Source organism: Lytechinus variegatus, chromosome 6, assembly GCF_018143015.1.
Source record: "Lytechinus variegatus isolate NC3 chromosome 6, Lvar_3.0, whole genome shotgun sequence".
Lineage (NCBI taxonomy): Eukaryota > Metazoa > Echinodermata > Echinoidea > Temnopleuroida > Toxopneustidae > Lytechinus > Lytechinus variegatus.
This window is the reverse complement of record NC_054745.1, coordinates 34690899-34762987: the sequence shown is the minus strand read 5'-3', so window position 1 is coordinate 34762987 and position 72089 is coordinate 34690899. Positions and strand designations below refer to the sequence as shown.

Here is a 72089-nt window from a genome sequence, read left to right as displayed (position 1 = left end):
CGCTCGCATTATACAAATAAGGGTTATGGTATTAAACATTTATGTTTCATAAGAATAAATCTAAAAAGTGAGCATTTAGGACTACCCCTTCAAAGAAACCCAAAAAATCCCTGTCAAAAATCATATTCGAGCGGGTGATCGGGGAAAATATGGCTGAAAAAAATTCCGGGCCCCCCCCCCCCCCTATTAAGCGAAGGCTGGATCCGCCCATGGCTAAATCCTGTCACTGTCGGTATACATGAAGCAGTGATTCCATCAGCTTACGGTAATAATTTTTGCAACACGGGCGCCAGTCCGAGAAGTAGACAGGCATTTGCCCAAACGGACAACATCTCAACCTCTGCTCATTTCTTTTTGCACGGGCACATAAAATTTCGACGTAACCCATCACATTTCTCCCTATTTTCTCTTCCCTTTTATTTTCCATTAATTTTTCTTTCGTTCACTTTTTTTCTGTCCCCTTTTCCCTTCTTTTTTTTTCTCGTCTCACCGCTTTTCCTCATCCCCAGCCCTCGACGCCCATGCAGATTCGCAAACAATATCAAGAGTATGTCTACTTGCAAAGGCGGAAATATCTCCCCAAAGGTAGGGGGACCAGGGACTGGAAAATTTGACAAGAAAAAACAAACAAACAAAATAAGAAGGTTTATGACCCCCTATAAGAAGATCATCTTGACCAAAAGAAATTTGACAAGCAAACAAGCCAAAAAAGGGGGGGGGGGCATCCCAAAAGTAAGATCGTCTCTTCTAAAATACATGTTTTATTTCGATTTTGAATGAAATGACCAAAAATAGTAGGGGGACATTTCATAATGTGCCCCGTACTATCTTGGGTGAGGGGGACATGTCCCCCGGCCCTGGGATTTGCGGCTTGCGCCCATGTGGGTGGGGGTGTTGCACCTCCCCATCGGTATCATATCACAGCGAGTATACATTCTTCCATATGGATGAGTGTTTACCCGCTGTGATTTCGATCTCACACATATAAAAAAAATAGAACAGCTACGCCTTGAACATTAACGATTTCTCCGCGGCATTAACAACTCTCGTAAGGGGCGCTCCATTTGTAAATAAAGTTGCATGAACAGCTGTCTATGGCGACAAAATTTTACGCAGAATTGTAGCCAGAAGCGTGGGAAATTGGCAGAAAATTCAAGAAAAGAACCTGTGAGTACCGATTTAACAGTAATTATGTATTTACTAACATTTATTGAATCATAATAAAGATTTTTACGGAAAGAAAGCTTAGTTCTAAGCTAGGGTGGCCCAAATGCGTGTGAGTGGAGTCCCAGTTTCTTAACACGGGTAAGTATTGCGATGTCGCCTAGAGTGGGCCGACCAAATTAAAATTTAAAGTTGATTTGAATAGCTCACACATCAAGTAAGTCACAGTCACACTGACAGTGTCAAAGAATCAAGGAGTTGTCCCAAAGAAAAGGAGAGAATAAGCCAAACATTGCCAACCTTTTTTTCACCACCCGGGAGTAGTGACAGAGGACAAGGTTATACCATAAGCTTGTTCATAGAATGAGTGCAGGAGGGAAGAGAAAGTGTGAGACCCACAAATAGAAAACACCCACAAAATCAAATACGTGGGACAATGAAGCACGACCGCACTCAGTCACATTGAACATGCTACTGCTAATTTCTAACCTGAACAGCTTTTATAGGTGCAGACAGTTCCTCCTTGTCTATCTTCATTTTTTCTTCAGTGTCATCTTCACTACTTCTATCTTTTAACACATTTTCTCTCGATTTTGATCGGGAAGACATCACTCGTACTTCTTGCCTCTCAGCAGCAGTCAACAGTCCCACGCACGTGTTTGTGTGTTCTGCTTCTGTAGCTAGCCTTATGCCTTGTAACTTCGAATAAATCTGATTTTGAGAAATAACAAACGATCGTATGAAAAAAATATAGATTTTAAATCAATTTCAGTAGGAAAAAACGGCTCCTTTTTATATTAAGAATAAATGAAACTATGAATTCCCGAACTATAAAGTTTTTATTTCTTTCAATCCCGGCTTTGAATCTGCATCTTCTTTCAGATCCCCTTTGCTATATATATATTTTTTTTGGGGGGGGGTGGGGGTAAAAACCCACCATCAACAATCATTAAAGGATTTACATTTCCCTGAAACTTTTATGACGGGTTAATTTGTAAATATACTTATATTCAAATTTCCTTTTAAAATTTTTGTCTGCCCCCCGCCCTAGATATGGAACATTTCAGTCATGGAATAAATAGGCCTATATATTAATTTCAAGTTTAGAACATCCTCGAGTTTGTATAGGCATATGGAAATATCATCATAATACAGTAAATCTGATCATTATTATTATAATTTTTATTGATATTATGCTATACTATTGTTGTTGTTATTATTAATATTATTATTATTATTATCATTATCATAAGGGGTCTATCAGTATATAATTCGATCATTATCATCATCATCATTGTGTAAAATGAGCCTTTGTATACAGAAGGCAGGCCGCGCATATGAAAGCAGAAGGGAAGAGGGGAAAAAAGAGAAGGCAGAAAAAGGAGAAAGATACGTACAGCTTTTTGTTTTGGCTTTCTTCTTCTTTTGGTCAAAAGAATGAAAACCTAAACGAGACGTTTCTACCTTCATACAAAATTAAAATTGCTTCCGTGCTCTGCGCGGGAACTTCAGAATTGCCCCCCCCCCCCTCCCCCGCACTGGCCGTTTATCTCCTTGCCAGCCATGGAAATCGCATTCTTGCAAGAAATCATACACGGGTGTTAAGGGTATATGACTAATATTTTTTTGTATTGCACGGACAAAAAAATCGGCTCTTCTGTGGAGAGCTGGTAAACTTTTTTTTCATTTTTTTTGGGGGGGGGGGAGGGGGAGGCAAAGTACCTGCTGCAAAACGGGAAGCATTAAATTTGTGCCGCATGCAAATCGTAGGTATTCTGTATTCTAAATCGCTGCACATCCATCTCCTGTCCTGTTTGCAGTATTGATTTGAAATTTTGAATTTAACTGATATTTCTTTATAATACTAAAGGAATCGCTTAACTCATTGAGTGCTTCGTGCACGCTACGTATCCTACTATAACATGCCACACTCGTGCTCGCACGCCTACTAGTCAGGCAGCATATGTCATGATTTACCGGCTACTTCGACAAATTGGCTAAGTCTGATTTTTCACTTTTATGTAATTGGTGACATCACAAGGATCAACTTTCAACTTGGTGACAAATTTCTAATGGTCATCTTGACCATGTGAGGGGTCAAAATGGGTTCAATAGGGGTCAATTTTTGGAATTGCCCCGATTGTGTCGAGTTATACATCGAATTGTTTGTCTGGTTATACTGAACAAAAAAGTGTACACAATTATATACTCTTGACCTCCCGTAAAAAAGTTATGACCGGAAATAGCAAAAGGTCAACGAACTTTCGTTACATTGTATATATGGCAAATTACACTGAAGGTGTTAAGAAAGCTATTTTCCGGGGGGGTTCTTTCTTTTCTTTTTCATGTTTGTGCTTTTTTATTTTCGATTTTAATAAGTTCACCTTCAGAGGTCCTTATCCAGAAGATATTAGGGTCAAGACAAGGTCAGGGAAAGGTCAAAAGGTCAACATGTAGCTAAAATACACTAAAAGCGACTAGAATCGTAGAAGTCTCATTTTTTATGGGTTCTTTATTTTGAAAAGTCTGTATCTATAACATAAAATAAATTAAGATGCTTATTTAGGAACAAAACAGATTAACAGAGATAGACGTCGAATGCGTTTAGTGTGGTATCATGGTATTACAAGAATACCTTGAAACAACGTGACAAACCCTTATGCCCTTAAAATCTTATCATCTTCAGGATGTAATAAGTGCAACCAGCTCTTTCCGAGTTTCTTTTTTTTTAAGGAAATCAATTTAAGTTCAATTCATTATCAATTTAATAGTCTTTGATATGTAAAGAAACATTTCCTTCATTGCTTTGTCAGAATATTTCAATCAACAGAAATTATTGTATTGTAGTAGGGTATAAGTGTAATACTATATGTCTTTGAAATAAATTTTCACTCCATTTTGTATAGTTCTCGGAGGACAAAATGTAAATTAGCGCGACTTCTTGTAATAAAATACAAAAGAACAAGTGGGGATATGACATCAGCTGGGAACGTCGTGGTCTAGTGGTTCTGACTCTCACCTTTCAAACAGAGGGTCGTGAATTTGAGTCCTAGCCATGGTGTGTTTTCCTTCAGCCCGAATTTCATCCACACTGTGCATCACTAGACCCAGATGAAGTGAATGGGTACCCGGCAGGATTAATTCCTTGAAGCTGTAATAAGAAATATTGGATGAAAACAATGCAAAGGACAGTATATTAGCTAAGGGTTCAAAATATGAATGCTTGTCATGTGTGTAAGCTTTCTTTAGAAGTTCATATATTTTTTTATATATTGAGAAATTTGCAGTATACTCTACCATTCAATTGAATGATACCAATTAACAAATATCAACAAAACATTTTGTAAAATATGATAAATAAATTTATGTTTAACCATAGATGGGTAGACAATAACCTATTATATAATGGGAGGTTGCCCCAATGATGACAAATACCACAACAAATGAATACCTGGGGAAAAAGTGTCCACCCTTCCCCCCTCAGCCAACATACTGATTTTTTTCTGGGGGGGGGGGTGTCAGAAAAGACGTGTGCTCCTCTAAATAGGGATGACATTTGTCCTTTCTAAGGATTTTTTACCATTCCTGACAAGGTTTTTTTTCAGCTATGCCACTGCAGGAATACAATCTGTTTTATCTCATGAAGCTTTGCATTTTTTTCTACTGAAGAAAATTCTTACACACCTACCTTTCATAAACTCCAATTGTTTATTGTACACGGTACGTTTTCTGTGTTCAACACCCGTCGTGTCATTCCAAGATAAGGCTGGATCATCTACCTTATCATCCAGTGTATCCGTCGTCCAAACTTTGAAAATGAAATAAAATCAATTTAAGTGTTGTAAAATCTGCATGTATGTGCAGATACAAACAAAAATAGAATACTAATATAGTAATAGAAAAATAATGATCTTAGAACTTTAATGTTACAGATATTTTTCATGGACCTCTGATTACCAGCCCAGAATTTAGGATAAAAATAAGGAAATGTGATAGTATTTCAGCGTAGTTCAGACAAGGCTGTATTATAACTGTGCATGCTTTATACTAGTAATAGCTATGTCATCTGAAATCAAATTTCTAGAGCAGCAATTTTCAAGAGGGTAATCGATGACATAAATTCCATTTTTCTGGTATTGACAATCGCAGAAGCAGATCCAAGTGGGCACATTTGACCTGTTCCCCCACCTTAAGAGCAATAGTTGATGTGTTTGATAAAAATGTGGCTTTCTTACACAAGTGTTCTCCCCCCCCCCCTTCGAAAGTTACAGCAAATATTTATATTAAAAATATTGTCTCATACAAGAGCATCTCCTTTAATACGTTGGTTTGCTTGTTATTTAAAGTTTCCTTGGGAAAATGTGCCCCACTACCCCCTTTGAGAAATCATGGATCCGTTCATGGACAATCATATGCCAGTGGATGAACTCCAGACGTTTTTTAGGCAAGTTTTGATCAGTAAATAAATAAAAACAGATAAAATGTGATCACATGACAAACTTAACTTTAAAAGAGGATAAAATTTACTTTAAAAATTGATATGCCTAGCCCCATGAAAGGATCTAAGAATACCCTCCGGCACTAATGCAGTTTCACACCAGCCAACTCAGAGTGAACAATTGTGTACAACGGATAGCGGAGCGTGAACGTAGCGGTCGTGTACATTTTTGCTTATTACATGACGTCATCCAGCCACTGCCGAGAACCAATTTATGAATGAAAATATAGTAAGCATGCGCAGTGCAAGCCTTTTGTTTCCCCACACAGAATTCCACCAAAACAAGTGTGCAATTCCCTATCACCTCGTACCAAAATCGACCTAGAATTTCAATTTTCCTATATTTTATATGAATTATGAAAGGTATTCTCGGAGGATCTATTTTCTCACCGATACCGCACAGGTAAGCGAATTTTGAATACTTCTTGCTTTTCCGTCAAAATCTTACGAATTAGCGTCTATATGTCATCGTGTTCCTTGGAATTTGTAGAGTCTATCGCAACGTGCATAAAGTCAATTGGCTTCCGGGTTTGGAGCGTCGCGTGAATATGCATGAAATTGCAGTTTCGATAATTTTCGATCGATACCGGAGCGATCCGATCACGAACCAAGACCATTTACCGTGTACACAACATGACCGGATATCGTTATCGATACTTCCGCACGCAGTCCAAAGGAATTATTTTTGGGACCACGTGGTCATGACGTGATCTGCGCTATTGACCAATCAGCGGTCTTCGAATCGCTGTGCGGAGACGATCTATCCTTTGTACACAGTCTATGGACAATTGTTCGTTGTGCATGCAACTTCAAGCAAAACTCCCCACCAGAATTGTCTACACACATTTTGAGATCAATACACAATATGCCCACCACTTTTCAAAATATTGCGGATCGCTTGGATTCGCCGTCATGTTGATATGGACCGAAGTTATGCGATCAAAAGATTCGCATGCGGCATGCTGGCAGTTTGTTTGCCACATGTTAGCATGATTTGGTTGCTAACTTCAGTCCATATAAATATTACGGCGAATCCGAGAGATCCGCGAAGTGATGTCTACGGATTAGATCAACGACGTCGAGATCGAAGACTAAATACAGCCATTCCCAATATTTTGAAAAACGGTGGGTATATTAACATCGAAATGTGACTGAGAGACCTGTCATGACATTTGGGAACAAGTTTTGGTGATGAGGTATGCTAGTAATCGGCCGGTGCAAAACTGCATTAGCGCCAGTTTTCTCTGCATATTTATTGCAGCCTCTGTAGAAAAATTGAATAGGAATCGTTTGTCACTCCGTCCAGTCACAGTTCCACACACAAAGTGCACATTTTACCATTGAAATAGTATGTGCAATGAGTGGTGTGTACAGTGTAGCAAAGTTATAGACCTGCGTAGCCTTTATCATTTTTTAAACTTTAGGACCCTTACCATGTTTCACCTCCATTTTATCTCATTTACCAACATCTATCAACAACAACAACAACAAATTATAGGCCTAATTTCAAAGCAATATTTGTCGGCAAGTTTTCAATTTCAGTATAACGTGTGCAGTAACGGTCTATTTATTCACAATTAAAACTTTGACAGTCTTGACATTAGCATTAACAAATCATTCATTCAGGAATTCAATGTATTCAGAGATGGTTTTTGTAAAACATTGACAATAAACATCAGGCAATATGAGCGAATTACTATTCAATGCTCGCCGATCTTAACTCTGCCAATACAAAGCATAAACCATAAGCACTCCCTATCGTCAAAGCCACGTCCCGGCCCGTAGAGCAGCGGCCAGCGCCAACGGGGCAGTGACGGTGGCAGTGCAGTGGTCGTGCATGTCGTGGCAGTACAACGACATCTAACATTTTGAGACAATTTGAGAAATAAATCAAAGAAAATTGTTATAGAACTTACTGTTATAGCCTTCTACAAATGACTTTGAAGTCGCTGTCCGAATCTGACCCGTGTTCCTTTAGTTTTTGATGAATTATCGACGGACTTATCAACAGCAAAACGGTAGTACCGGTAGATCGAGTTTTCTTTTTCAAATATTGCACTTGGCGGTTAGACGTTCGCGCGTGCGTAGTGCGAGAACAACACGTATAATAGAGCTACCTGGCAAGCAGCCAAGCGGCCCCTCTCGCCAAAGCATATGGGGGGATAAATTATGACAAAATATGGGGGGAGGGGACTTCTTCGCCAAGATAAAGACACATCCCGATATGGGTGGGGGGTGAATTAAACCAAATCAGGGGTGTCTTCTTTTTCCTCTCGATTGGTTCTGGGTTGGAAACCATGATGGCGTGAGTGCATGCCACTGTTTTCCTTGGATCTTGGAATCTATATGAAAAAAGTTTTCGATCCCTTCACTTTTTTTTCCTGTTCTCTATGTTATTTTCTTTTTTATTTTCGTTGTCTTTTTTTCTTTTCTGTTAATCTTTCTTTTCTTCTTTGCCTTTTTTCTTTTCTTGTTTTTTCCCCTTTATATATATATTTTTTACTCACTCCTCTTCCCTTTTAATTTGCTTTTGTAATGATTGAAATTGAGATTTCATTCAGTAGATTTCTTTTCTGTTACATTGTACTATACCCTGTATGGCGGCAGGGAATTTTGATAGGGGTGAGGGAGCAAGACCATGTGGATAAATCATTTCAATCAAGTAATGCCGGCCTATAGAATAGGTCTCCTCTTTATAAACGCCGTCCACAAGAGGGAAAGAATATTTAGAGCCTAAAATAGAATTAGAATTTTGGAAATATCATTTGTAAAAAAAGGGTGAAATAATTCATGATTGGAAGCAGCTATAATAGCGTACAAATGGGTCAGATGGGGCTTTTGACGTTGCAGACAGACCAAATCAGGGTTTGCGGATGGGAATTTGATAGAGGTTGGGGGACCAAGACAACCAACAGTGAATTCATTTTTAGCAAAATATGGGGCATTGCAAGAAACTTGCAATCGAAGCAATCGAACGCAAATCAATTTCAGACTCCAAAATCATGAGAGTCATACTTTTCATTGCAAACTTGCAACTGATCCATAAAAAAATCCAAATTGATATGTTCTAGATAAACTTAATGTATCATCACCTGTAAATTTGCATCTGATCGAATTTTGGGATTGATTGCAAATATCTTCTTGGAACACTAAATATATAGTTCTTTTTATAAAAAGCGGCCATAAACAAGCAAAATGATTATAAAATTAGAATAAAACTTATTAATTAAAAATTAAAACCCCTTTTTATCAAAAAAGATTTCGTTGACCGATTGATTTTATTTTTGCATGCACCTATTGCATCAGATTTAAATTTATGTACAATAGTAAAATATAACAAATTTATAATATTGTATCATAACCACTGGATCAATAATATTTAAACACCTATAGACCTTTTACTTAATAAAGACAAAGACAATTTAAAAGAATGCAAGAGACCATGTTTACAATCATGAGCGATTACACTTGATTTGGGGAAACTGCTCGCATAAAAGTCACAGGTCAAATATTAAATTAACTCTAAATACCTTTTAATCTTTGATATATTTTCTTTAAATCTTCGGAATTATGTTAATGGGTAATGCATTTGGGCATATCATTCAGCATTAACACAAATGGCATTCATTAGGCAAACACCACTAAGCCACTATAGCTTTACAATTATACAACATGATTATATTATATACCACTAGGCACATACTACTAAGACACCATATTGATACCAATCATACCATTATAGAGGCACATACTACTGAGACACCATTGAATACCACTGAGACACCATTGTATACCACTGAGACACCATTGGGTATATAATGGTATACCATGCAGTCATACCATTAGAGGCACATACTACTCAGACACCATTTGACACCACTGAGACACCATTGGGTATATGGTATACAATTCATCATACCAGTCATACCATTATAGAGACACATACTACTGAGACACCATTGAATACCACTGAGACACCATTGTATACCACTAAGACACCATTGGTGCATGGTATACCATTCATTATACCGGTCATACCATTAGAGGCATATACTACTGAGACACTATTGAATATCACTGAGATACCATTGTATACCACTGAGACACCATTGGATGTATGGTATACTATTCATCATACCAATCATACCATTACAAGCACATACCACTGAGACACCATTGAATACCACTGAGACACCATTGCATACCACTGAGACACCATTGGGTATATCATGGTATACCATGCAGTCATACCATCAAAGACACATACTACTGAGACACCATTGAATACCACTGAGACACCATTGTATACCACTGAGACACCATTGGTGCATGGTATACCATCCATTATACCAGTCATACCATTAGAGGCATATACTACTGAGCACCATTGTATACCACTGAGACACCATTGGTGTATGGTATACCATTGATCATACCAATCATACCATTACAGGCACATACTACTGAGACACCATTGAATACCACTGAGACACCATTGTATACCACTGAGACACCATTGGATGTATGGTATACTATTCATCATACCAATCATACCATTACAAGCACATACCACTGAGACACCATTGAATACCACTGAGACACCATTGTATACCACTGAGACACCATTGGTGCATGGTATACCATCCATTATACCAGTCATACCATTAGAGGCATATACTACTGAGCACCATAGTATACCACTGAGACACCATTGGTGTATGGTATACCATTGATCATACCAATCATACCATTACAGGCACATACTACTGAGACACCATTGAATACCACTGAGACACCATTGTATACCACTGAGACACCATTGGATGAATGGTATACTATTCATCATACCAATCATACCATTACAAGCACATACCACTGAGACACCATTGAATACCACTGAAACACCATTCGGTAAATGGTATACCATTCATCATACCAATCATATCATTAGTCACATACCACTGAAACACCATTCGGTATATGGTATACCATTTACCATTAAATAAACTACCAATTACCATTAAGAACTTACCATTGAAACACCACTTAAATACCATTCGCGTACCATTTACCATTCAGATTACCATTCAACTACCATTCGGCACCATTCAAATACCATTGGCGATTTTTATAAGGGTAATACTATGTTAACAGAATAAACATCGATTGACCAGCGCCCCAGCTCCTAAGAAAGATGCATAACATTTCATTTGGATTAACTTAGGATTGATGATAATATGATAAGTTGGGCTCCAATTGCTCCTTAATTAATTCAAAATGTGTGACGGTTATATTATTTCTGACAAAGAGGCAACATCATGCAGGCATGCGTATTGTAGAAGTGTATGTCAATTATGCTGATGTGATATATTCTGACCATTACTCTGGAGCCAAGAAGGACTACTCAATTCTGGTGTTGTGCTGTTCTGAGCTAATCATCGGGGCCGCTTTTGCATATTGTAAAGAGAAATTTATATATTTCGTGCATACTTTGGGTCAATTATTATGTATCTTTCAGTAAAAAAATATGCAAGTTTTCACAATTTCTGGGGACCGCTGCAACCTCCGCCCGCTGCGGCATGGCAGTGGTTTACTTCAATGAAATTTTATGTGATTATTCTTTCTGGCAACATCGAGGTAGTTCACAAAGTAGGAGAAAAAAAACGACAAAAGAACAATCAGCATCTATGCATATCACTATCGTGAGAACATGTATTAAGTTTAGATTCACGTTGTATGCTCTGAAAAAAAAACCTTGATAAGCACATGATAAAAAAGTAGGCCTAAAATCCGTGTTAATGACAGCACAATCAGAAATATTGTGCAGTTCTTTTTTTCTCCAGAAATGGTCAGAATATATCACATCAGCATAATGGACACGACTACAGTGAGCATGCCTGAAAAATGTTGCCTTTTCGTTAGAAATAATATAACCGTCACTCGTTCCAATTAATCAAGGAGCAATTGGAGCCCAACTTATCATATCATCCTCAATCCTAACCTCATTATCTTATTCGTATGTTAAGTCAAATAAGATGTTGGGCATCTTTCTTTGGAGTTGGGAGCACTGATCAACAGATGTGTTTATTAGCATAGTATTACACATATACCCCAGTACATTACAATATTTTCTGTTGATTAAAATATTCTGTACAAAGCAAATGGATGAAATGTTTCTTTACATATCAAAGACCGGTAAATTGGAAATGAAAAGAACTTGAATTGAGTTGCTAAATCAAGCAACTCGGAAAGAGCTGGTTGCACTTATAACGTCATGAAGATGATATGATTTTTATAGGTTTTGTCAAGTCGTTTCAAGGTATTCCTGCAATAAACCATGATACGGGCCACACTCAAACTATTCGACGTCTATCACTGTTTATCTATTTTGTTCCTAAATGAGCACATTTTACCCCCTTTTTATCTAATGGAAAATGTCTTCTTAGAGACTTTTCAAAATGAAGAACCTACTTCTAAATTCAAACCGCTTTTATTTTGGCTACCAATGAAAGTTTGTTGACCTCTTGACCTTTCCCTGACCTTGTCTTGACCCTTAATATCTTCTGGATAACGACTTCTGAAGATGAACTTATTAAAATAAAAAATAAAAAAGTACACACATGCAAAACAGAAAAAACGAAAATATTAGCTTTTTATCACCTTCAGTGTAATTTGCCATAAAAATATACAATGTAACGAAAGTTCGTTGACCTCTTGACATTTCCGGGCATAACTTTTTAATGGGAGGTCAAGAGTATATGGTTGTGTACACTTTTTTGTTCAGTATAGCCAGACAAACAATTTGATATATGACTCAATACAATCGGGGCAATTCCAAAAATTGACCCCTATTGAGCCAATTTTGACTCCTCACATGGTCAAGATGACCATTAGAAATTTGTCACCAAGTTGGAAGTTGTTCCTTGTGATGTCACCAATCACATAAAAGTGAAAAATCAGACTTAGCCAATTTTTCGAAGTAGATGACATATGCTGCCTGACTATACTATTGATTGCTTTGTGCTTGCATTGTTTCCTACCCTCGCCTGCTTCGTGCATGACTGCGCACATTCGGAATTACAATCATTGTTACCCCGTTTTGCATTGTATTGCGCATCGCATGCACGCCGTAATTAGCACTATTGTGTGCAGTGCGAACTCTGCTTTCTGACAGATTAACTTACTCACGCAGTTTACATTAGACTTTTTCGAGTATTTCTACATTTTTTACAAGATAAGGCTCCGCCTCTGAGAGGGAAGAGACCTAGGTTTTTTGATCCATACGAAACACTCCACAAAATGGAATTACTTGATACAACTCATATTTTAGCAGTAAAGATAACAACCAATCCATATAATGAGGACACCATTATAAGGGGTATGAAATTTCCTACAACTTTACTACATAATATTTTGTGGATAAACTAATCGTTAGAGAGTTACAAGCAATTGAAATTATGACTATTGAAAGGAGTGAATACGACTCGCGATCCCAAAATCAATGTGGCACAGGGGGGTTTTGTGGCTGGCACAGGGGATTAGCTTCGGATTAGCACTGTGGCATTGGGTTAGTAGTGTGCGTGGCATGTTAAGAGTTAATATTATGAGCAAAATTACTCAATTTTTTTTCTTCCAAGATAAGTCACAGAAGTTCCCGTGCATGAGAAAGCTAGAAAAGGTCCCTCTTCTAGATTGCAACATTTCTGCTACATTTTGTGTTATATTTTTCTTATATTATCTAAGAAATCAAAATTAGAGCAGGCTAACGTTTCAGAGAAATTCAGAGCTTCAACGCCATTCGCAGGAAAAAAGATTTCTTCCCTGCATATACCCGCTTTCTATTTTGTTTTGCTAGTTAAACAAATAAATTCGATGTGAAGCTAGGATAGGCATTTTATACTACTTCTGTTCTTAAGTTTTAGATAAAACATCTTAGCTTTCGCGCTTCGCGGGGTAAAAGGAATTACTCTGAATTCCTCAGTCTTTTCCTATTTTGGGGAGCTCATCTTTTAATTTTAAAACAGTTTTTGTTTCTAATCGCAGCAAGTCAATTGAATTGGTGTTGATATGGGCATGTAGAGACGCAAGAGACAATTTCGTTTGATTTAAATTTGATGAGATCTGCGCAGGTGAAACTGATCCCCTCCCAGGCGCGGATCGATAATTTCGTTGGGAGGGGGCCCAAATTTGACGTGAATATTAGGAATATTATTGCTCTGGAAGTTCAATATTTTGGGGACACCCCCACACCAAGCTCTATCCTGAAAATTTCAGTCGTTATTTGAAAAAGATGTGCGTATAATAACAGAAAATTATAAAGGTAGATTATCAATAAATAAAACTACAGAAGAAACGAAAAAAAAAAGAAATATAAAGACAAATGAGCATTGAACAGTCCATATTTTGTTCAATGAAAACTCATTTGCTCACTGGAATCATTATTATCGTGAATAAGGGTCCTTATGAAATGATTATGACAGCCTTCACAGGCCACAATATAAACTTCCAAAATGGTGGAAATAGCATAGTGATGCAATTAAATCGAAAAAAAAATTTCTAATAATCTTTAAGATTAAATTGGGAGGTGATGCAATATTTAATTTATTTTTTTATTTTTTTTATTTATTTATTTATCTATTTATTATTATTATTATTATTTTTTTTTTTGGGGGGGGGCATATTTGAAATATTTGTTGGATTGTTATGGGATTAATGTGATTTAAAGTCTCCTTTAAACGTGATGAACGGATAAAATTGTAAAGTATGTGGGAAATATTGCTTTCCTAACTTCCTTTGCATGTATTTCATTAACGGCAACGATTTTTTTAATGTCATCATTTACTCATCGCAGGCCTAATATACCTCTATTTGTTACACAAATTATCCCCCGTTTCCACAAATGCTAGGATAGTATGACCCCCCCCCCCCCCCGTACATTCACGCCAGTGTGTTCAAACGATATTTTAATTGGTTATAATCAAAGTAGGCCTACTCCTAACTTGAAGTATACCTTTATATTTGTAAAAATTACCCCCCCCCCTTCCTGATGCTGGGATAGCATGACCCCCCCCCCCCACATTCACGCCATTTTATTCAAAGGATGTTTTAATTGGTATATGATCAAAGTTATAACCATATTTAAAAGTCATCACAAATGAACGTATTATAACCATACTCTCATGAAGCAGGGGATAACATTTTCAATATGCTAAACGTAGGAATTTGTCAGCATGGTCAAAATCTTGTAAGATTGACACTGGAGTGGAGCCTAGCGACCGCGCGAGAAATTTTGAATTTTTAAAATGCAAAATTGGGCAAATTTAAACACTTAACTGTTTTCTGTTCGGCCGCTTTGACCGCATTTAAAGTTGAATCCACGCATCAACAGTATAGTATTAATCATTTAATGAAAAAAAAAAATCGTTTGTCTTGAAAAGTGGGGATATACATGCCACACCCCCGGGATTTGCTCCCGTGTTTTAGAATAGCCTTCAGTAATTATTGATAACCTCTTGGGAATATTAATGCAACCTAAGGCAATCGACTCAATCTCCTCATCATTGGCGTACCTGGGATTTATTCAGCAGGGGCGGTCGGGAGGAGGGGGGTAGGGGCTTAAGCTTTTGTAGAGGGCACCAAGATTTAAAAAATTGGGGAATAGACCTAATTTACAGAAAATCTGAGATATTATTCATAAAAACGCACCGAGGTATCTCACAAGGCCTAAATAAATAATGCGAACGCGAAGCGCGATCTGATTTTTTCATGCATTTTATCCTTAAAGACTAAGTAGTTGCTTTGATGATCTCGATGCATATCTTATTATTAAAAAAGTGATTGTGACGCGCTGAAAACTTTTATAATGATGAAATGAATAGAACTTTTTCAGTTGTCAGGTTACAATACTGTACATTCGTAATTCCGAAGCTTCATAATTCCGAAGGTTCGGTTATTCCGAAGGTTCGTATTTCCGAAGGTTCGTAATTCCGAAGGGTCGTAATTCCGAAGGTTCGTCAATCCGAAAGCGAAATAAGGTTTGTAATTCCGAAGGTTCGTCAATCCGAAATAATGTTCGTAATTCAGAAGGTTCGTTAATCCGAAAACGAAATAATGTTCGTAATTCTGAAGGTTCGTTAATCCGAAAACGAAATGAGGTTCGCAATTCCGAAAATGAAAATAATTCACTTTGGTAACAAAAACGATGTTGTCATTACAAGATTATACGATATTATGCAATGATAGTAATAACGATCGATGATACATGCGTGTGTTGTGGCCAAAAGCATTTTTTTCATTAAGAATAGGCGCCCTGATCAAGCATAGACTAATTTCGATTTTATCTGAGCAATTGCTGCCTAAGCAAATGATTTAAAGATGCAGGGGATCAAGTGTGTTGGTCGAGTGCGAGTAACCTCTAGATAAAAGGATTTGTATTGGAGGGGATGTCATTTTTAATAACAACTTCTGCTTGTAAGAAAAATAAAAATAATACTAATAATGATCCTTGTGAGATGTTGAAATATAAAAATAATACTAATAATGATCCTTGTGAGATGTCGAAAAGCTCAAACTTGTAAACATTTCATGCAAGACGTGAACTTAAACATTCTGAACATTTTTTTTTTGTAATCGTGAGAAAGATGTGTATCTTTCTAAAGAATTAACGCGAGGGCGAGCTGTAATTTGTTTATATACTGACCTGAGTAACCTTTTAAGGACTGCATTTAGTAGATCTCACGAACTAAATAATGAGAGCGCGAACCGCAACCTTACAATTTGTGATATTCCAACCTGAAAACTGGACATCTGAAACTTTTTTGTAACAAGGGAATAAAACGAGTTCCTCAATAAACAATATTTGATGCAAGCGAGAAACGTGGCAAATTTTTCCGATTTTCCTACCTGGAAACTGGACATGCTAAGCATTCTTTAAAAAATAATAATAGCTGGGAGAACAGTTTTAGACTACTGAAGTGGCTTCCCTGGGTAAATAATATCTGTATCATTGTTATTATTCTAGGCCTGCATGAAATTTCCAAAAGTTTGAGCACGTGATTCGATCGCTCACAGCATCTCACAAGGATGCCCTTTTAACAGTAATTGACCAAAAAAAAAGAATTCTACATCTTCAGATTTGATTTTTCCCTCAAACCGCTTGCTTGCTACGCTCGCAGAAATGAAACGTAAATATATAACTTATCAATCAGTGATCTAATAAAAAAAATTGCTCAATTTATTTACTTCAAAACACACAACCTCTTTACACAGATGATTATCTCATGGTGGAAATATCCGTTTGCACCAAATTGCCCCTATTGGCCCCTTTTTGGCGTTGCCCCCCCCCCCCCTCCAAAAGGAAAATACGTTCCGCCGCCACTGGTTGAAACACGCATCGTCTTCATGGCTAACTGCAAAAAGTTCTTTAAATTTCCCCTTTAGATCAGGTCAGAGCCTATATTTTTACAATTTCTGTTCGCGCTTCTTGCTCGCAATTATCTAAATTTAGTTACATAGGCATCTCGTTTTGAGGATCACAAACATATTGCCCATCATATTAAAAAATATAGCTCGCGCTCGCATCATTTAAAAAGGGTTTATAATGCATTACATATTTAATTCAGTTTATAAGTATAAAGCTAATTATTGACTGTTAGGACTGCCCTTTCAAAGAAACAAACAAAAATCAACTTTAAGCTGCCGATCGAGGAAAATATGGCTGAAAAAAAATTGCCTCCCCCCTTATTTGACGAAAGTTGGATCCGCCGGGAGGGAGGCAGGGGGCACCTGCACGTACCCCCAAAATGAAATAAAAAACATGGAAATGAATATTTCCCAAAATGGGAAAGTTCCTTTTTCAAAAATAAATATGCCGTTTTTCATGTTTTTTTCGAAATAAAATACTCTTTTTAAAGTATATACAAGTTAAGTAAAGTTTTCAGGCTGGAATATTGCAAATTTTCAGCTTGCGCTTCGCACTCTCATTCGGTTGATGAAATATGCATCCTAAAGAGGTCACTAAATGCTTTCTTTAACAGGTTCCTTTTCTAGTCAGTATGTTTAATCTCGCGTTTTGCGCTTGTGTTAATTCTTTAGTTAGCTGAACATCTTTTTAATAACAGCAGAAATCTGCTCGGATTTTTAAAAACTAATTTTCATTTTTTATTGAAATAACCTAAAGTTTTAGCTTGTGATACACGCTCGCATCACCTTGCAATAATGCCATTCTAAAAATGATTGACCCCCAAAAAAATGTTTTACAACTTCACCTTTGAATTTGTTTTGCCAAGCCGCTCGCTCATTATACTCTCTCTCGAAAAATAAAGCCTAAATATAAATATTGCCATAATAAGAAGTCACTTCAAAAAAGTTTTTCTCTACTTAATCACTATCAAACACACAATGACTTCAAGCAGATGATAATCTTAAGGTGAAAATATCACCAAAGTGCCCATTTTGATGTATGAGTTTCATTTTTGGCTTTGCCCCCCAACGAATATTCGTTCGGCCGCCCTTGCGTTCCCATCCTCATAACAATTGAACGGCAACAGTGTCCCCCCCCCCCTTGCCTCTGCCTCTGCTTTCCCGGTTTTCATTTTTCGGATTAACGAACCTTATTTTGTTTTCGGATTAACGAACCTTATTTCGTTTTCGGATTAACGAACCTTCGGAACAACGAACCTTATTTCGTTTTCGGATTAACGAACCTTCGGAACAACGAACCTTATTTCGTTTTCGGATTATCGAACCTTCGGAACAACGAACCTTATTTCGTTTTCGGATTATCGAACCTTCGGAATAACGAACCGTCGGAATAACGCCACAAATGTTCGGATTAACGAACCCTTTTTCGTTTTCGGATTAGCGAACATCGAGGTATGGGCAATTTACGTGTTTCGGAATTACGAACCTTCGGAATTACGAACCTTCGGATTTGCGAAGCTTCGGAATTACGAAGTGTAACCACAATATTTTGAGAAAAAAAAATCGCTTTACGTTCGCAAAAAGACTGTCAGGTTGGGAAATTGGTGCGCGCGCGAAGCATGAGCTGAAAATTTGGGTTACACTTCGTAATTCCGAAGCTTCGTAATTCCGAAGGTTCTTTATTCCGAAGGTTCGTAATTCCGAAACACGTAAATTGCCTATACCTCGATGTTCGTTTATCCGAAAACGAAAAAGGGTTCGTTAATCCGAACATTTGTGGCGTAATTCCGACGATTCGTTATTCCGAAGGTTCGATAATCCGAAAACGAAATAAGGTTCGTTGTTCCGAAGGTTCGTTAATCCGAAAACGAAATAAGGTTCGTTGTTCCGAAGGTTCGTTAATCCGAAAACGAAAAAAGGTTCGTTATTCCGAAGGTTCGTTGATCCGAAAACGAAATAAGGTTCGTTTTTCCGAAGGTTCGTTAATCCGAAAACGAAATAAGGTTCGTTAATCCGAAAACAAAATAAGGTTCGTTAATCCGAAAACAAAATAAGGTTCGTTAATCCGAAAAATGAAAACCGGGAAAGCAGAGGCTGAGGCAAGGGAGGGGGGCGGGAGACACTGTTGCCGTTCAATTATCATATGAGGATGGGAAGGCAAGGGCGGCCGAACGAACGAAATGGGCACTTTGGTGATATTTTTACCTTAAGATTATCATCTGCTTGAAGTCATTGTGTGTTTGATAGTGATTAAGAAGAGAAAAATTTTTTTGAAGTGACTTCTTATTATGGCAAAATGTATATTTAGGCTTTATTTTTCGGGAGAGAGTATAATGAGCGAGCGGCTTGGTCAAACAAATTCAAAGGTGAAGTTGTATAACGTTTTTTGTGGTCAATTATTCTTAAAATGGCATTATTGCGAGGTGTTGCGAGCGTGAATCACAAGCTAAACCTTAGGTTATTTCAATAAAAAATGAAAATTAGTTTTTAAAAATCCGAGCAGATTTCTGCTGTCATTAAAAAAGATGTGCATCTAACTAAAGAATTAACACGAGCGCAAAACGCGAGCTTAAACATACTGACCAGAAAAGGAACCTGTTACAGAAAGCATTTAGTGACCTCTTTAGGATGAATATTTCACCAATCGAATGAGAGTGCGAAGCGAAAGCTGAAATTTTTCAATATTCCATCCTGAAAACTTAACTTAACTTGAATACTTTCGAAAAAATCATGAAAAACGGCATATTTATTTTTGAAAAGGAACTTTCCCATTTTGGAAAATATTAATTCCCCTGTTTTTTATTCCATTTTTGATGCCCCCTGCCTCCCTCCCGGTGGATCCAACTTTCGTCAAATAGAGGGGGGGGGGGAATTTTTTTAAGCCATATTTTCCTTGATCGGCAGTTTAAAGTTGATATTTGTTTCTTTGAAAGGGTAGTCCTAACAGTCAATAATTAGCTTCATCCTTATAAAATAAAGTAAATATGTAATAACATGATAAACCCTTTTTAAAAAATGCGAGCGCGAGCTATACATTTTTGTTAATATGATGGGCAATATGTTTGTGATCTTCAAAGCGAGATGCCTATGTAACTAAAATTAGACAATAACTGCTAGCAAGAAGCGCGAAGAGAATTTTTAAATATATAAGCTCTGACCTGATCTAAAGGGGGCATTTTAAGAACTTTTTGCAGTTAGCCATGAAGACGATGCGTGTTTTAGCCAATGGCGGCGGAACGTTTTTTTTTTTTGGGGGGGGGGCAAAGCAAAAAAAAGGGGCCAATAGGGGCAATTTGGTGCAAACGGATATTTTCACCATTAGATTATCATCTGTGTAAAGAGTTTGTGTGTTTTGTAGTAACTAAATTGAGCACAATTTTTTAAGTGATCACTAAAGTTATATATTTACGTTTCATTTCTGCGAGCGTAGAGAGCAAGCGGTTTGGGGGAAAAAGTCAAATCTGAAGATGTAAAATTCACCTTTTTGGTCAATACTGTTAAAAGGGCATCCTTGTGAGATGTTGCGAGCGAATCACGTGCTCAAACTTTTGGAAATTTCATGTGGGCCTAGAATGATAATATTGATATAGATATCATTTACCCAGGGAAGCCACTTCAGTTCTGAAAACTATTCTCCCAGCTATTATTATTTTTTTTAAGAATGCTTAGAATGTCCAGTTTTCAGGTTGGAAAATCGGAAAAATTTGGCTCACGTTTCTCGCTCGCATCGAGTATTGTTTATTGAGGAACTCATTCTATTCCTGGTTACAAAAAAGAAGTATGAAATGTCCAGTTTTCAGGTTGGAATATCACAAATTTTAAGCTTGCGGTTCGCGCTCTCATTATTTAGTTCGTGAGATATATATTCTATTCATGAGTCACTAAATGCAGTCCTTAAAAGATTACTTTCTGAAGCCTGTTGCATAAAATTTTTTACCTGAGAAAACTCTGGTAAAAACTGAAAACTAAGGTTAGTCTGATTTCCGCCAATGACTTTTTACAGGGCAAAGGCTCCTGTAAAAACAACCTGAGTTTTCTCAGGTAAAAAGTTTCATGCAACGGGCCCCAGGTCAGTATATAAACAAATTACAGCTCGCCCTCGCATTAATTCTTTAGAAAGATACACATCTTTCTCACGATTACAAATAATGCTCCGAATGCTCACTTCACGTCTTGTTACATGAAATGTCTACTAGTTTCATCTTGCGATTCGCGCTTTCAACATTTCACAAGGATCATTATTAGTATTATTTTTATTTTTATTACCAGCAGAAGCTGTTATTTAAAATGACATCCCCTCCAATACAAATCCTATTATCTAGAGGTTGCTCGCACGCTTCCAACATACTTGATCCCCTGCATCTTTAATTAAACCATTTGCTTATAGGCAGCAATTGCTCAGATAAAATCGAAATTAGCCTATGCTTGATCAGGGCGCCATTCTTAATGAAATACATGCTTTGGCCCCAACACACGCATGTATCATCGATCGTTATTACTATCATTGCATAATATCGTGTAATCTTGTAATAACAACATCGTTTTTGTTACCAAAATGAATTATTTTCATTTTCGGAAATACGAACCTTATTTAATTTTCGGATTAACGAACCTTATTTCGTTTTCGGATTAACGAACCTTATTTCGTTTTCGGATTAACGAACCTTCGGAATTATGAACCTTATTTCGTTTTCGGATTAACGAACCTTCGGAATTACGAACCTTATTTTGTTTTCGGATTAACGAACCTTCGGAATTACGAACCTTATTTTGTTTTCGGATTAACGAACCTTCGGAATTACGAACCTTATTTCGTTTTCGGATTGACGAACCTTCGGAATTACGAACCTTCGGAAATACGAACCTTCGGAAATACGAACCTTCGGAATAACCGAACCTTCGGAATTACGAAGCTTCGGAATTACGAATGTATGCGGAAAATTTGTTATTCTAACCCGACGACTGGAAACTTTAAGCATGTTTTAAAATAAAGGTGTATCTCGCGAATACGAGCAAAAGACCTATGTTTTAACTACATCCCAGATTTATTTTTTATTTTTCGACCTGACAGGTAGATATTCTGAGCACTTTTGACGGGATTGACACCCAAATAACAACTTGCTAATATCGGGACTAATAAGTGCACTTTAATCAGTGTTTACCTTTTGAGCAAATAGCTGTGACTAAAAACTATTTAAACGTCTAATCATTCTTCCGATTTAGGACGACTTTCCAAAGCCACATACTAAATACATAGCGCTTAAGCTCTTCAAAAAACGGATTCAACGCGATTTTTCTTCGCGGAAAGGTATGATTGTCTTGTCACTGGTTGCTATAGAAACTGGCCAAATATCCATTTCTGCTAAACCTTGATTCAGATTGACCATTGGACCTTGTTACCATATTTATTTCTTTAATGGCAAAGTTGTCTTAATCATAAATTTTCGATTATGAAAAAGGCTTATGATCTATAAACCAATATTTGTAGGATCAACTGAAAAGTAATCAGAAACAGTCGAAAATAAACCCTTTGGCTTACTTAATGCACCAGTTACACCAACAAAACTTACGCGAGACATAAGAAAGCTCTTGCGATATGTTTATGACATACTTTGGTCAATTTGAGGGTCCGCCAATAGTGTGACTACAGCATAAATCAATAAATCAAAGTATAAAGTTTATCGCTTATCTTGAAAGTCTGAGAGTTGAACGCGTTGATAAGAAATTTGATAAACAAATATTTAATTTTGTCGAAAAGAACCGTTCAAAGTCAGTTCTTAACTGTGAAGAACATGTAACAGTTGATCTTGCCTACAAACTTTACGTTTAGTAGCTATAGGCCTGTTGTGTTATCTTCATTGCCGACTTACCGACGCTCATCACATATTGTGTTTCTCATTGACATATATGTAGGCTAATTTGGTACATAGTAAACGCGCTATTTAAGATTTAATTCAACGCTGTTTACTATATGAACGTTATAGCATATGTTTAACATTTTAAACAATCATGTTTAATTTATTGAAGATTGGATTAGAAAATTGAACTCTGTTGCTTAAGATTTAAACACTTGTTTAAAATGTTTAAACAGTTATTGCAAGGTTCATATCTTAAACTGTTAAACAGCGTTGTATATTTTTTCTTACTGTGCAAAAAGACCCTATATACCTGAACCATGAAGTATAGGTCAATGCCTGAACTGATACAATTTACATCGATATCTATTAACAGGACTCCCCTTAGGTTACCCGAAATTGTAACTCTCAGGATAAGTATTTACTAAAATGATAGAAATTTTGTACTAAAAAGAGAAGAAAAAAAACCACGTCAATTCCTGCAATAGAGTCTCGAGAAGACCTGTAATCTTACTGCACTTTGTAATCTTACATGTAGATGTGTATATTTGTGTAAAATGACAGAAAAATCAGTATTTCATGTATTTAATTGTAATACAACTGTTTTCGCCTTTTTATATTGTAGAAAATTGTATAAGAACTTTATTGTTATAACAATTTACAGAATCATTTTATTATTTCTTTCTTTAAAATCTGTTGTAGTTTTTTTCAATTCTTCTTTTGTAAAGTCTTCTGTTCTTTCTAACAGTGTATGAAATCACTGCCCTCGATGTCGAAGACAGAAATACTGATTAAGTATTTTCATTTCTTACCGAAACCACCCCTCATCTAGAAAAACTTCGACGAAACAGACCTCCACTGACCCCTTTTTTCTCAGGTCAGCGTTTCATCAACATTTTGTCTGACAAGTAGTCCGATCTGACAACACTCCTTGATTGTGATTGGATAAAATTCTTTATTACTTTGGTATCTGTCGGATGAAATGAGACTAGTTGGATAAATTGTGCTACAAGCATGACAAGTCCTTTCCTGAGATGCTTCCTTAGGATGAGGGGGCGGGGGTGGGACAAACAAATAATGTGGAGCCGGGGCAAACTGAGATAAATCTACAATGTAATTTTTCCCCTTCATTAACAAAATAATATTGGGGGCAATGGTTATAACAACGGCGGCTATACCCCCTGTGCCACATCTGATCGAGTCGTTGGCTTAAAATATGAGAAATAAATCCTCTCCGGCCTACACGGATAATAATATAAGGTCTGTAGCTTGGGGACGCATGCAGTGGATTCAAATCAGAAATTTATCGACGAGCAGTGCCCCCCTCCCTCTCACCCAATAAGAATACTGCTTATCGAACTAATTTGTTCTTATTGTGCTTACAAATGTTAAATTATTATCATGATTACGGGTCAATGGTCCCCAGAAAGTAATTGGATAAAAATGACACAATGTAAAAAGTAGTATTAAACGTCATATAAAATGGAAAATGATCACCGAACTGAAAATAAAAGGAAATATGTTCGCACGTGATTACCTGTAATTGAGATAAAACAACATTTTCCTGAATCACAGAGTTCTTTTTTCCCCCAGTCAAGTAATAAACGGAGTTAAAATAATAACTTGACTAGGATATTTTTTATCTGTTTAAAAGATGCAAACACTATCTAGGCAGTATCATGATGTTTGTTTTTTGCGTTCAAAACAACCTAAAGATAGATGATAATCTTGTAGGTTTATCATTTTGTTTACATAGAACTATGGATCTTAACCCTATCTAGGCTGGGGGGGGGGGGCCTCGGAGCCCCCCCCCCCCCTCAACAAATCGCGCAATATTTTCGCCGCGCGAAATTTTTTGACCGCGCCACTTGCTGACTTTTTACTTTCAAGTCGTCCGCAACTTTTGAGACCAACTTTGCGTCCTCCGGGTACGTGGTTCTGAAATTACGCAACATTATGTAAGTGCATGTCAGACCGAAAATTGCTCAAAAACGTGATTTCGTGTACAAAGTCAATGCAAATTGTGTTTTCAACCAAAATTCATAAATGTATGATTATTTTTAGTTTTGCTACTCTAAATGTATTTATTTTATGCTTTTTTATGATCACAGAAGAGTCCCCAACAAATTTCATTGAAAAAACAATGAAAAACAAAAGGTCAAAAACAAAGAAATACATAAGAAATTGCAAAAAACAATAAAATACATAAGAAAATGATTTGATATCGCAATTTTTTTCATGTACACTTGCTAAGAACACCACAAAGAGTTTCTATACCAAAAATTAGTACATTTGGAGCTTTATTTAGGGAGTTAGAGGAAAAAGTATGATTTCGCATACTAATTACGCATAAATTAGCATAATCACTTAATAGCGACTCGCACGAAAAAAATTACTATACAATCTTGGAGATTATGTCCCAGGCAACCAGCATGCCAATTTTCGGCGTGATCGCGCGGTCGACGGCCGAGATCTTAGGGGGGGGGGGGGGGCTGGGAGGCCCCCCCCCCCCCCCGGCCGCGCGTTTCCGTTTTACACCCTGGCGAAGGCATTTTCCGGAAAAGTAGCCAAAAAGCGACTAGTGAAGAGTCTACACACGTCGCTGGCCTGTTGCATGCAGCGTACGACACAGGCGAGTCCACCACCGCATGCAATTTGCACAGTTACTGATCAGAGCACAGAGTTCCTCGGTACTTCATGTACAGAGAGAGCGGCAGTCAGGAGTGAAATCCGAATATGCTTTTGCAGTCGCGTTGTTTATGATAGTTTTTTTTCTAAAAATAAATTATTAACTAAATGAATAGAATGACAGACAAAATCAAAATAAACAGATACTTATAAATGGAAAGACAAATTGAAGTTTGATTGGATTGATTGAAGCTGCCGAAAGATAGATATAGAAGACTGATAAATAGATAGAGACAAGATAGACAGATAGATAGATAGATAGAAATAGAGAGAGAGAGAGGTGGATAGATAGATAGAAAGAGAGAGAAAGAGGGAGAGATGGATGGATAGATAGATAAATAGAGAGAGGGGGAGAGACAGAGAGGTCGATATATAGAGGGAGAGGGGGAGAGAGAGAAAGCCATAGAGAAGGATAGATAGATAGATAGAGGGAGAGAGAGAGAGAGAGATGTTGTAGATAGAAATATGGACGGACAAAGAGAAAGAGAGAAAAAAAGACAGATGCTAGAGAGGGAGAGAGATAGAGAATATGAGAGACAGATAGATAGATGTTAGATAGATAGAAAGATAAAGAATGAGAGAGACAGAGAAGATAGACAAATTAACAGATAGATACATAGATAGATATATAGATAGAGAGAAATAGAGAAAGACAGACAGATGGATAGATAGAGATAGATAGATAGATAGATGAGAGATAGATAGATGTTAGATAGATAAATAGGGAGAGAGACAAAGAATATTAACAAATTAACATATAGATTAGTTTAAAAAATAGGTAGATAAATAGATAGAGAGAATAAGAGAAAGACAGACAGATGGATAGATAGATAGAGAGAGAGAGATATTAAATAGATAATTAAAGAATGAGAGAGACAGAGGAGATTATTAACAAATTAACAGATAGATACTCTAGTTAAAAATAGATAAATAGATAGAGAGAAATAGAGAAAGACAGACAGATGGATGGATAGAGAGATACACTGAGAGATCGAATTTGAGAGATAGATAGATGTCAGATAGATGAATGAGAGAGAAGAGCGACAAATTAACAGATAGATACTGTAGTTACATAGGTAGGTAGAGAGAGAGAAATAGAGAAAGACAGATAGATGGATGGATAGATAGAGAGAGATAGATAGAGAATTTGAGATAGACAGATGTTAGATAAAGAATGAGAGAGACAGAGAAGATTATAGATAGATAGATACTGCAGTTACATAGATAGATAGAGATAGAATTTGAGAGATAGATAGATATATACACAGATAGAGAGAAAGACAGACATCAGCAAATCGACAAGGCAAATGATGAAGGCAAACATTCGTATTGAACCTGGAAAGTATAAGCTCAGCTGCTTAATAAAGCCCGGCTCACACCTTTGCGTTTTTAGCTTGCGTTCAGCTGCGTATTGCCCGAACGCAGATAAACGCAACACAACGCGATTAAACGAGCTAATACGAGGTCAATACGCAGACCAACGTAGAGGCATTGCGTTCTAGCTCGCTAGTTTGAATTTTTTTCAAACTTCCGCAACTGAACGCAAGAAAAAAATTCATACGAGCAAAGACGAGTGGCAACCAGCTGATGCGAGCAAGGACGAGCAACAGCGAGCAGCTTAACGCAGGCCAACGCAGCGCTACTTTGAGCTGCGTTTCACTGCCTAAAGCTGCGTTACCGGCTCGATTTACCTCGACTTACCTCGCTTTAGCTCGCATCAACGCGTATTTCGTTGCGCTATACCTCGCACGCTGTTCGCAACAACAAGGACCGTTACGGATGTAGCTCGGTGCACTGCGTTCGTCTTGGATCTTAACTGCGAGTCTAGCTCGTCTTTCGCTCGTTTTACCTCGTTCCTGCTCATTTTAGCTCGTTCCTGCTCGCTTTGGCTAACCAGTACTGCGGATATCTGCCTTTGACAGAGAACCCTCACTCATGAATTATTATTCAGTTAGTTCGTAGGCCGGGAGAGAAAGATGAAGAAAATTAGAAAATCCATGACAAAGGCTTCAGCAACCCGAGCCCTGTCCCCCATTCCTGCTCCGGAGTCACCAGGAGTGGCAATAGCTGAAGATGCCGGGGATGACGAACTCGTGGAAGTTCAGCAAGAAATCAAGAAGAAGTCAAAGAAAGCTGCAGTAAACTTTACTGACGAGCAAGAACAAGAACTCGGGGAATGGCTCTGTGCAAATCCCATGTTTTATGATAAAGGGTGCAAATTGTACAAAGACACCAGAAAGAAACAAGCGGCGATCCATGACAAATGTCTAGAGATGGGCATAGACCCGAATGACTACAAGACATGGTATCACTCCATGAGGAGTGCCTACGGGAAACTCACGAGGAAGGCATCCGGGTCAGGAGCAAAAGAGTTGACGACTCGTGAAAAGTGGATCATCAGCACGTTCTCCTTCTTCAAGGCACACATCGTTCGGCATGAATCCCGTCAACTTGGCGTGAGTATTCTTCTCGTATTTCTTATAATCAAATTTTGATACCCAGAATTCTGTTATTTGAGGAAAGTAACTAATCTCAACTGCCTTCATACTTTATGTTTTAAAACTGACTGGTAAACGGAGCTTCAGGCCTATACTATTTAACCCTGACATTAACTTTAACATCTATTTTATTACATTTTCAGCTGAAGCCAAAATCTCAAACGGATGCCGACCAACAGAAGAAATCAAGTAACACTGACCAGGTCTCAGAAGATTCGGATGAAGAGATGCCTGAGGAATTCATGGACCTAGAAGAGCATGAAGGAGAGGGGCAACAGCCAGCTGCAACAAGCACACCTTTTGTAATTAAAAGTAAACGGAAGAGAAAAGCGACAACTACAGATATTGAACACCTAGTAGAAAGGTTGGCTCAAAGAGCAGAGAGGGAAGCAGGGCTCCGCAAACAGGTCGAAGATTTGATCAAGGCTGCAGAGAACCACCATACAGCTTTCGCAAACTTTCTTGGAAGTATGCATCCTTCGTTCACCCGGACTTCTGGGAAGAATATGTGCGCAGGCAATTCGACACCCTAATGTACTACGTCGCAACATCCAAGGTCGTAAGAGCTTCTCAACCACTACCATCCCAACAAGTTGTAGCCAGTTCCATGCAACCTCCACTCATTCAGCATGACAGGGGGCGGAGCTACGCAAACCTCCAACCAGTTGTCACATCTTCTGCTGAAGTGGGTCGTTCCGCGAGTGGTCCTTCTAACAGCGGAGGAGCTTCCTGGGATCGTCTTTCGGACGTTCCTGTATTGGGCAACGATTCATCGTTGCTCCGTCACCTGGCAAGCACCCCTATGCAAGATCCTTTGACACCTATTACTTCTTAGTGGTAGATCACGAATATGTCCTTCACATATTTCCCATTCATTTTGTTGCACTCCTTTGTCACAGTTTAGACTTTCAATGCTTCTCTCACGTTATATAACAACGTGATTTAGTTGATGTTCAGAATTATGATATGTTTCGTTTTACTTCTTGTACAACTTGTTTGAAAATAAAGAATTGAAAAACCAAAATATAAATCATTTTGCATTTGTTCATAGGAAGTGACACTTGGGAAGATGAACATAGATGATAATTGATATTTTGTTATATTTCTACATCTCTGTTGTCTTGGAACAATCCATACAACAATTATATTGATTCGAATTGGAAGGTCAATGATTGATTCTATGAATTGGTACTCGGATACCTGCGCTGTAGTTTTGTGTCATATATATATATATATATATATATATATATATATATATATATATATATATATATATATATATATATATATCCCGGATATATATATATATATTTATATACGTGAAATATATGACAGAAAGCATGTTGACAACGCATGTATATGATGAAAGATCTGGGTTTTTTAAACAAAATCTGAAAAAATCTGAAAGGGTGTTTTTCGGATATATTATGAATGATGTTTGAAGAGTTTAATTCCACATGTTATTACATATTTCTACATCTCCCTGGTTATGACAAAGCTCATACAAAATATCATGTTAATCCAATTTGAAGGCCGAATTTCTTGCACTTTAGTCATTATCATGATAAGCTTGCGTGTTGACAATGTTGACTATGCATGTATGATCTCAAATGGGTTTTCTTAAATCAGACTTGCTCTGAACATGCTGAATAAGTGTGTTCAGATAAATAATTATATTTGAAGAGTTTGATTACAAAAGTTACACATATCAACGTCTGTGTGGTCTAGGCACAACTTATATAGAATATCAAGTTGATCCACATTTCAAGGTAAATGGTTGTTTTAATGTTGGTGTTTGTTTTTTTTCCTTGTAGTTTTTAACTGTTGAGCATGTTGACCATGCACATTTGATGTCAAAAGAGTTTTCTTTAAGCAAACTTGCTCTGAATAAAACGTGTTCAGATGAACAATAATTCATTTTATAATTTTTTCTGCTTGCTTTGATTTTATAGAGTGTTTACCTATGTCATCATGATGGTATGTGTGTGTGTGGCTCATTGTTGATAGAATGTTTGTTTGGACCCTCTAAACTTAATTAATGAATATTAAATATAAAATAATATCACAGACCATGGCTCAAAACAAATTAATCACATTTTCTGTTCTGGACAAAGTTTGATATTAACGTCATGACCCAACTTTAAGAAAAGGCCGTATTAAAAGAAATAAAACAAATTCCTACAAGCAAAAGTTTGCTAGCATTTAAAAGCTAAAAGTCATTAGCAAAGGTCGAAAAGGGGAAATAAAATAATTCACATCCTTTCATCCAGTGATAATTCCATTCAACATAATCATGAGTATCATAATCATTATCATCACTACCACCACCACCTTCATTATCATCATCATCATCATTATCACATTGGCGTCGATTCTCTCCGTGGAGGCAAAAGATGGGGGAAGTATTGTTGTTCGGAAAAAGCTTGCCCTTGCCCTCCCCCTTTTGCGGAGTACATCTGTGCTCATCATCATCATCATAACATTATTCGTATTCATCTTCATCATACTCTCATTCATTCTTTATTGCAGAATATATGAAATGCACTTCAACGGCACGACAGCATGACTCTTGAATAAAAATATAGCCGTTTAGGAATGTCGATTTTATTTTTATCATCAAACTCAATTATAGGCTAATGATCGTATCCAACTGTGCAACCGGCAATCAGTTATGTTTCCAAAAGAACAAACTTGTTACACAAAATGCAATAGGAGGAATATGATAACAGAACATGTATATTCGATCTCGTAAACATATAAATCACGCAAGAGCTGCCTCTCCAACCATGCTATAAGTACTTAAGAAACTATTTGTGAGATCGTTGACAGATATTCTTTACAGCTCAGTCCAGACTGTTTGTATACGACATCCTATTTATTTGCATTTCTTCTTCTTCTACTACTACTACTACTACTACTACTTCTTCTTTTTCTTCTACTACTACTACTACTACTACTACTACTTCTTCTGTCTTCTTCTTCTTATTATTATTAATATAATAATAATTATTATTATATTATTATTATTGTTATTATTATTATTATTTTTGTTGTTGTTGTTATTATCATTATACTGATATGTATGTTTTAAATTGAAAAAGACATGGAATAAATTAATTAAAGCCCCAGTATAGTTTCGGTATGATTGAAGATGTTCTCATCAATCTTTTGAAAAAATGCAGCATTCTCTCTCCGGACACCGGGAAATAAGATCAAAATTTAATACACATAAAATGATTGCTGTAAATGACAAATTATCAGCAAAATGGCCGCTAGAGGGAGCTCTGTACATAACGCTATGCTGAAAATCTCAGGGACATCCCGAGTTTTTATAATTTTGGCTAATATTACCAAAATTGATGGGTTTGAAGAAAACATTTTAGAGATCTGTTAGAGATCATAAAGCCCGATTGAATTGCCCAATTATAAAATGTATGATTTTTTCACGGTTTACCAAGACTATACTCTGGCTTTAATCTAAATCTTAAAAAAATAAACCATCGTAATATCTAACATAGCATTGAAAAAATATTACATCGGTAGGGAATTTATCTTTTCTGTGGAATACAAGTCCTAGAGATTTCCAAAATTTCCATATGTTGGTCTAGATGTCGGTAGCAATAGAACAGATTTCGTGATACTGCACTGCTGCATCACTGTCCAGGAGTAAAAAGTTATTCCATTGTTATCTCTCTGTTTTTCTTAAATATGCAACACCGAGAGAACTAACAAGGTAATGTTTGGGTCTTCAAGCTAGTTAAACACGTCTTTAGGTATTGCATTGGTAAAATCCTGAGCATATATTTGCATGACTCATTCAAATCTTTGACTCCTACCAGGGAACAGAACCAGCAGGGCCGTTGTAGTAGGCCTTGATGTAATTCCTTTGGGCCTGAGCTGCCTGGGTGATCGGGCGACCTCTAGTTGGTTGTCTTATGTCAGCCAGTGTTTGCTCTCCTCTCCATGAACCGGGCACTAGGTTGTGCTCGGCATCCTCCATGTCAAGGGCTGGATTTTGAATGGATGGGTATCGAGATCTCATCAGGTTGTGGAGGCATACACATGCTTGAACGATTAATCTGACAGTCGCAGGGGTTTGGCGGAGAGTGGAAAGCAGCCACTGGAATCGATTGGCGAGAAATTCCGAAAGCGTTCTCGACCACTCTCCTAGCCCGAGAGAGCCTGTAGTTAAAAACTCTCTCTTCTCTAGCCATAGCTGTTCTAGCATATGGCTTCATCAGCCACGTTCTCAACGGGAATGCCTCGTCTGCCACGATGTAGTAAGGGGTGTTCTCGTCGTCATTTGGCAGGGGCTCTGGAGGGGGTACTCCAAGGGTGTCCGATTCTAGGCGTTACCTTAGTTCGCAAGAGTTAAAAAGCTGCGCATCTGACGTAGATCCCTCAGCTCCCACATCGATCCACAGGAACCTGTACTGGGCATCAACTAAGGCCATCATAACTAGCGAATAAAAGCCCTTGTAGTTGTAAAAGATGGAGCCACTATCAGCGGGACATCGGATGGCAATATGTTTGCCGTCCAAGGCTCCAATGGTGTGAGGAGCGTTCCACCGATCTTCGAAGCCCTGTGCAACCGTTTTCCATTCTTGAGGACTGGTGGGGCACCTAACAAGCTCGTCTGAGAACTCCTCGATGATGGCAGAGCACACTTCACAGACTATGAGTGAAATTGTGTTATCGGCTACCCTGAAACTATACATGAGCGTTTTGTAACTGTCCCCAGTGGCCAAGTGTCTAAGGGTGACGGCTAGAGCTTTAGTGCAGGTGAAAGAGCTTCCCTGAAGAAGGTGTCCTGCTTCTCCAGTCTCCCATGGAGTCTTTGTTCTAACTCACTGAACATTGCAGGACTTATTCTCAAATAGTTTGCGAATGCTTCTTGGTCTTCAGCTTCTAGTTCCCTCATCAGCTGGTTGAAATGGCCCTGCTCATTCCTCCTGCAGATCCAAGACCGAATCCAACAACTTCGAGGCCGGATACGACTTTGTCGATGCAACTCAAGCAGCAATTCCCCTCGTCAGTGGCCTCTTCCTCTTCCAGCTGAAGCAAAAGCTTAATTTTTTTGTATAGAAGAGCTTTGCAGAGAAGTCATAGTTCACAAAGCGATGTTTGCCTGTAGATTCGTCAAAAGATTATGACTAGTACCACAAAATGATCATCACCGCTGCAATATACGACCACACGTGTACGCAGCAGAGCGAACTGTTACGCCGCGGAACGAGCAGCAGTCGAGATAAAGCGAGTGAATGAGCAGTGAGTCGAGGCGAGACGAGGTAGGGCGAGCGGTTAGCGAGCAACAAACGAGTGGCTAACGAGATAAACACGCAACGTGGCGAGCAAACTTCGTATTGCATCGTACTGCTACGAGCAAAAGCGACCTAGAGCGAGGTAAAACGCAACCTAAAGCGACCGTAAGCGGTCATTTTTCGAAAAAATGTACGAGCTATAACGAACTCCATACGCAACAGTGTGAGGGCTGCCGAATGTTTTGCTGCGTCGTGCTGCTTAAGGCTGCGTTTAGGCTGCGTTCGGCTATCGCAGCAATACGCAGCTAAAAACGCAAAGGTGTGAGCCGGGCTTAAGTACGGTATGTTCTGCGGATAACTTCGGTGCGGACTTTGAAATCGCGACGTAGACTCTTCACTAGTCGCTTTTTGGCTACTTTTCCGGAAAATGCCTTCGCCAGGGTGTAAAACGGAAACGCGCCCCCCGGCCATATGAACTCCCAAAATACCCCGGCCTAGATAGGGTAAAGTTCACTAATCACTATAAATATATAGTAATGACAACTATCGCATGGAATTTTGAGATGTGCTGATTTACAATGCGCATGCACTGCCATGATTTAGAACGTGCCTCGCAAATATTCTGCCTTATACATGCAGTATCCTCGGTTGTACCCGTGAAAGTACACATTTTCGTCGTAGCAACAGGTAACAAAAGATTCAAGAACTTCATTCTGATCAACCTGAACATAGGTGTCTTTGGGAGCGGAGCAATGAACTATAATACTTCTGCCCCGAAACTAAATCTCATGAAGTTTTCGTTAGACCTGCGGATACCTTGCTGTGTTGTAGAGTATGAGGCAAAGTCGATTCGACGCGTGATACCAGACTATGGCCGGTAGGCCTATAACTCAGCACAATCAAGGTATTCAGAGTGCAGTATTATCGCAAGGTGATCACCAAGAAGCCGAAAGTCCGTTAAAGCAAGGATCAAACATCAATCAACCCGCCGCTGATGGAAACCCATTTCGACTACCAAGAAAATTCCTTTGAAGTTCAAATTAGACCTAACTTCGACTTGTATGATCTTTAGCACTACACTGTTAGAAAATTTATCCTTAAAATAAAAGTTCATGCGGCACAGTCTCGAGAACACCTGTAATCTTACCAATTTGCGTAATCTTACATTATATCACGTACTATTACAGGAAATTGGTATTTGGTGTATGGAATCTTACAAATTTTCTTAAATGGAACACCCTTTTCCCTTTTTTAACCGGACCTGTTCTGTTAAATTGCAGAAAAAAATCCGGTGTTATGAATTTACAGAATGATTCTGCTATTGCTTTCTGCTAAATCTTCTTTTTCTATTCTGTAAAATCAGGTTCTTTTAACAGTGTAGGTAAAGTCTGATGCATGGTCCCATACGACGTTTTTTGTATGCAAGTGTAGATCAACCGAATCACGGTCTTCAGAGTGCACTATCAAGTTAAGAGGTGATCTCCAAGCAGTTGGCAGTCTACAACAGCGTTATAGCGCAAATCCAATTAGATCACAGTAGAAATACGTGTCTGCAACCAAAATAACTTATTTTCGGTTTACAGTACACCTACGGTCGTCGGGCTCTGTTAGATTAGTAACTGGAGTCCGATGCATGCTGTCATTAACTTGCCTGTACTGATCAACACAGTCAAGGTCTTTGCATTGCAATTTATTGAGCTAATCAATAAAAAGCAATTGAAACTTGATTGCAACAAGACTCAAAACAAAAAATCAATCAGATCAGAATAGAAACACATTTCTGCAACCGAAATAAGTGATATGACGTTTACATTAGACCCAAGGAAATCCGGCTGTGTTCTAGAGAGCTTGGTGAAATGTAGTAAGTGAAGTCATGCAATGGCAAGTATGGATCGTCAGAATCAAGATCTTCAGAGTGCAGTATCGCGAGATGATCTTCAAGCGATCAAAGGCCTATTACAAAAAAGTTCTGACGTAAACCAATCAGATAAAAACGGAAACACTCCAGTACACATGGCCGCACAACGTGGCAAGGAAGATATCATGGAGTTTCTCATTGAACACGGTGGTGATGTAGAAAAGGAGAATGAAGATGGACAGACACCCTTACATCTTGCTGCATTATATGGTAACCTTGAAGCAACAAAAGTAATACTTAGCCATGGTGGAAATGTGAACAAAGAGGACAACACAGGCTACAATGCATTACTCAAAAGCGTAAGGAATGGTCACAAGGATGTAGTGAGATACTTCCTCAGTCAGGGCACCAGTATTAATAAGGTCAATAGTAAAGGATGGACACCCTTGTATATCGCTGCCCGTTATGGCAGGATTGACATGTTGAAATACTTGATCAGTGAAGGAGCCGATGTACATTACACTCAGCAAAACAATTTATTGCCATTGGCAAGCGCTTCATCATCTGGTCATGCAGAGGTAGTGAAATATCTTGTAAGTCAAGGAGCTGAAGTGAATAAAGGAGAGGGTGATGGTTGGACTGCATTACACAGTGCTGCACAGAAAGGTCACCTTGAAGTCATCAGATATTTGATCAGTAAAGGAGCTGAGGTGAATAGGGTTGATGATAACGGTTACAGTGCATTGCGTGGTTCTGCTTTCAATGGTCATATTGAGGTTGCAAAATATCTGATTAGTCAGGGAGCGGAGGTGAATACGGGAGATAATGAGGGCACGACTCCTTTATATGTTGCTGCTCAAGAAGGTCATCTGGATACATGTGAATATCTGATTAGTCAAGGAGCTGAGGTGAACAAAGGAACGAATGATTGTGGGACAACATTACACAGTGCTGCTCAGGAAGGTCATCTTAATATCACCAGATATTTGATAAGTCAAGGAGCTGAGGTGAATACGGGAGATAATGAGGGCATGACTCCATTACATGTTGCTGCTCAAGAAGGTCATCTAGATACATGTGAATATCTGATTAGTCAAGGAGCTAAGGTGAACAAAGGAACGAATGATGGTGGGACAACATTACACAGTGCTGCTCAGAAAGGTCATCTTAATATCACCAGATATTTGATAAGTCAAGGAGCTGAGGTGAATAAGGGGGATAATGAGGGCATGACTCCATTACACGTTGCTGCTCAAGAAGGCTATATGGATACATGTGAATATCTGATTAGTCAAGGAGCTGAGGTCAACAAAGGAACGAATGATGGTGGGACAACATTACACAGTGCTGCTCAGGAAGGTCATCTTAATATCACCAGACATTTGATAAGTCAAGGAGCTGAGGTGAATAAGGGAGATAATGAGGGCAGGACTCCATTACACGTTGCTGCTCAAGAAGGTTATATGGATACATGTGAATATCTGATTAGTCAAGGAGCTGAGGTCAACAAAGGAACGAATGATGGTGGGACAACATTACACAGTGCTGCTCAGGAAGGTCATCTTAATATCACCAGATATTTGATAAGTCAAGGAGCTGAGGTGAATAAGGGGGATAATGAGGGCAGGACTCCATTACACGTTGCTGCTCAAGAAGGTCATCTGGATACATGTGAATATCTGATTAGTCAAGGAGCTGAGGTCAACAAAGGAACGAATGATGGTGGGACAACATTACACAGTGCTGCTCAGGAAGGTCATCTTAATATCACCAGATATTTGATAAGTCAAGGAGCTGAGGTGAATAAGGGAGATAATGAGGGTTCGACTCCTTTACATGTTGCTGCTCAAGAAGGTCATCTGGATACATGTGAATATCTGATCAGTCAAGGAGCTGAGGTGAATAAGACAGATGATGAGGGCAGTACTCCTTTACACCTAGCTGCTCAGGAAGGTCATCTTAATATCACCAAATATCTGATCAGTGAAGGAGCTGAGGTGAATAAGGGAGATGATGAGGGCTGGACTCCTTTACATGTTGCCGCTCAAGAAGGTCATCTGGATACATGTGAATATCTGATTAGTCAAGGAGCTGAGGTCAACAAAGGAACGAATGATGGTGGGACAACATTACACAGTGCTGCTCAGGAAGGTCATCTTAATATCACCAGATATTTGATAAGTCAAGGAGCTGAGGTGAATAAGGGAGATAATGAGGGCATGACTCCATTACACGTTGCTGCTCAAGAAGGTTATATGGATACATGTGAATATCTGATCAGTCAAGGAGCTGAGGTGAATAAGACAGATGATGAGGGCAGGACTCCTTTACACCGAGCTGCTCAAGAAGGTCATATGGATACATGTGAATATCTGATCAGTCAAGTAGCTGAGGTGAATAAGGGAGATAATGAGGGTTTCACTCCTTTAAATGTTGCTGCTCATAAAGGTCATATGGATACATGTGAATATCTGATTAGTCAAGGAGCTGAGGTGAATAAGGAAGATAATGAGGGTTCGACTCCATTACACAGTGCTGCTCAGGAAGGTCATCTTAATATCACCAAATATCTGATCAGTGAAGGAGCTGAGGTGAATAAGGGAGATGATGAGGGCTGGACTCCTTTACATGTTGCCGCTCAAGAAGGTCATCTGGATACATGTGAATATCTGATTAGTCAAGGAGCTGAGGTCAACAAAGGAACGAATGATGGTGGGACAACATTACACAGTGCTGCTCAGGAAGGTCATCTTAATATCACCAGATATTTGATAAGTCAAGGAGCTGAGGTGAATAAGGGAGATAATGAGGGCATGACTCCATTACACGTTGCTGCTCAAGAAGGTTATATGGATACATGTGAATATCTGATTAGTCAAGGAGCTGAGGTGAATAAGGGAGATGATGAGGGCTGGACTCCTTTACATGTTGCCGCTCAAGAAGGTCATCTGGATACATGTGAATATCTGATCAGTCAAGGAGCCGAGGTGAACAAAGGAAATAATGATGGTATGACTGCATTACACAGTGCTGCTATGAGTGGTCATCTTGAAGTCTTGAAATATCTTATCAGTGAAGGAGCTGAAGTCAATAAAGGAGACGGTGATGGTTTGAACCCTTTGCATTATGCTGCTCAAGATGGTCATCTTGGTACCTGCGATTATCTGCTCAGTCAAGGAGCTGAGGTGAAAAACGGAGATGATGGTGGCTGGAATATAATAAGTGCTGCTTCCGACGGTCATATGTTTATTGTCAAATATCTTGTCAGTCAAGGAGCAGAAGTCAACGAGGAAGATTCGAAGGACTGTACTTCTTTACACTATGCTGCTAAAGGAGGTCATCTTGGCACCTGCGATTATCTGCTCAGCCAAGGAGCTGAGGTAAAAGACGGAAATAGTGACGGCTGGACTCTTTTTAGTGCTTCTGCCAACGGTAATACATTCATCGCCAAATATCTGATCAGTCAAGGTGCTGAGGTTAATAAGGGGTACAGTGACGGCTGCAGTCCATTACAGGTTGCTGCTCAAGAAGGTCATATTGACACGTGCGAATATCTGATCAGTGAAGGAGCTGAGGTTGGCGAGGGAGATGCCGATGGTTGGACCCTATGTAGTGCTGCTCTTAACGGTCACCAAATCATCACCAAATATTTGATCAATCAAGGTGCTAAGGTGAATGTTATACATAGCAATGGTCGAACTGCGTTACACATTGCTGCTCAGAATGACCATCTTGAAGTCACCAAGTGTCTTTTAAGTTATGAGGCAGATGTCAATACGGCCGATAATCAGGGATGGACCCCCTTGCACGTTGCTGTTGAAAGAGGTCATTTTGATATATGCGAGTATCTGATTGTTCAAGGAGCTGAGGTTAATTCTGCTGATAACAAGGGCTGCACAGGTTTACACTTTGCTGTTGAAAATGGCAATCTCGATATCACGAAACACTTGCTTCGTCAAGGAGCTAAGGTTAACAAAGAAAATAACCAGGGTGATACACCATTACACATTTCCGTTAAAAAAGGTTTCTTCGAGCTTGTTCAAGTTCTACTTTCAGAAGGAGCATGTTTTTCTGATGACAAGGACGACCAGATGCCATTACACCATGCATTGACTCTTGGGTTCAAAGATATCACCGATCTACTCATTGCTGATTGGAATTCAAAGGTATTAATATTATCGTTATTACCATCATCATCATCATGAAAAGTATAACTATTGTTTTGCAGTAGTTGTAGAGTAGTAATATAGTAGCGTTTGATACATAATTCAATTCAAGTTGACCACAAAAACTACACTGTACAGGCTACAGATTTGTATAACTGGTACAATGATAATAAGGAAATTAGATAACATAATGCATTATTTTAATTATGGCAACGTGTTTGAACGTAATAGAAATCTTTAAGGCTTGTCGAGTAAACTGCTTTCGAGAAAAAATAAAGTAAATTAGAATACAATGTAGAATATGATTCTTAATTATATTCCAATTCATATAGATACGATGTCATGTTTGTGTGTGGCATATCAACAGAAAGGGGAAAATCATCTACTTTTATCTATGGTCTTGGGTACGATTACAAGATAGTTCGGTCATTCTGGCTCACATATCAATAAAAAAAAACGCATTTCATATTTAAATCCCTCAGAACAATCTACCGATTCTCCACTTTGCTGTCCTCCGCGGTGATGCATCCCTAGTAGAGAAATTAATACTTTATGGATGTGATCTGAACAACCAATCAACTGACGGTCAGACGTGTCTACACCAAGCCATTAAGTTATGCTACAGGACTGAGTGGACTGTGAAGGAAACTGACACATTAAAAAAGGTGACATGGGCATCCATATTTTGGTCTAACAAATTACAGGAATAGATATAAAGATAAAGGGTTTTTTCATAACCTTCCTCCTTTTCGTGTCTTCCCCTCCCGTTCTTTCCCACAAATTGAAAACTGATTTGACATGGTTGCTCCAGCATATTTTGAAACAAATTAACAAGAGTAAATGTAGAGTTAGAGTTTACAAGGGTATCATTTTTTTTGATAATCTTCCTTCTTGTTTCTCCCCCCTCTTTTTTGTTCAATTGGAAACTGATGCAGCAGGGTTTTTAACGTTAACCTAGCTGTAACACACCCTTTCACTTTAATATTATTAATGTATTCAACAATGAATTCCCTATTGTACCACTACACAGTGGGTTGAAATTAAGGCAAGAGAAACGTATGCATACCTCAACAAAATTTTATAACAAAATATTGTATTTTTTAGGGATATCTAATCAAATGATCAAAATATTTTAACATTCCCTGGCATACTATTGAAAATTGTTCTTAACAAGCTCTTGGTACGAGTTGGAATAATCACATTATGTTTTTTGCTGACATAGTTGATGCTAAATAAAAGCTGGACATATTTTCTAAGGTCACTTTCAAATCTCTAGATTAAAACCTGAAGAAGAGAGTTCACACTAACAAACTTTAGAATGGCTAAGTAATTAATCTGCACAGAAAGGACATTCTTTTGACTTTAGTTTGAACGCAGCTCCTGCAGGAAAATGAGTTACGTGTTATTCTTTTACAGATATCCAATGAATACTACAATGGGGCGTTACCTCCTGAGAAGGGAATGGTGTTCTATCTTCTTGACAATGGAGCTAGTTTAGATATAAAGGACGATGCAGGCAATCTACCAATCGACTATGCTAAGGACCACGTGATCAATCAGATGATCTTGCTAAGGTTGTATTTTTTGATATCACTTGGTTTTATTTTATCAAAACTGCTAGCTATAAAATGTTTTTATATAATTTCTGAGATGTATTATGAGGGTCAACGAAAACGTATTTTATGCTTTCAATTGATTTAATTTGATTTTTTTTCTTGAAAACATTAATACGAACTTCCTTCAGCTATCACAAAGCCAGCACTTATATTGCGAAATTTAAAGTTCTATATACATACGGTAAACAAATTCCAACAAATTGCATATTTTCTTTTGCAAAAGTTGATGCATTATCATTTTAGTAATTTGTAAATTGCATAATTTATGGAAATGCATGAACTTATTTACTTATATTACAATACATAAAATTATTTAGATACTAAAGTAATTATGAATGTTATTTATCTTATTTTAGGTCACCTATAGAAGATATTGTATATTCAAAAGGTAAGATTTGAAATTTCAGACATTTATTATTGCTCCTCATTAAATTCACCCCCTAGATATTGTATCGATATTTGCTTTTGCTCACCATGAAAAATGTTTCCATCTCCAGGTATTAAACATTCAATTGACAAATTTCTTCTTAATATTACAGTTTAGTTTGCCATTTCAAGTTAGTAAAAGTGTTTGATATCAGTTCCAAACGTGAACACGAATGGGAAAATGTAATGTTCATGTTACTAAAATTGGTCAAACAATTCGTAATGATAATTGCAGATTCTGTAATTTATCGTATTTCGTAAGGATATGTTTTATACTTAAATTTGTATGTACATTTAAAATTAAGTTTGATATTGTAATGCTGTTTTACTATCTTAAAAAAAAAATAGATGCACCACCAAGTACTAGTAATCTTTCCGTTGAAGTCAAGTCATCTAACAACCAAAAAGTTGATCTACGATACCATGACGTGTCAATCTTTATCCCTCCTGGCGCTGTTCTCCATGATGACAAGGCGAGATCACACTTACAGTCTTACGAGAGCTACCCGTTTCGACCTTCACGAAGATGAATCAGTTGCCTGCTATGGAATCAGATGTGATCCTCCACATATGGTCTTCCAGTATCCTGTTGAAATTAAAATACCCCACTCTTCAGTGGTCATTAATCCAGATCAAGTGAAACCAGACATCGTTTCTCGTGTATGGGACTCGGTTAAGGGTAAGTTAATCTGCGTCGTCAGGTTTGATCAACTTTGGTTAATTTCATCAAAGTTAAGTCTCGCCCACATTTCACGTCATCTGTATTGACTCATTTCTATTATCGTCACCGTCACGAACCCCTCCTAAGTCCCAAATGTCTTCTCCATCATCATTAACATTAACGTCATTACGATCATCATGATAATCATCACTTATCTTCCTTATCACCCTCCATACTTTTCTCAACGTCGTCATCAGCCAATTTCAACTCATCATAATCATCTCCATCATCACCAACATCATTGATAAACATATGGTCAGTCATTGACATCAACAGCATTAGGGTGGTGATTTTTATTAGACTGTCAATGCCATTTTAATTGTCGTATATAATCAATGCATACATAGTGCACCAAGAAAATTAACAAAGGGTCACCACATCTCCTGAAGCACTGCATGGCATGGCAGCACGAAACCTAGCATAGCCCTCCCCAGAATTGCGTGTAAGATTTTTTTAGGGAGGGGGAGGGGGGGGGGAGACGAGTACTTTTTTAAGGTTCGAGATTATTATCTTAATTTAACAATTAATGAGAATCTACAGTCATGTAAATTTAATTGTATAAATTGTTTTATCTCCATAAGATCTACCAAGAACTTCAAGACAGAGATCATCCAACTCATCGGACGAGCCACCATACTGCAGAATATACGAAAGGCATCTAGAGCTCTACATCACTCACTGTGCTGACTGGTGGGTTCTTATTCCTCTTGAACAACAGGTGATCCGACAGAAACTTATGTGCACTCCATACATCCCAGATAAGATAGAGAGGGGTCAAGAATTTTCAATAAATCTCCAGATGTATAACGATCTTCCTGGGACCGAACGGGTAAGAATAATCAATGTTGATGACATCTTGGAATACTTTTCAAGATTTCATAATTTAGCAATCACCACTTGTCATTAAAACCCTACTTAAATGTCACCTTAAGTTTAACTTTTTTGCCACAATTTTCATTTTGAGCTGATGGCTTGGGCTACATATATATATTAGTATTGTGTCAAGCTACATCATCTGTTCATCACTTCAATCGTAGATGAGGTAAAAAACTTGCCTGTCGAAAGGAATTTATTGATTGCTCGCCCATTTTCATTTTGTTGTCTTGATTATACCATGGTAATTATATGTAGAACGAAGATATGTTTATATTTGGTGCTTTCATGATAATAATAGAAACAATATAGGATTAATACAGTGCGTCCCAGAAAAAAAAACCGAAACTGATATTAAGCGATGATTTATCCTAAATTTATTCATAAATACAATAGACAAATGACCTACCAATGTAAAGCTTAGAATCTCCTCTTTCATCTGATATTTCTTAGATTATTCCTCATTCAGGCATGAGTGAGCAAAAACAATTTGAAGAAAGGAAACCAAAAACTCATTTGGTGGGGGTATCTAAATGTCAAAAAGAAAATCACATGCCGAAAAAGTTCAATATCTGCTCTTTTATTTGTGACCTTAATCACAAAAAATGGCCAAGAAATAAAAAAGTAATGTTCCCTCGACACAATGGTTGTATTTTAATAATTTCATTAAATAAACGTGTTTTCACCGGTTTCCCACAGAAGCTATCGCATGGTTAACAAAAGAAATAAAGTTAAATGCCAGTTTTGGTAACGATATGAAAATGAGTTCGTACAAAATCCAATGAAATGACCACCAAAGTGTCTGTTTGTGTAAATAAAGAATATGTGCCAAAGGATTCTGGTAGAAATTGTTTAATTGCTGAGAAATTAGCAAATAAGCACATGATTCGGTTCAAGCGTCGGGCACGACATTCAAAGCAATAATAATACACTGTCCCACGTGCGTTTATCTGTGTTGGTGATCTTCAGTGTAATTATTTTTCAGCGTAGATTTCAAGATTTCACAAAGTTCAGTTTATATGACTGTACCAGATCCAGATCCTCGATGATATACTGACAATTAAGCCTGGTTTTATAGACTTTCTCATGAAATCAGTGTTTACTGCAACTACTGGCATTTCTCTTTAATGCATGGCTGATCGTCAACAAAACGGAGTGTCGAGTGAGTTCAAACGTCAGCCTGTAAAACCTCTTCATTTTATGAAATTATTGAAATTCAGCCTTTATTTCAAATTACCAGAACTTTTTTTTATTTCTCGACCATTTTTTGTAATTGAGGTATCAAATTAAAGAGCAGATATTGAACTTTTTAAAAATGTGGTTTTCTTTTTGAAACCAAGATACAGCCCAAAAATGACATTTTGGTATCCCTTCTTCAAATTATTTTTTTCGCTCATGCGTGAATGAAAAACAATATAAGTAATTTCAGGTGAGAGAGGAGATTATAAATTTTACAGTGGTAGGTAATTTGTCTATTGCATTCGTGATGAAATTGTGATAAACCGTAGATAAATCTCGGTTTCGGTTTTTGTGGGACGCACTGTATAGCGCACATATCGTCTTTAGAATATCAAGGCGCTTCTACATGTCTGGGCTACGCTAGACTACCGATTCCGGTGCTTACAGCTTTTTGAAGAATTACTTCCTGCCGGTACCTATTTACCTCATCAGGGTTGAGTGAAACAAAACTGAGTGTAAATCAGTTGCTGAAGAAAAACCCGCCATGACTGGGAATCGAACCGATGTCCATCATATTGAAAGACGACAGACTTAACCACTAGATCACGACGTTTCAATACTCTTATGATTATTGGTATTATTGTATATTGTCTTGATCATGTTGATCAAGCTATTGACCCCTTCCAAATGGGTGCAAAATTAACTTACTTGAAAATTTCTAAAAATGGAACAGAAATTCAATCGATTTTCAGATAATTTTGAACAAGTTGCATTTAAAATATATCCACAATAATTATTATTATGGTAAAGTGGTAAATGTAATATATTTAATGATGCTAATTAAACATCAATATTCTGAACAGATTTTACGAGAGGAGGCGAAGCAACAATTTTACCACAGATGTCACTGCTCAGTTCCTTTCAGCATTGAACCCAGGTCTGGTGACGTCACGATCACGTGCCAACGTGATGGAGAAGAAATCGAAAGCCAGGTAAAGTTAACATGCATGATGTATTGTTATATTGGTTTGTATTTATAAGATTTAAATGCGACATACAAAACAAGTATAAAATCCTTGACTATTTACTGAAATAAAAAGGGGTCCCTGTGGTTTCAAGAAAAATATTTTCAGCAATATGGTGTTGTTCTTGTTTGTCAAATAGGTCCTCTCTGTGAGGGATCTTCAAACCAAGATGAAACAGTGCGTTTCACTATACGTACCTCCATGTACAGATGATGTTGACTTTACAGCGATTACAATAATAATTGCACAAACTGGAAAGCACGGGATATCACGATCTATTGCTTTTGTTCCAAGATACATAGGTAATAAAACTGTCCTTATTTCGACTTCTCTATTTCAATAGTAATATTCCTTTATCAAATCTTAAAACAAATACACACGATTGGTAAAATCATTTATTATCCTGATGTTGTATTTATTTTCTAGGTCACTCATGTCAATGAAATATCATCAAAGAAAATAAAATAGTATTTAACCATATATTATTACAGAATACTATACTAGCTACATATATGCAGAAGAATTTGTAAACGATTGCTGTGAGTGAAAAGCCTACTCGTGTTAAAAGAATACGGAGTTGATATTCTCATAGCTATGAATAAAAAATGGCTCGAAAAGGTTTGCTTCTCTTATTTTCAAATTTCTTCATACTTATTATCCGTATTTTCAGATGGACCAGAGTGGCCATCTCCATCTGAACACATAGACTTCAGTCGGTAAGTCTCCATCAGTTTAAACGTTTAGAAGCCGGGTTGCTAAGGTTGAGAAAGCCCATCAGGTCTTCTTCAAAATAAACAAGAAATGAAAGAACATTTTAGAATTGACTGACATAGCGATGACATCTTCACAATACACAAACAATACTTTCTGAAAGCTAATGCGTAATTACAATTTATTGGATATATCGATTGAATATTAATTTTTTTTTTTCATTTCAAGGAACACAGTACGTATAATAAAATGGTAGCAGATTCTTAAATGAATCTGCACTGTTAAAGAAAACCCCATGATTTTACAGAAAAAAAAGAATTGCAGAGAGCAATATTATAACAGGATCATTCTGTAAATTCAAAAAACATATTTTTTCTGCAATTTATAGGTCTGTTTAAAAAGGGGAAAAGGTGTTTTATTTAAGGAAATTTGGAAAATTTCCATTCACCAAATATCAATTTCTTGTAAGATTTCGCAATCTGGTGAGATTACAGGTGTCATTGAGGCTCAAATGCAGTAACTTCTTTTATTTCAAAGATAGATTATCTCACAGTGTACATGATAATATAACGAATGACCAATGGTTGAGGATTTTCTAAATAATTATTTCAGTATAAATGCTTTCCCCATTTGTTGTTCTTAAAAATGTATACTAACAAAGTATACATGTACATAATAATAATAAGAAGATTGAAACAATATGAAAAGACATGCTCATGGCATTGGCAGCGAAACCAGTAAACCACAATCATAATAGGATTAAATAATATAATATGGAAATTATTGTCGTTCATATCGTAACATCCAGGACGTTAGAAAAAGTCCAGAAAAGTGACTTGCAGTCGGACATTGATGTCCTTACAATAGCCCAATCAATGGATGTAAATCAGTTCTATGACATAGGCGTAGCTCTTGGTTTCACCATTGCTGAACTGGATCGCATAGAGTACAGGAGATTCAATGATAGACAACAAGCTACCTATGACATGCTGTTGATATGGAGAGGGAGACAAGAATCTATCCTAGCAGCAAAGAACACACTCATTACATTCATGGAATCTTTCCAATCATCAGCAACTGATGTATCTATTTCAGGTTCGGGTATCGCTCTATTCGTGTTTATCATATTTGACTATCACCAGGTCACGAATGGTTCCTTAGTTGCCCCTAAAATGACAAAAAATAAAGATCTTAAAGTATACTTATTTGTAAAAATAATTTTTTTCAGATTTATGGTACAATTCCAACCTTGAATAGTTTTGAATTCTAATTCAGAAAGGAAATTAGGGAAATTGACACATATCTCTTTATAATTTCTAGTCGTCCAAGACTTCTAAATTTGCAATGTACCCCTACAGAAATTTAAGCGTGCCGCATGCTAGTAACTAGCATGCGACTAGCAAGGCGGTCGCTAAAGAAGCGAGTGCATGCTAGCGACCAGTCCCTCCTCGCTAAAATATCGCTTAACTATTACTCTGCACGAGTATTACACGCTTATTAAGCCAGCCGCATGCTAGTTACTAGCATGCCGCAAGCTTGCGCAAGCTTCAAAATTTCTGTGGGGGTATATATCATGACGTAGTTCTTTTTATAGTTTAAAGAAGAAAAGAAAATGCTTAGTATTGGCTTTATACTATACTTGTGTGGCTTAAAGTATTTTGTCTTCTCTTTATTGTTTATCGGACTTTATCGGACTTGACTGCGGTCATCAAGACATTGGACCGAATGGGTAAGTTTGTGTTTTCTGTTAATAAATGTGTAATATATGAAAAATAGCACCCGAAACCTTATATTTATCATGCTCTTTACGATTTTCAGAATGTTCGACCAATAGAATGTATATGAATAATAAAAATATTTTCCGTCAATATGTCTTCTTCAGTCAAATTAAATGCATTTTGTTTATATTATTCCCTGTCTGTTCGTATCATACCCTCTCAGAAATGGTCTCAAATAACATGTGGACTAGCTTTACATTCAAGTTTCTTGTAGCTAAAATTTCGATAGGTTCATGTCAACCAACCTAATTATTTCTTTGATTGGGACTATTATGAAACTGAAATAAGCCGGGGGTAATAAAAATATAGAATAAACATTTAAATTCGGTTGGGTTCATTTTTTTCATTTACCGACAATGATCTTATTTCAACGTCACAGAGAGATTCCTGATAGTATGTTGTTACAAGTTGCCCGTTGCATCAGCAAAGAAAAGTTTTATGAGATTGGCAATCAACTGGGATTTGACAGGACAGAATTACAGCACATCGAACATCGATCGTTGTACAATAGAAAGGATGCTAACATCCAAATGCTATCGATTTGGAAGGCATTCCAAACATCAATGGATAAAGGAGAGGAGAAACTGCAGATGGTCTGGAAATCTGTTACCGAAACGTCTCAAGCGACTTGCACGAATGGTATCCAGTACCATTTTGTTTTTCTTCAGAAAATGCACTTATTGTCAGGTTTCATTTCCTTTGTGTTATTTAGGGCCTATTTATTCGAATTTCGTCGAATTTTTACTCGAATGATCAAACTGAAAAGGCAATATTTCAATACGTATAAATGGTGCCCAGTACTTAGAAAATCTTTTTTGAATACTTATCCAGATGAAGCAAAGACCCGAAACTCCAAATTACGAGGTGTATTTTTTTGGTTTTACAAAATTTGTAAATTACCAATAGGTACACTTTGCCTACATAATAAACGAGACAATAGGGCCAATTGAGGATGGAAATGCCAAAGACAGCATCATAAATCAATAGAACAAAAATATTTGTCTTAAGGTTTAAGGTTTTATTAGAATATCCACATATCGCAGTCATTTAGACTGAATTGCATTGGATTTACAAAATATAACAATAAAATGATAACTTGGTCAGTTGGTATAGCAATCGAACATTATAAATACATTATTTACAAATAAAAATACATATGTACAAACACTTTGGGTAACTTAATAGATTAAGGAAAGGGTGACCAGAGTGTAGAGATGAAGGGAAGGGGGATACATTACCACGCCTGAGGAGGGAAAGAGGGTGGGGGAGGATGAGGACAGGAGAGATGAGTGTGAGAGTGGTAATATACAGATGTAATTCTGATTTAAATTGAGAAGAGTACATGTATATCAAAATCTAAATATAACTATGGTAATGATATGTAAATTAAAAGTGTCAGCGACCCCCCTTATAAGTGTGTATTGAAACGTATGTGGTACACGGGCTTATGGTAATAATTGATTAAGAACATTAATACAGCAAATTGGATGATAAAACATACTAGTAATCAAACAAAACATTACTGAGAGTCTTATCTATTCCTATTCTACATATGCGACAATGATAGTTCCTTCCGTCCTCTGTATGCTCTTGGCGTAATAAAAATGCATGTAGTATGGTTTTGTGAACAGAAGAAAGCAAGATATTCCACTCCGACCTTGCGATTTGGAAATTTTGCACTCTATACATTACCTGTTTGTACATAGATGACGGAATTTTAACATTTTGAACACGTCCTGTCCCTAAAACGGTCTGTTGTCACACTATGACCATAATACCTTGCAGATGCTGAGGATGAAAAAGAGGAAACTGATGGTGAGACCCCTCTGAAGCCGGAAGAGAATCACAACCCATCACCTCAACAAGGATCAGAACTAGATGAAGACAAATACCATGAAGAATGGAAGATCATCGAATACACAGAGTCAGGTATGAAATAAATATTAAGAAACGAAGAGGGTGTGGATAGAGAGAGACATATATTGAGGGTGGTGGGGTCTTATTGGCAAAATAAGAAGGAGCAAAGTCAAAAATCAATATACATGTATATAGGGAAACCGATTAGCCTTTTTCTATAATGGCAAGTGGTCAGAAATACCATTATCATGGTAAATATCCGATCCAGCTTCTTGAATATGTTACAGGACAGCCAGGTAACGGTTATTCTTATCACCATTTCTAATAACATTCTATCAATTGTAATTCCTAATCATAGACCAAGATGGAACTGTTGAAGACATCGACGCGCTTGGGGGTTCACCGAGTAATGGCGAACTGTGTGGAGCCGTTCGCCTGGTTGGGAATCTAAATACGGCTCTCGACCTCAGTAGAGCTCTCCGTGTCGACGAAAACGACATTATAGGTCTTATAGCTCCTTCCAACCCTGCACTAATGGAAAGACTAGCATGGCAACTCATCAACCAATGGTATAGACGTTTAGGAAAACAGGAGAAGGAAGAGAAGTTGGCTAGGCTTCTGCAAGGATATAACATCGAAGAAACTCAAACAGGTTTTAATAACAACTATGATTTCAATATTTCTTTGCTCACAAATGCTTTTTAAAATGATGTTGTGTTGTATAATTAAAAAAAATTTTTGTAAGGGGGTGAAAAAATATCTACATTTACCAAATTTTCCTTGAATAATTAAAGACGTACAGGATTATTATTATTCAATGACTGACACCACAACTATTTCCTTCTTTTTAAAGATATTTCTGAAATCTCCAAAAAGATTCACACGAATCCAGACCTCCTACACCTCTCACAGTGGCTGGGTCTATCAGCTTCCGAAATTCTGAAGGTGATGGCGTCATGTCTGTCCTTGGAACCTGCCATGATACGTCAGGTTGCTCTACAGATTCTTCAGAAATGGACACAACAAGGAGGAACAAGACTGAGGTTGCTTGAAATTGCTAGAGCTTTTCATTTTAACGATGCTGCAGAGCAGATAGCCACAGGTAAGTAAAAATATTCATAAGGCAAATTGTGTCATTACTATTCCAGGTTACAGTCACAGTGGCAGATCCAGGGGGGGGGGCATTTCCGGCTCGTGCCCCCTTGAGAGTCATACTCATTATTTTTTTATTATGTCGTCCATGCCCAAGTGTGCCCCCTTGCACATATTTTTTAAAGGGAATATGTCGTTCATGCTCAAATGAGTACATTTTCTTTTCTGTTTTCTCAAATTTTCCGCAGGCAAAAATACCTTCATTTTTAGTGACATTTTTTCCTTCTTAGAATTGTATTTGAGAATTTGCCCCGCCCCCCCCCCCCTCTGGAAAAGCCTGGATCCACCCATAAATAGTCATTACTTTTTCCAGTCTTACAAAGAGTTATGCTTAATTCAATTAATTAGCATAAACTATATGGAAATTCATCGTTCTCATTTATTCGAAATTTAAACAATGCCTTTTATCATGTTTATAAATGAAAAAGAAGAACACTCCCTTGTCAAGACAAAGATGAAATACTGTCTATTTTATCATGTCTAAAAAGGATTTTGAACAAACAGTTACTTTATAAGTTGGCATTGCTAGCCTTTGAAGCGAATCAATAGCAATTCCTGTCAACTCAGGGTCCAGTACTTTCACAATTTTTCTCAGAATTTAATAGTAATATGAAATCGCATAACAACGTCAAAGTATTTACGTTTCATTATTCACTAAGTTAGGGAAATAACAGGCACTACTTCTATTCCTTATAGGTAGCAGCATATTCATTAATAACCTGTTTCCTATTATAACATAAATTGCAGGTATAATTTTAGAAGAAAAGGAAATCGATAATATCATTTTGCTGAACATATTCTCTTGTGCCATCAATTACAGCAATTTCACAACATCCAGGCTTCCCGGATCCGTTTTCACATGCCACCATTGATCACAATGGTGGAGAGTTGAAGCTTGATTGCCTTGGAATCAGAGTATCCATTCCTTCGGGTGCGATCTCAAAAGGAATGAGATCAATTGCTACTTTATGTGTCCCTAGGAGTAATTCATTTAACATTCCCCTGGATAATGGAGAGGTTCTCGTGACACACATCATCCGATGTTCCTTCTCGCAAGAGCTTCGTAAACCCGCGGCTGTGACGCTTCCACACTGCATCCTCTCAGATCGATATCAACAGAAGAAGGAAGACTTGTGTTTCAAGTTATATACCAAACTAGGACAAGGTATTGTTGAATAAATGACATTCCTGTAAGTTTGAGAATAAGGCATAATGTGGATTTTTTTTTGGTTTTGCCACTGCATGTTTGTATAAAGTCAGTTTCAAAATATCTTTGTAGTATGTGATTTCTTTAAACCAAATTCAAAACAAAACGGCGAGTAACACTGCAAAATGTTAAGTTTAGTATTATGATGGGATATTCATTTCGTCTATGAAATTAATTTTGGGCCTATTTAAAGCCTAACGCTATGTTTTAACGACTGGATAATCTGTGATTTACCAAGAGAAGAAAGGTATAGGTATAAATGTTTTAACGTAACTCTATGTGGTGTGAGAGTGTAAGTTTGGTGTGTAAAAGTGTATGTGTATGTGACAGTGGGGGGGGGGGGGGGGGGGTCTGAGAGTGGGTATGTCTGATGTTGTTTCGCGAGCTTGATTGCGAGTTTATGTCGCGATTTCCTTTTTTTTATGTATGTATGAATGGTTTTGCTTGTTTTGAATGCGGGGATTCTGTTGTTACGATGCTGCAACAAATAACAAAGAAGATTTTGAAATATAAAGTTTAAATTTTCCCTTTTTTTATTACAGGAAATAATTATACATAAATAAAACAAATAATGATCTTACATGAATCTCTTGAAGTGTCCGATGTAAAATCCCGAAGTGATGATACTATATCCAAGTAATAATCCAAATGATAAAATCCTAGTTGACCGGCGAAAATTCACAATGATGGCGATGATGAAACTGATGTTGAAGTACGATGAATAATAAGAGTCACTGTAACGAGTTGAAATGTCCGTGAAGACGATGTTGATGATGATTAATAGTCAATTTCAGCAATTCATGGGTTGAAGCGTGTTCGTTGAACAGGTTGATGATGTTGATGATCTCGATGAGAACTGATAATTTCTCTCTGCAAACAGTTCATTGATGGTGGGCAAGTAATTCGACACAATATAGATATTCCAGGTGGAAACTGATATGATCTGGTGAAGTGATCTCATATGATGTGATGTGATCTCCTGCTCTCATATGATGTGATGATCAAGTGATTTAATATGATGTGATGATCCTTAAAGAAACTGCAGCTTTATATACTAATTACAAGTATTCTAGATCATTCTCAAATTTCAACTAATCTACAAGCTTCTAGAATTCACTCTTCTGGAAGCTTCTTTATTTCTAAAACATTCTTGAATGACCTCATTGAAATCAACATGTGTAAACAAAATACCTAAGCCTATTCATTTCCACTACCAATACAATTCTATTGTTTGGCTTTTCCCTATTCAACAATAAAACTCCTTGGCCTTTAAATAGGCAAGGCCTGCACAATAAAAAGACATTCTGGAACGTTCTTACAAACATGCTGTGGAATGTACTTGATCATTCTAGGCTATTCTTAAAGAGGAAATAACTAATAGATGAATGTAATTGCTTTTAAAATTCTTTAACAATTATTCTTATATGTAACACCTCCCCCACCGGTGAAAAGAAAGCTTTACCGTAGTAAAGGTTTCTTTAAGATTAATTTTTCTTTTAACTGTTCAAAGTCATCTTGATAAATCATTTACAGTTATCGTGTACAAAGATATAGTACTTAACGAACATGTTAAAATAAAGGAACATCAAAGATGTTTTCTTCAAATGACACACTTGGTCAAAATCATGAATAATTTCACTTTTTATACTCTTGACAGAGCATCAGCAATTACATTATTCTTTCCCTTTATGTGTACAATTGTCAAAGGGAATGGTTGGAGCATTAGGCTCCATCTATACAGTCTTTGATTCTTTGTTTTGAATTTCTCCAAAAACACAAGAGGATTGTGATCTGTATAGACTGTAATCTCTCCATTGGTTAGATACACCTCAAACTGCTGAAGGACTAGTACGAGACTCAGGGCCTCTTTTTCAATAGTTGAGTACTTCTTCTGAAATCGATTGAGTTTCTTAGAGAAGTAGCACACTGGTTTTTCGATGCCTTCTTCATCTTCTTGGAGCAATACTGCTCCTACTCCAACATCACATGCATCAATAGCTACTTTGAATGGCTTTGTGAAGTTTGGAGCTGCCAAAACAGGTTCATTCACCTAAATGGTCTTTAATTTCTCAAATGATCCTTGACATTCGTCAGACCAAACATACTTCACTTTTGCCTTCAGCAGGTTTGTCAGAGGACTAACCACTGTACTGAAATTTGGAACAAATTTCCTGTAGAAGCCACTCATACCTAAGAATCTGAGCAATTCTTTCTTAGTTGTGGGAATTGGGAAGTCTAAGATAGCTTGTATCTTGGCTTCTCTTGGTAGCACTTGCCCTTGACCAACCACATGACCAAGATATGTGACCTTTGCCTTGGCAATTTCACTCTTCATCAGATTCACTACTAGATTGACTTTGTCCAGCCTGTCAAACAGTGCTCGCAAGTGATTCAGATGATCATTCCAAGTATCACTGTATACTAGGATGTCGTCTATGTGTACGACGCAATTGTTAAGTCCGGCAATCACTTGATTTGTTAACCTTTGGAAGGTTGCAGGTGCATTTTTCATTACAAAAGGCATGACTTTGCATTGAAATAAGCCTTCAAGTGTGACAAAGGCTGATATCTCTTTGGCTCGGTCAGTCAATGGCACTGGCCAATATCCTTTAAGCAAGTCTATCTTTGTGATATAGGCAGAATTTCAACCCTATCAATACAATCTTCTAATCTAGGAATTGGATACGAGTCAGTCTTAGTTACTGCATTTACCTTTCGGTAATCAATGCAAAATCTCTGAGAGCCATCTGGCTTTGGAACCATTACAATGGGAGAACTCCAACTACTCTGACTCGGTTCAATTATGTCATTATCTAACATGAACTGTTTTTCCTTATTCACCATTTCCAACTTGCTTGGATTGAGCCTATAAGGATTCTGTTTCATAGGTCTTACATCACCTACGTCTACATCATGTACAGTTAAAGGTGTACGACCTGGTTTGTCTTCACACACATTTTTATATTCTTTTAACAGGCCAGATATATCATTTCTCTGATCTTCAGGCAGGTGTTTTAATGCCTCATCCATATTTCCTAACATCTCTGAGTTAGATAACTTTACACCACATGGTTCGTTCTTAGATACATCTGTATAAGACAATTCATTATCGGTCTTTCCATAGCATTCTTCTTCATGTACATCTACATGTTTTTCTTCTTCTTTGACCTGTGTTGTACCTATTGGCTGCCTAGCCTCTCGCTCAAAGTATTCTTTTAACATGTTTACATGACAAACTCTTTGAGACTTTCTTCGATCAGGGGTACTGATCACATAGTTGACATCATTCAATTTCTTTTTGACTATGTAGGGACCACTAAACCTAGCTTTCAAGGGCTCACATTGCAAAGGCAAAAACACTAACACTTTGTCTCCAGGCTTGAAACTTTGCTCTTTTGCATTTTTGTCAGCTTGAGCTTTCATTTTTCCCTGCGACTCTTTCAAGTGTTCCTTAGCCACATCACAAGCTTTTGAGAGCCTTTCTCTAAACTTTGACACATAGTCTAGAAGGTTTACATCATCATCCTGAACCATAAACCTCTCTTTGATCAGCTTTAGGGAACCCCTAACCTCATGACCATAGACCAATTCAAATGGACTGAAACCCGTGGACTCATTCGGGGAATCCCTAGTTGCAAACAGTAGGAATGAGATCCCTTTATCCCAGTCATCGGGATAGACTTCACAATAAGCCCTAATCATGGTCTTCAAAGTCTGATGATAGCGTTCTAACGCTCCTTGGGACTGTGGGTGATAAGCAGAGGACTTGATCTGCTTTATTCCCAACTCCTTCATAACTTGCTGAAATATTCCTGACATGAAATTTGACCCTTGATCAGATTGAATTTCCTTCGGCAGACCGTACCTAGTGAAAAACTGCACTAACGCCTGCACCATTGCCTTCGCAGTGATACACCTCAAAGGTATCGCCTCTGGAAACTGTGTAGACAAGTCCATGATCGTCAGGAGAAATCTGTGACCCGACCTCGTTTTGGGTAAGGGTCCGACACAATCAACAAGAACCCTAGTAAAAGGTTTATCAAATGCCGGAATGGGTATCAATGGAGCAGGCTTGATAGAAGGCTGTGCCTTACCAATAATCTGACATGTGCGACATGTCTTACAGAAATGCACAACATCTTTGTGCATCTTAGGCCAATAGAAATGCCTCATAATTCTATCTTTTGTCTTCCGAATACCGACATGACCTGCCATAGGTAACTCATGAGCCATTTTCAGAATATCTGTGCGGTAACAAGGAGGAACTACAACCTGGTGAATTATACACCAATCTTCATTAGCTGGTCTCCGGGGAGGTCTCCCTTTCCTCATCAAAATGTCATCTTTGACATAAAAGCACTAAGGAGCCTTATCAGCCTCAGCCTCAGAACATGCTTTATGTGACAAGCGTTTTAATTCTGGGTCTGCCTGTTGTGCCTGTACTAGGGAGGATTTACTAAACAAACTATCATTGTTAGCAACAGAGCCTTCAACACTATCCCCATTCAAATCCTTGAAAATGGTTTCAGCTAACCAGACATCAGTACTCTCCTCTACATCAGCAGATTCCGCATCATCCTTTTCAGCTCTACGAGTCTGAGACCTAGTAACAACACAATCCGGGAAAATCCCAGGAAAATCTTCCTGCAACAATTCAGTTTCAGCTACCTCAACGGGCTTCTCCGAAACCACTGGAGATGCAACAACTCTATCTCCAGCCAAGTCATTACCTAACAAGAAATCAACACCTTCCATGGGTAATTCTGGAACGACACCAACAGTCACAGGACCACTAACTAGGTCACACTTTAAGTCGACCTTATGCAAAGGAACCGACATAAAATTTGGGCCAATACCTTGAACTAAGACGTTGGCATTCTCTGAACTCTCCGGAGGAAGAGCCGAATCACCTGGCACCATCAGGGACTGTGCAGCCCCTGTATCCCTAAGGATCACCACTGACCTACCAGCAGCACCGGTCGAACAAGGGGATACTTCACCATCATGCAAAAAACTTCTAAAAGTTTCATCAACCTGCTTGACTTTATCAGCAAATACCAGAGAAACACTCTCAACATCCCGATTGGGCTCTGATGGAACAAACTCCATCGAGGGAACACTTGTTTGCTTGACAAAACCCATGTCTTTCTTAGTTTTGGTTGGCATTCCAACCAATTTCCAACATGATTCTTTCAAATGTCCCGATTTATGACAATGAGTACAAATTTTGGAACTACGACTCTCAGACCTTTTGGTTGATTCTGTGCCCCCACTAGCCTGATTCTTGTTAGCGTCTTTGTCCTTGCTTGCATATTTTCCCTCACTAGGTTTATTGTGGGATTCAAATGACCCTTTTCCTTTCTTTTTCCAATAATTCTTGAAAGGAGGCCTATCTCCACTACCTTTATGTGTGACCTCAAATTCATCAGCTACTATGGCTGCTTTACTGACTTCAGTAACTCTATGGTCATCTAAGTGAGATTTAATGCCAATGAAAAGGAAGACTCTTTTTGAATTCTTCTAGGAGGACAACTTCCCTAAGGTGAACAAAATCTTTGTCAACTTTCAGTGATCTATATCACTTATCGAAGATCATCTCTTGTTCCCTAGCAAATTCAACATACGTCTGGCCTGTTTGTCTTTGCATGTTCCTAAATTTATGTCTGTACGCTTCTGGTACCAACTCATATGCATTGAGAATTGTTTCTTTTACTGTAGCATAGTCACATGATTGCGTTTCAGAGAGTGAAGAATAGACTTTTGCAGCCTTTCCAACGAAAACACTTTGGAGGAGAAGAGTCCAGTATTCCTCAGGCCATTTTAGTCTCTTGGCCACTTTTTCAAATGACACAAAATATGTATCAACTCCCTCTTCATCAAATTTTGGCACAAGGCGAATGTTTTTCGCCACATCAAAGCCTTGGGGAGATTTATCTTTAACAGAGTTAGTATTTGCATGAGCTAACTCCATTTCTTTCAATTTCAACTGGTACTCCAATCTCATTTTCTCCATTTCAATGTTTTCTTTCATCTTTATTTCCTCCAATTGAATGTTTTCTCTGATTCTCTCTTTTTCCAATTCAATGTTTGCCAGTTGGATCTGAGCATCGTCTGAAACAATAACAGAAGTTTCAGACTCCTCTGTAAGCTTCATGTGTCTAGCTAACAAGTCAATTATCTCTGCCTTCTTTAAACCTGGGGCTAGAGATACACCCAAATGATCACAAACTGTTATCAAATCATCTTTCTTCAGTGACTTCAAATGATCATATGACAATTCTGTCATTGCAAGAAATTCTTCAACATCAAATGTAGCCATAGTGAATATACACACATACAAGCACATAATAACACGGTACAGTATATTCTAGAACTTTCCAAAAATTTCCAAAATGTTTCCAATTCAAATTGGCTTTTGTTTCGAATTGACTTTCGTCTCAAATCGGCTTTCGTTTCCTGAAAAAATGTTTTTTAGTTTCAAATTGGCTTATACAAATTTGGTTTTCGTTTCCCGGACAAGCCCCCAAAATTATTTGTTACGATACTGCAACAAATAACAAAGAAGATTTTGAAATATAAAGTTTAAATTTTCCTTTTTTTTATTACAGGAAATAATTATACATAAATAAAACAAATAATGATCTTACATAAATCTCTTGAAGTGTCCGATGTAAAATCCCGAAGTGATGATACTATATCCAAGTAATAATCCAAATGATAAAATCCTAGTTGACTGGCGAAAATTCACAATGATGGCGATGATGAAACTGATGTTGAAGTACGATGAATAATAAGAGTCACTGTAACGAGTTGAAATGTCCGTGAAGACGATGTTGATGATGATTAACAGTCAATTTCAGCAATCCATGGGTTGAAGCGTGTTCGTTGAACAGGTTGATGATGTTGATGATCTCGATGAGAACTGATAATTTCTCTCTGCAAACAGTTCATTGATGGTGGGCAAGTAATTCCACACAATATAGATATTCCAGGTGGAAATAAACTGATATGATCTGGTGAAGTGATCTCATATGATGTGATGTGATCTCCTGCTCTCATATGATGTGATGATCAAGTGATCTAATATGATGTGATGATGTCCTTAAAGAAACTGCAGCTTTATATACTAATTACAAGTATTCTAGATCATTCTCAAATTTCAACTAATCTACAAGCTTCTAGAATTCACTCTTCTGGAAGCTTCTTTATTTCTAAAACATTCTTGAATGACCTCATTGAAATCAACATGTGTAAACAAAATACATAAGCCTATTCATTTCCACTACCAATACATTTCTATTGTTTGGCTTTTCCCTAGTCAACAATAAAACTCCTTGGCCTTTAAATAGGCAAGGCCTGCATAATAAAAAGACATTCTGGAACGTTCTTACAAACATGCTGTGGAATGTACTTGATCACTCTAGGCTATTCTTAAAGAGGAAATAACTAATAGATGAATGTAATTGCCTTTAAAATTCTTTTACAATTATTCTTATATGTAACACTGTGTATAGTTGTTTTCGGGAGTAATGCATTTGTGTGTGTGGGTCAGTGGTGTATTAAATGTGGTACGTTATATGTATGTGTGCGTATCGGTGTGTGTGTGTGTTCATATGTGTGCACCTGCGTATATTGAAAAAAATATTATATTAAATGAGGGTGTCGCTTCTATTCGGTTAGTGAGGTGAGGTCTTTCAGCAAACAGTTTCGCAGGTTCCTTGCAGAAACTACACGTATTTCTTACAGAAAATAATTATTTTATATTATTCACATTTACACCTTTATAAAACTAATGATTTTTCGGTTGTCTAATATAAATTGTAATCAATCATATAATTTTAGAATCGAAATCCTTGTGACACCTGTAACACCATGTTACTTTCCTGATGTCTTTGCCATTCAATTAGGACAATTTGGTTGCAGGGCTATTGAATCATCGAAAGGTTTTGAGATCTCAGAAGACAGGATTACGTTCTCGACACGTCATCTTCAGTACTTCGCTTTGTCTTCGAATGATGTCCGAGGAATTCAGTTCATCTGTGAGGTGTCACAACCTCTCTTCAAGTGCAACACTCCACAGCCCACTCTACGAATCCGCATAGCACATCCTTACAACAAAGACTCTGTAGTAAGTCAGAACCGTGTATTACTTCTGATAGTGATTTTAGACACCAATGCCTGATAAAACTACACTTTATAACTAATTTAGCTCTTAAAGAGCGTGCATAGTGACTCCACTTCGGAGTGCTGATTTGTCTAGTTCAAATTTGAACGAGAAAATTCCGCACTCCGAAGGAATGCTGAATTTAAGAGCTTAATTAGCTCTTCGTAGTTTTTCGTTTTTAAAAGTGTAGTTTTGAGAGTGGAAATGATTTTTGATCTGTAATAGCATTTCCTCTTTAGCATTTTCCGTGACGTATATTATGTTGTTGTATCTAATGTATTATGTTGATTACTTTAAAATAAAACCAATAAACGCAAATTAAACAAAACATTACATGTATCTGAATACTGAAGAAAAATACATTGTGTGTAGACATTATCTAGAATCCATTCCTTTATTAAATCATTGCCCTTTGTTTATATATAAAAAAAGGTTTTAAATAGATGTATTGTCATGAACAACTTTCATAATCCCTCTAGAATTGATATTAAAAAACAGGGATACTTGATTGACGGCTTTAACTACATGTATACAAATTATGAAAACCTCGAATATTAATTCTTTACCTATAAATAGTCAATTTTATATAATTATAAGTAATTCATTTTCCAGTATCACAATGAATATTAGCTGTAATAAAAAGGAGAATTAGAGCCTGTTGAAAGTAGGTTAGCTTGTATGAAATAGGAAAACCCACGAATCAAAGACTAATTAAATTTTGACAAATATTATGCAAGTACCAGGACAGTTTAGAGCATGTCGAAAGTCGAATATTGAATTATTCGAATGTGGAGAACACAAAGGCTATATATACACCAATTGCCGATGCGACCAATATTTGCAATCTTAGCAAAATCTACACCTGAAAATGGTAATGAAAATACATCCTCTGTCTTTGTTTGTATTTTTTGGTGAATCCTCTACATGTCATCCTCTGAGGAATCATTTTGGGCCCATTATACAAAAAGACGCGATTGATCCGATCAATCTCAATTGTATGGAAATCCATCAAAAAGTCATTTGTTCTTATTTGGAAATGTGCACATTGTCCTTTATAAACAAAGAGAACCATACTGAACCGGTGAAGACAACAATGAACATATGGATATACATCACATATCTAGAAAACATTGTGAATTAACATTCATTTTATATGTTGGTGTTGTTGGTTGTCCATAGTTGTGGTTGATTGGATCAATCGTAACGATTTGTAAGATACAAAGGTGCTAAGTTTAAAAAGTGGCAGTTTAAGCAAAGTATACGCAGACTTAATCGGAGGCTGTACAATATTGTGTGACATCAGTCGTACATCTCATTCGCCTTGCCAATGAGAGGATGTACATAAGGCAGGTGGTCTCATCATTCAAATGCACATTAATTTCTTTTTTTATTTAATTTTATGTTATTATCCAATACTTGTTCAAACCTATGAATCTCTGTCTTCTTCATTATCTCAGCAACAAAGATCTACATTATTTCTCGTGCTGCAGCTGCTCCTTCCTATGTAATTCCAAAGTCCAGAAAATAGGCCGGTTTCAACTCCTTTCAATCTCTTGCCCCCCGTCTTTGGAACAATTTCCATTCAACTCTTAGAAACCTCTCTTCTCTTGACCTCTTCAAAAAAAAACATGTCGAAACACACTTAGATAACCATAAACCTTAACTTGTCTTATGCCATCAACAGCGCTTCGTATCCTCTGGAAAAAAGCGCTATACAAATCCAATTATTATATTTATCTATTTACTTTTTCTCAAACTTTCATCAACGTTTGTCACCTTTTTTGTAACATGTAACTTATTCCATGAGCTTCCTGCTCATTTAACAATTTTTGTGCCTTCAGGAGTTTCGGCAAAGAAATGACAGCCGTTCGCAAGAAATCTTCTACCAAGTTACGAATGTTATCAAATTCACTCTGGATTCAGCAGAAGACGATATAATGCTATTGTGTGTTTCTGACTCAGAGAAGACACAGGAAACCGTAAGCATCTTTAAACTTTGTTGGTCGTATGTATATGTGATTTCTCTCCTGTAACACTTACCTCCTTCGGTTTCAAGTCACAGTTCCAGATTTTAATTGAATATAATATGAAAGACATTAATTTTGAAAAGGGCTATGTTCATGATCAACAAGGACATGAAGGACACAAATAATTGAAGTGTACAACATGTTGTCATGAATGATGAGATGAATAATAAAACGACAAATGCTAGTTTAAGATATACTTAGCCCGATGGACGATATGTTAGAGTTTTTGCCAATCTACCAACAAGACCTTGTACACATTCATGTTTTATATAATATGAGAGGTGGCAATACTAGCCAGCTGCGTCTAAAATATTAGGATAAGCTCAATATCGTAACGACATCACGCTACGCATCCCTTTTTCTCTCTGCTTTTTGTATTCTGGATTTCTTTTGCTCTATTGTTTATTCATTTAAATCTCTTTTTTTCGTGTTTCTTTACTTTATTCTACATCTTTCGTTTTGTTTCTTCTCAAGGTTCATGTTGGTTCCCTACTCTCAGGAGGATGTATTATAGCACACTTCAATCTCCCGCCCTCTAGCGGCCAGAAAAGTGTCAGTGTCTGCATTGAGCAGGGTTCATCCACACTGGCAGAAGGAGAAATACACATTTCTAGTGAAGGTAAACAAAAATCTTATTTCGGAGAAAGAATCCTCAAGCTTGAAAGAGACGGGAGGTTTTGTAGATAGTATTGATATACTTCAAACGTTCATCTTGCAAAGTACTAGAAAGTTTCCTTTCGAGTAAAGGTCGGAGTTCATGAGAATCATGACTCAACCATTTTGCGCCCCACGTACCGACCCTATGCATTTAAGAAATCGGGTTAGTCTTCGTAGTATATATGCTTCCATTACATTTACATCTGTTGAAAAATCTTGTTTAAACCTGCCTTAATATTCATATTTGGAGTTACTGGTCACTACAAGTGGAAAATATTATTTTTTTTTTGTTTTCGGTACTGTGAGGGTGCACTCTAAAGAAATATTGGGTAAAAATTATCAATTATGGTAATTATGTGTCCAACCAACATTTGGCATTTCTTTTAGCTATTTTTATGTATCCAGTGTGATGAAACTTTTGTCCATTCTAAAGTAATTGCTGCTTATTTTCTAACCTTACTGGACAATATGCTTCCCGAACTGAGTAAAATACTTTCGAAAATATTTTATAAATATAACCCTCGTTGTGATAAAAATTTTACCCAATATGTTTTACAGTGTAGTGAAAAAAGGAGTATATCCATATTGATGATATTATTGTTGTCATGTAAATTTTAGTGCCAGCGGAGGCCGAATTTCAGTGTTTTTACAGACAATAAATATTTGAATCTTGAATTGTAATGTTGATAGAAGCAGTAAATTCACTGTACGGCGTCTTCATTAAAGACAATGAGTATTGCACTCTTTTTTTATTCTTATAAACAGTGGAACCTAACTACGAACAGACTCACAGGTAAGAGTTTTATCATTTTTTATCAACTTAGGTTAAATCACAGATAATGGTAACGATGTTTGAAGACGGGTGCTCGTATTGAAAAAAATATAAGAAAAAAGGTGAGAATGAAGGTGACTTTGGTAGAAATATGACACCTCTGGACCCCTCAGAAGAACAGCCGCTAGGCTGAAGAGGGCTATCCAGCCCACGTGTTGGAAAATGAATAAATAAAAAAAAAAAAAAAGCAAAAATATGGGTGAAGGCCAAAAAAAGATGATTTTATCAAATTTCTACATATTAGCATTTTAACCTGATTGTCAGAGTTAAATATCATGGGGTTCTTTAGCATCCCTCCTTAATTCCCAGGGTCATTTAAAATTGTCATCAAGGTATCGTGACATATTTACTATTAAGTTGAAACGTTAGCAATAACTAATCAAATACTTTTTCGAGGACTGAATAAACAATTGTAATGATAATGGGCTGTGAACTAATTTTGCAATAAAGCATTGAAACAAAAATATTTTAAACAAGTATATCTTGTAAACAGATGACATGCTACTGGATACCTAATAGTTATTGACGTCCTGCTACCTTCATGCCTTTATCATTTATTTTCAAATGTGAAAATCTGAATGGATAAATAGCTCTCAGTAGCCTTATTTTAAGTAAGCTATAGAATGCTTTTTACTTTTAACTGTGCGTCTTGACATGAATATGACAAAACAAACATGACGAATTTCTTTTTCTAATAATTTGGCGTAAGTCTTTGGAGAAAAATGATCTATAGCCTTTCACTTTTACTGATGTTGATTTTGCAGAAGAGGTAGAATACGGTTCGTTTCGAACCACATGCTGCATATGCTTTCTGGTTTAGTGTGTCAAATAAAGGAGGCCTGTGAGCTTGGCTACAAACTCGGCCTATCCTACTCAACGGTGGAGAAATACCTCGTCAGAGCAGACTCTTCGGCCAGGAGTGTCTCAAGATCAGGTCTCAAAGAAATGCTTAAGGATTGGAGAAGGCGTGTTCGACCTAGTGAGCAGGTTAACAAACTTCGCCTTGCATTAGAGGCCGCAGGATTAAGACGTGAATCGGAAGTTATCTTTCAAGAAAATTGAAATGAAGTCGGTCGCCATTTGACACACTGAACATCTTAGAGCATTTTGTACATTCGGAAATACACACTTGAAGAATTGTGTACAAGGATTTTTCTTCTACGACTTCTTTTTCGCACATGGACATATAACATTGTGTGAAAAGCTTTGCATAATTTCAGAAATTATGTTTGCATCAATATGATTTATTTTGTTCTCTTTTTCTTTCTTGTAATACATGTATGTACGCATATAATGAATAAGTCAATTATAATTTCTTCATTTCCAAGGGGATCCACACTTTACAAGCTTTGCTTTTTAGTGGATCCCCCTCATTTCGATTTATGGTCTATATCATACTGTTTTTTTTCTGTTTTACGAAGTAAGAGTGCCCTATAAAATCGTACTTGATTTGTATTGCTTTATATTACTTTGTATTATGTTTTGGGTGGAAATGAAATAAAAGAATTGAATTGAGAAATACCTATTCATCTGGAAATCAAAAAAAAATGTCACATCTATTCATGTTTTTTAGATGCAGGCGGTCTCAAAGGTACCAAAGAAAAGTGGCTCAATTAGAGCACCAGACTCTTGTATATTACCTGTATTAATAAAGATAAAGGGACTTCTACCTTGTAGTCAGGAACATGGATGGAGTTTTAAATGGAGAAAAAAAGTAATAACTTTAACATTTACATAAATGTTGATAAAATATAGTGTCCGCTGGAAGATCAGCTTATTTAAAGTGTTTACATTGTCGTAGATAAATGAGAATTATGAATAATTATCATTTTCTTTGTTATCATTATCACAAAGCCTTTTTAAAGAATAATAATCAAGTGTCTTTATGAAGACGGTGTACATAAATCAGTTCAATTCTGTAGGACACAAACTTGTTGATGATGATCCACAGCATTTATATTGCGCCATATTATCTGTTTAAAGCATTCAAAGGTGCAGGCTCATCCAATACATTAATCTCTACACATCTGCCGAAATAAGTGAGTTTTGAGAGATTAATGTTATAATCTAGTCATTAAAATGAGAAAGAGAGTAATAATAACTAAAAAAATCCCAACGTTTTATGGCAGTGTTGCATTTTGAACATCATGATCATGTACGCTGCGAGATCAGCGTTTGACAGTGCTTGCCTTATTTCTTTTTTTTTATTTTATTGTTATTTGTTTTTGCTTTCAAGGTCTTGTAAGCCTATAGCAGCACCTTTGATACTGACAACGTGTGTAAAAGACGACAAGAAAATATTTCACAAACCTTTAAATTTCTATAACAAATGTAAAAAAAAAAGGTCTACGCTGCAGTTCATTCAAAACCAATGTAATATTTACTAAATTTCGCAAAGTCGTTTGGAAGGTAAGCGAAAGAGGTGCAGTCATTAAACAAAAGATAGGGTTCATTTGCATGTTTGGAAACTGTCAAGTTTTGAAGGAACAAAAGTGTTATAAACACTAGAAACGATCAAGATAATGAAAAATCCATAATGTCATGAATGTTTAATGGAACTTTTGGATCTCCTCCTAATTACATATAGGGCAATTAGCGATTTATATGAACATTGAATGTTTTATGAATTCCTAAGGTTTTATAAAGTGTCTTCCAAGGTCTTGAAACATTTTACCACGCTGTAAATATCAACTAGGTCGTATGGTTAACCTTACTTTGCCTTATTCTCACAGTAAGCCGTAATTACGTTATGCAATGTTCCATTTAAATATAGCTGAATATTTAACAGTTTCTTCCAAAGTTATGAAATATATACACACACATATGTTTGATAACAAGGATGTCTATTGAGACAGTGGCCGACTTGGCATTGAGTATAATATTTAGCCGTAGACTTTTCCTCACTACATGTATATATATATATATATATATATATTTCATTGTATATAGGCCTATATTTGATTGTGATCACAGGTTGTGAAACATTTTGCCTAGTCATGACCGTAAACAGTTAGGCTGAGGCACGGGCCAGTTGCTTCTCCCCCGAATTATTTTTTTGAAAACCTACATTTTTATACTGAAAAGTGTGCACGAAGTTATTATATTTCACATTTAATATGTATACAAAACGCCGCAATGGCAAGCTTGGTCGTTTTGGTCCCTCACTTTTTTTAGTTTCTTCGAGAATTTCTACAGCCATGTTTGGTATTGTAAATAGATATAATGTAGTATTTGTAATGGATCACAATAGTACACAATCTATTCATTTAAAGGTCGTGTATCAGTTCAATTGGTGCAAATAATTGGTAAAAATAATAATTTATAAAGATGTAATGGTAAAGTTTAACTTTAATCTAAGGATTATAGGAGAGGCACGAGGGGGATGTTGGTAGGTCGGGTTTAGGGCCGATGGTAGGTTATTAGGATATGGAATATTTGAGGGAAAAGGCCCAGGTAATAGGGTTTTAAGAAAATGATTCGGCTAGGTTTCATTAAATATTTTGTTTCTGTATTGGAAACTTTCCTTTTTAAGTTCTGTTCAGAATATTTGACACTCAGAAAGAGAAGGAATATGTACAGCTTATAAGTAGTTTTCACTTAATGTAAATATAATTTACCATCATATATAATTTATAAGTATGTATTGGAAGAGTGTACAATAGAATTTCAGTGATATACTCAATGATATGTCACTGGGTTAAAAATACATCATAATTTTAAACCATTTGTAAAAAAAGAAACAAGTAGCAAGTTATAATAAAATGATATACCATGTTAGTGCCCCCAAAAAGCGAAGAACAGAAAATATATAATGTTTCAAATGTGCATTGACTATGTATCTACCACTTTGCAAAGAGGTGATGTTTTATTTGCTAGTGGCATTTCATTTTGTTCATTTCAAGAATTTAAGTTATTACCAAATAAAAACCACTAGATACAAAATAAATAGATGAATAAATAAAATAGTAGGAATATTGACTTATAAGTGTTGCGAACGACTCAGCCTGACTCGACTGTATTAAAACGGCTATTGTCATAATTTTTCCTTCAGGAAATTTGCATAATGTTCTTTGTAAACAAATAGAAAACACGCTAGATTGTCAAGACACAAATGAATGAATTAGTATTCACCATATAAAAAAATAGTTTTGAAAAAGCATGAATTTTAGATGTTGGTGATACTGGCTTTCCATAATGGTGGTTGATCGGATTAATCGGGAATCTTTGAAAGACGACGCCCGCTTGTTGTAATGACCAATGGTGCCCCCAAAGTCGTTAAAATGTGTATAGATTTGCGTTTGCCTGCATTTGTGTATGGTAAAAAATATGAGTATGGTCGAATTTCAAATGATATGTTAAGTACACAAAAACATACGTTTTTTTAAAAAGCGATAGTTGATTTGCACATATAAATAAATAGGGATAAACCGATGGGAAAAATGCATGTAAATATGAAAAGTCACACTGAAGAAACAAAAATAAACCTCATGACTGATTTTGTATATGTATCAAAGGTATATGCGCACGAAGTTCCTTATAACATTGCTGATTGGTGAATGTATTTTTCTCTTTACTGACAGCATGGTTTATGTACAGAACTTGCTGTAACTGTACAAAGGAGATACACAGTAATATCTAAACTCCAATACATTTCACAGTGTCATTATATCGCATGTATATAGAATTAGAATTGTGAAAATGTAAAGCTGCGTTTTAGTTTCCTTAGAACATATTAGCCTTGCTTATGTACAATAATCATGATAGTTGGAGGTTTGTAAAGATGTTGCCTTGTCATGTTTATCTTTATTCCGAATAAGTGTATTAACGTGACTGATTTCCTTCAAAATGTAAAATCGGCTGTGATAAAGTCCGTCTTTATTACATCATTCTATGAGTACAACTTTTTGTTTTATCACAAGGTAATCACAACACGGGGGAACTATATGAACTATATTCCTAATGATTACCTTTGCATTATGATGCTCATATAATGTGGTAAAATATATTGTATGATATGTAGAACAGAAGGATAACAATGACAATTTCATAGAGCGCACATTATGACATAAATATATATTTAAACGTGTGAAGCTGCTGAATCCAGAAGGATGAAATCTATCCCCTCACACAACATAGGCTTACATATTTTAACCGCATGCCTCAACGAAACTTTTCTATAATGTAAATGAGAGATGAATATCACAAAATGAGACAACATGACAAAGTTAATAAATGAAGAAGCTCAGAAAACATTGATTGGTTTATTGTTTTCACTTTTTCAGTTTATGTAATAAATGAAGTTTTGAATTGATTTATATTATTAAATACATACATTTTTTTAATATCTTTTTAACCCCCCCCCTTTTTTTTGGGGGGGGGGGGGTTAAGTGTGAAATATTTGGTCAATAGACGTTAGCATCAAATGGTTGTTACATTCTAGATTTTGCGTAGACCATATCGGTATTTGATGAACAGACCAATTGGCTGTAACACGAATTGACTATAGATTAAATGGCCATTAAACCACACAACAATCGGACTAAACAGTAATTGAATGAAACATTGGCCATGGCCCTGGGATTTGGCTGTGGATGTTGTGTGTGAGGGTGTGTGTGTGTGTGTTGGAGCCATCACCAAAATCCCTATAAAAACAAATATAAAACAAATTGTAATGATAATGTTTTCGTAATCGATTATAATTGTCTGTACTCAACCTTACTTTAAAACATATGTTATAATGGTCGGTTGATTTTTTTTGGGCTTTCGATTTCACTTTGAAAAATATCTAAAAATTTAGATTTTAAAAAAACATTGTTAATTGGGCAAATACTAACGAATATTTGTCACGGAGAATTAAAAAAAAAATAGAAATCCACCCCAACAAAAGTTAATTTGAATTAAAAAAAAAGAAAATCTAACAAGCACTGAAAATTTCATCACCATCGGATGTAAAATTGGAAAGTTATGACATCTTGAAATTTCTCTTCATTTCACAAAACACTTATATGCACATCCTGGTTGGTATGCAAATGAGGTGACTGATGAGATTGTCCACTCACTTTTTCTGTCGTATTTTATTAAACGAAATGTGAAATATTCAAATTTGTTCACTGTCATGTGAAAGGTATTTTACTCCTTTCTAGATATGTAAAATTGCCATTGTTATAACATCGCGTGGCTCATTCAGGTTCACTTGGTCATTAACGTAAAATCTGTGAAAATTGAAATAATTTAATTTCAAACAATAAAAAACAAAATAAAAACTGAGTGAGGGGCATCATCAAACTATGTCATATACATGACACTAAGTGGTGCAATAACTATTTTTGTGAAAAATAAGCGAAACTTCACGGTGTCATAAGTTTCTTATTTTACATCCGATTTGCTTGTAAGATTTTTCTCCATTGATTCGAATAAAAAAATATGTGGCGGACTTGACCTTTAAATCGATTATACTGATGGTGTTTATCAGTATTGTATTACCCTGAAGATGTTGAACCACGAGGATTAGAATCCAGTGACGTTGAAATGATTGGTATGAATTATGATACACTTCCCGTCAGCTGGAAGAGAAATATGAGAAAAGATAGATACATAATTCCTGATGAACCTGACATAACATTTTTCGGAAAGAAATATTGCATTGATAAAAGATATTGCATTAAAAATATACATTTCTTTACCAGAAAGAAATAACACATGGAGAATTCACAAGACTAAAATGCAACTATTGTTTTAAGATAAAGACAGAGGACAGAAAGATGATAACAAGGTAAATTAAGTAGCTGACTTAGAGAGTACAAATTTAAATAAATACACGGAATCATTCATTTGTATTTATTTGGGAAAGTTTATTCCAATCTGCATGGTTACTGTAAACAAGAAAAAGAGTCTTAGTGTCATTTATTTTCTTTTACATTTGAAAAGGAAAAATCAACATGGGGTGAATGCGAGAATCGCTTCGAATTTGTTTCATCACACTTACTTGGGACGATTTTTTTTTGGTCTTTAATGGTAAAGAAAAAAAATCAGAAATAAATTTGAATGAAATTAAACATAAGATTAAAGACAGAAAATTGGCATCAAACTCAGTTTATTCTGATCTGTGTGGTTACTGTAAAAAAATAAGAGTCTTAGGCAAAATCAACATGGAAGGAATGCGAGAAATAGCTTCGAATTTGTTTCATCACACTTACTCGGGACGATTTTCATTTTTTTTTTGTTTTGGGGGGGGGGGTAAATTAGCAGATCAAGGAAAACAAAAATGATTACTTCATAATCCTTGTGAAGTGTTTGGTTTTCAATGGTACATTAAAAAATCAGAAATAAATTTGAATGAAATTAAACATACATTTAAAGACAGAAAATTGGCATCAAACTTAGGAGTCCATATATTTCATTCTTACCACTCATCAGAGGAAGAAAAAAGGGCTTTCCGCCCCTACACGCGTAGAACGGAGGAAAGGTGGTGACGGTAAAGGGGCATGGAAGAGGAGGGGGGGGGGGGGGGCTATGGGGAGGGGTAGCAAGCAGGGGACACAAACACATGTACCATGAGGTTTTTAGGGGTTCCGTTTTTGTTTTGTTATGTTTTGTTTTGCTTCTGTTTTTTATGTTTGCTTCTTTGCTATTTTTCAAACTCCTAAAAAGTTCCACATGCAGGAGCATATATATGCACTGCACATGTGTGGGTTTATGTAAGTTTGTGTATGTTTCGATATAACAAAACAAAAGGGAGGGGGTGGGAGGTAAGGTCCAGCGCCGAGACTATGTTGCTATGATATGAAATATTTGAGTTATTAGGCCGAGGTGAGGATAATTTTCATGGAAAAAATGTTGTTAGTGGTTTAAATTCTACTAAATTAAATTAATGATGTATTTTTGTGCATCAGGAAAATCTCTTTTTTATTTTGAGAATAATTGAGTACGTTGAGTTTTAATAGGTTTGATTGTAGCACTCAAGAAAAGAAAGTGTCTTTAATGTACCTCTTAAACATTTTCATGTTCACATCGGTTAGCTCAGCTGTCCTCACATTTCTCAAGCAATCAAACGCTATTTTTATGTTGGAAAGAGTATTTATCACCAAAAGAAACTCTGTCATGGTCATGTTTGTTAGCTGGATTGCCCTCCCTATAAAAAATAAAATTGTCAAACATATTTTTTAAAACTTAATTAAATATATTCATATTTGGAAAATTTCATATTTGATATTGTGTGAGAAAAAAAATGTGAATAAAAAAGTGTTTTTTTTTTGGAAAGGAACGTTAGTAAGAGATTATGGAGCGTACGCAGATATTTGATTCCATGGATTATTAATGTATTGCCATGTATGATAAAAAACACTAACTGAACGAAGCTGTAGGGGGACGGGTGCTCTACAAAGAAAAAGTAAGATACAACAAAATATTAATGGATAAAAAAGGAAAGGGGGAAAAGAACGGAGGAAAGGGTCGG

At 36.9% G+C, this 72089-nt stretch overlaps 3 protein-coding genes across 3 annotated transcripts; 2 read left to right on the top strand and 1 right to left on the bottom strand.

The window, feature by feature from the left end:
* Positions 1-32476: 32476 nt before the first annotated feature.
* On the bottom strand, positions 32477-32842 carry LOC121417758 (putative nuclease HARBI1). Its single transcript, XM_041611490.1, has one exon. It carries the CDS (start codon positions 32840-32842, stop codon positions 32477-32479), a length of 366 nt encoding a protein of 121 aa, XP_041467424.1.
* Positions 32843-35272: 2430 nt separating this feature from the next.
* On the top strand, positions 35273-45969 carry LOC121417757 (serine/threonine-protein phosphatase 6 regulatory ankyrin repeat subunit B-like). The gene is given in 10 exon segments (XM_041611489.1): positions 35273-36943; positions 37043-39409; positions 40826-40983; positions 41382-41413; positions 41925-41957; positions 41960-42130; positions 42754-43001; positions 45088-45216; positions 45389-45551; positions 45920-45969. Coding segments are annotated over 10 exon segments (5022 nt in total).
* Positions 45970-46773: 804 nt separating this feature from the next.
* Positions 46774-64952, top strand: LOC121416610. The gene is made up of 12 exons (XM_041610100.1): positions 46774-47055; positions 47674-47689; positions 48118-48377; positions 49524-49667; positions 49954-50247; positions 50449-50697; positions 51568-51912; positions 59862-60082; positions 61960-62097; positions 62620-62764; positions 63568-63595; positions 64399-64952. Exons 1-12 carry the CDS (start codon positions 46836-46838, stop codon positions 64694-64696), a joined length of 2358 nt encoding a protein of 785 aa, XP_041466034.1. The 5' UTR covers positions 46774-46835; the 3' UTR covers positions 64697-64952.
* Positions 64953-72089: the final 7137 nt, after the last annotated feature.

What these genes read in the sequence shown, in the direction of transcription:
- LOC121417758 (XM_041611490.1), bottom strand. Translation starts at nt 32,842, where the DNA reads ATGTATAGTTTCAGGGTAGCCGATAACACAATTTCACTCATAGTCTGT.
- LOC121416610 (XM_041610100.1), top strand. Translation starts at nt 46,836, where the DNA reads ATGGATGTAAATCAGTTCTATGACATAGGCGTAGCTCTTGGTTTCACC. An exon ending in TCAAGCGACTTGCACGAATG is followed by an intron (nt 48,378 to 49,523) that starts GTATCCAGTACC and finishes AATACCTTGCAG; the next exon opens with ATGCTGAGGATGAAAAAGAG. An exon ending in CATCGAAGAAACTCAAACAG is followed by an intron (nt 50,248 to 50,448) that starts GTTTTAATAACA and finishes TTCTTTTTAAAG; the next exon opens with ATATTTCTGAAATCTCCAAA.